The sequence below is a fragment of the Melanostigma gelatinosum genome (genome assembly GCF_949748355.1).
Source record: "Melanostigma gelatinosum genome assembly, chromosome: 9".
Classification (NCBI taxonomy): Eukaryota; Metazoa; Chordata; class Actinopteri; order Perciformes; family Zoarcidae; genus Melanostigma; species Melanostigma gelatinosum.
The window spans coordinates 15,796,919-15,859,234 of NC_136642.1; the positions used below are offsets into that span (position 1 = coordinate 15,796,919).

At 41.1% G+C, this 62,316-nt stretch overlaps 1 protein-coding gene across 1 annotated transcript; it reads right to left on the reverse strand.

Annotated features, from left to right (window-relative positions):
* Positions 1–48,410: 48,410 nt before the first annotated feature.
* On the reverse strand, positions 48,411–53,276 carry irx1a (iroquois homeobox 1a). The gene is made up of 4 exons (XM_079276316.1): positions 52,856–53,276; positions 50,416–51,493; positions 49,868–49,943; positions 48,411–48,880 (listed from the first exon to the last, which is right to left on the reverse strand). The coding sequence occupies exons 1-4, from the start codon at positions 53,228–53,230 to the stop codon at positions 48,805–48,807; spliced, it is 1,605 nt and encodes a 534-aa protein (XP_079132442.1). The 5' UTR covers positions 53,231–53,276; the 3' UTR covers positions 48,411–48,804.
* Positions 53,277–62,316: the final 9,040 nt, after the last annotated feature.

Genomic DNA, 62,316 nt, shown 5'->3' on the forward strand with positions numbered 1-62,316 from the left:
AATCCAATTTGTTGGTTATGAAACACATGTAGGGAAGAAATGTGTACACTAATTATTTCTCCCCCCGCCACCCATTTCATACACAAACTGAACTGGATATTACATTTGCTTAAAACTCAATCATGAAAAATGAAGACTCGATTGGAAAATTTTTTAATAAAGATAAGTTGCCTCTATCATTGAATCAGGGAATGCTAATCGGCACTTTCATTCGGGTGGCGGCAGATAATGTCACCCTAGCTTGAGGCTCTTATTTTGCAATAAAGCATTTACATTCTAATGATTTTATTATAGCTTATACAGGCTGTCAGAGAACGACCGACTGAGCCGCAGCCCCTTCCTCCCAGCCTCTCCCATTCAAATCGGCTGGCAAATTGTATCAGCTATCAGCTCATAGTGCTTTTATCAAGCTGGCCCAGTGGCAAGCCAGGGCCCACCACAATGAGATGTCTATTGCTTGAAGAGTCTGTATTTAATCATTTCTGCTTGCCGGTATTGTTCTGCTTACAGTGCATAAATAAGTGCTTCAAATAACCCCGGAGTGCCACTGACAATGAAACAAAGTATCTGTCTTATTTATCTTCCTTGCATTCTTCACTGTGCCCCCTTATGCTTTATATGTTTTTTTTTCTATTTTCTCTTTCCACCGCTTTCTTTATTTGCTCCAGGCGATGTTTCCTATTCTCTCACCTATTGTCTTGAAACAGTCTGAAATTACTCACTGATGAGTAGAAAGCTTTGAGATATAGATAAATAAAAAGCAGTTTTGAATGGCAAAAATGTCCACTCTCCTGACATCTCTATTAGAGAATTGCGAGGAAGGAAAAATGGGATTAGACTTGGGCCAGTTCCGCTGGAATTGAGGAATTGTTTAATCTTTCTGTTACGGAGAGATGAGAGCAAAATGGCCATATACTCTGTTATATCTCTGTACACCAAGGTCTGCCTTCCCTCAATGACAAAACTGGTTATTTGTCAGTGCCTTCCAAAAGGACCCAAAATATACTGTCAAATTTAGGCTACAAAACATATTAAGTTATGATTAGGGAACCATTGTGTTCATGGTTAAAGTAATGGCAGTCATAACCATTAAAGGTGCCTATAGCTACAAGCTGGAAGCCCCTGCATGCACCCCAACATGTACACAATTACTTTTTACCACGGTTTAAGAACCTTTTAACTATATTTTGCTTTGGAAGTAAATATGAATAGGTTGCTATAATACTGATGCTTTTGTAATACTCATCCTGCAATAGAGGAAGCTGCTGTTTCAGGACTTCAGTCGCCCTAGGACTGTCTGCCTAGGACCCCGAGTTTTTCGCGAAGCATAATGTTTTCAGTGTAAATTTCAATAATCCGAATAATTACACTGTGTTGACCTCCTGTTAACCCTTACAATATTTGTAATCAGCCATTCAAATGTCAATAACATGTTATTTATATTTGACGCCACCATGTAGTGCTATGTTTAGAGGTTGTGGTAATTTCACAATGCTATTTCTCTGAGATCACGTTGCAGCGGACAGAAGGTAGTATTTGAGTGGAATAAAACTAGAGTACTAGCAATGCAGTCCTATTTGTCCAGACAGAAATAAGACCTGTGACTCTCTAGACTTTGGGCATATTACGCTGAAGCTCTATAACGGCCATGTGTGTAGGCAACCCCAGTGTTACTAGTAATATAAAGTATTAACAGCCGGAATTCTTTCTAAAGTGCAGCCTTTTCTTTTTTTTTTATTGTGTAACCTAACTGTTTGCTGTTTTTGGCTTGGGATTCACCTCTCATGTCCCATCATTGTCATACAGTCATCGACGTTGGTTAAACATTGAGGACGATGATGACGTGATGCCCTCATCCCTCTATAGTTTTCAGGTGTCGCTGCCTGTTCGCTGCCTGGTATTGTGTTCCAAGTTTAACAAGAGTGCTTTGAACTCACTTTGGAGTTGAATCACATAACCCCGGGGCAGGTTTGTCACCGTAGCCTCATGTATCAACACAAGATAGAGAATGCCTCAGAGGGACTTTGACTAATTGGGGGGGTTAAACCGCCGTTCATGAATCTCTGGCCTGATCCCCTCAAAATATAATGAATCCAGGCAGGTTTTCAAAAGCCAGGAAACATTTCTTATGACCTTAGTTGTGAGGCGTTATTCTGGGAGACATGACCGTAAACCCATCCCTCTTCTCCTAAGGCAGTTAAATACCTGCCATTGTGCACCATTGTTCCGTTATTGCTGTTGTCCCTTTTTCTTTCAAGCTCAATTCTTTATTTTGGTGTATATTGTTACTCCAGAGGAGCTTTTTTCATCCTGGAGGCAAACATCAAACTAAGAGACAATATCATCTCCACAAAAGACCTCGAAACTCCATTATGTGTTTTTTTTTCTCTTATTCTGCCTCTGCCTCTTTCTGTCCCTCTCTCTCTCTCTCGTCCAATCTTTTGGGGAGTATCACAATTCTCTCGAAGTTTAAGAAAAGGTAATTTCAACATGTTGGATTCCTGTGGAAGATCCCACTGAGCTCATAGTTAAATGTTGGAGGTAAAGTAGCATATTACGTGTTCAACACTTTCTTTATCCTTTCGCTTATTCTGGTAATTTGCAACATTGGCAAGTCCTAACCCAAATACAATACAATGTGGGCTCCATTACATTACAGAACAGTCTTTTATGTATAAAACATTTTAACGGCCTTAATGCAATTAATGAAATTGACCTTAGTGGATGGTATATTTGTTGATTTGGTTCTATGAGGTAGACATTTTATTTTGTTGCAGTGAATTTTATATTTATAACTTGTCTATAGTTACATGTTAAAGCTGGTGAAATATGATATTATTGTTCCTAAGTATGAGCCAAAAGCTTGTTTTGGCATCAGAAAAACTGCATGACGTCACTGTATCAATACGGTAGCAAATAGCCGGCCTTCCATATATTCATACCTCTGTTAACCCATATGTTTGTGCACATTTAGCTTCAGAATCATTATGCATTTTCAATTTATCTGTCAGGCCACTGAGGTAACAGGTAATAAATACAGTCATAGAGTCACTATGATAAGCCGACATTTCAGTTGAAGACGGATCTTTTTTTATGCTTTTAAGACGGTAAAAAATCATGGGGGGAAATTTATATTCGGCAGACCAATCCGCTCTCCTTTCAGTCATTGCATTATTCACTGCGTGTTCATTTCCTGTTGATCAGATGGACTGTTTGATGTATTCGCCTAACTTGACACAATGATGCTGATAAAACAGTGGCAAATTTACTTATTCTGGTGACAGACAGCAATTTAGTGGGAAATTAAGTTGTCTTGACGACGATGCCGTATTGCATACACACCCTGGCAAATAACCTAGTTTGAATAATCACCGCCACTGTCTGTTTAAATGATTTTTTATACCCATTTAAAGGAAGCCTTTGATGTGATAATACTAACTCCCTGCTTCTGAGAGGGAGGTGGTGGGGAAATTATTTCAGTATTAGGATGTCAGTCAATCCTGTACCACACCTAGCCCCCTATTAACTGGTAATGATTGAGCTACTACATCCACTACACTGCTTTCACTTATTTAGTGTGAAATGCATTTGATTTCAAAAAATGTTTTGGATGCTTTAATCTCATTGTTTTGTTACTCTGTGCAGAATATTCAGTTTTGTGTTTTGTTTATTTTCTTACTATAATATATAGCATTAGCCACATCATTTATGTGAGATGATATGTTATGCATTAAACAAATATTGATACAATTCGTAAAAGAAAATATATGTTGAGAGTTTTTACACTTTATAACACACGACAAACACTTTTTCTTCTGTGTCTCTTTTTTAGAAAGCATCAGCTGAGTTTAAAGACAAAAGCCCTTGTCACCCCCCAAAATAGTCTAATTCCGTGTCTGTTTTACACATCACAATGCCCTAATACATGATTTAAGGAGCTTTCACATATCACATGCATTAAGATAATGGAAGGGAATGATGAAACTTCCAGTAGCATTAACATGTGATGCATAAAATAAAAGAATGAGAGAAAAGGTTCCAATAAGACTTTAAAAAAAATCTGAATGTGCATGTCACAAAGGAATAGCTAATCTTCCAATTATACATTATTAATTTGCTCATCACTTTTATTCAGTTTTTCACCTAAAGTGGTTGCACAAGTGGGTTGAAAAGTCTGCAATGATTCGCCGTTAACAATCTTTCTTAGTATGTTGAGGAAAGATCGTGTAATGCTTAAAATGTATCTGTGACAGTTAGCAGCATGTGTCATACAGATAACGTGATGAATCCCAACAATCTTGACTGTGAACTTTGTTCCAGTATTAGAAGTTAAGTAGTTTATGACCTGACCCATTTTTTGTATGCTGAATTTTAATTTGGAAATTGATATTTCATAGCAGCAGGAAATAGATGGATTCAAACTCATTGTTTTTCAGGTAAATGGTAACTTGATTCCCGAATACATAAACCATACCTGGATAAGTAACATAACATATATGCAGATTTAATCAGATTTTATTGCAACTGATTTAAACAGACTGTCAGTTAAGCAGAAACTCTGTGGGAAGCCCATATTGTGAGACCTCCACAAGCATTAGTACTTCATTTAAGGTAGTAGTTGTATCCTGAATATTGATCGGCTGTAGCTTCATTAGCTGGGAACTGACATCCCAGATTGATGTCTCTTTAAACTGGGTCCTGGTCAGGGATACCTGGGGAATCACACTATTGACTTTGGACTGTTTGTGCTGCTAGGCCTCTGGAGACGTTGTGTTCGCTTTAATGGGATCCATCAATTCAGCTTCCCTTTTAATAATTATTGTTTTACCATTCACAAGAGGCGACAGTGTCTGAAGTTTTTTTTTTTTTCATGTTTTTCACTGTTGCCTGGAGACAACAGAGGCTCTCTTGTCTTGCTTTCTGCATAAGGAATTTACAATGTGGGGGTTGTTTTTTGTTCATTTTTCTAAGTCATGACAAGCTCCTCCTTTCAACCTGTTCTTCCAAAGAACAATACACAAGGGAAAACTACAAAGGAAAGATACAATGCCATATGAGTGATCAAGAACTCCCCTTTCAATGATTTGACATCATTAACCTGTACATTGAAGAAAGAGAAATAGCTTTTCCCAAAGATTAGCATTGTATCATTTTAAGTGTATTTCTCTGTGTGAAAGACAAATCATATTAATACACTTGATGCCAGAGTAACGTTGTTGTCTTTGATTTGTTTCTGGGTTTACACACAATGACCACAGGAAGTTGAGACACATAAAAGCCCAACCTTGCAGACCTTCAAGTTCACCTTGTAAGGTGGGGGATGGGATGTGGGTTGCCTCAGATTCTGAAAAGGCGTTTGGAGAGAGAGAGAGAGAGAGAGAGAGAGAGAGAGAGAGAGAGAGAGAGAGAATGACAAAGTGATATAACAAGAGAGGGAGAATTAAGTGATCTTGGTACATGATGAAAGGGAATGCTAATGTTAAGTACATTGATCAGCCTCTCCGCTACAGCCAACCCACCCTTTGCCCCCCGCAACATCAATACATTGAAAACATCATTTGTATCAGCAGTTGTTTCTTTAATTAAGATCTGGCCCAAATCTTTGGTATTGATCTGTGCCATTACCTTATCGACATTGTCTCGCCAAGCTGACTCAGTGGCTTTCTCTCTATTGAAATGACCTGGCTTAGGGGTACAAAGTGCACCACCGTATTATGTCACATAAGCAAAGCCACGTCTTTGTCTGCTGTCCAAATGAGGTATTCAAGGTAAGTGGTACAGACTGTTATTGACATCCGTTTGCATCACTTAACAAAATTAAACATGTGGGAAAATAGCTTGCAAGACTGGAATTCTTAAGGGAGTCATGCATTTGTTGATTTGAATGTAGCAGACGTGATTCGACAATGAGTTGTATACTTTGGTCATTCACATGTACATATACAAGCAATATATATTCTTAAATATCACCAAAAAGCAAAACATATAAGCAAAACAAACAAAGTGTTTAATGCACTAAATACTAAAGTATGAACTGCAGGATTTTCTGCTCCAAACCAGTAAGTCCTCTAAACAAATCTTTTCCCTTGACTCCAGTAATAAGTCCCTCTGAAATAGCCTCATTCCTCAATACAGTGTATAGTATTGACTTCATCATCATTAGGAATCCATCCTACAGTCATTACAGTGATTGATACTGCCATTGAAACCTGAAAGGCATATTTTCTTTACGAAATATCCCTTTACTTGGATCTTGCTCCTTTCTAATTGAACAATGACACATGTTCTTGTGCACTGTTATCTGGGTTTTGGGGAGCTCATCCCTACAACAGCCAACTCTCGCTTCCCTCCACTACCCCGGACCCGATCTTAACCCTCCCTACTTTTCAGCCTTCCTCCGAGGCATCTGCAGAGCTGCCTGCTGTCTCCTCCCCAATCCAGCCCATCACATGGCGCGCATGATGTAGGAGAGGCTCCTGAATCCACAATGCCTCGCTGTGCCTCAGGTGAGGTTTCTAAGAGCCTACCGCCTCATCCTCCGCCTCCGCCTCGCAGGCAGCCGTCGACACTCAACCAGCTTGCGTCCTGCTGAATACAGCCAGCCAATCCCACTTGTCTCACCGCGTGAAGCAGTCCAGAATCCACCCACCAGATAAAATACACCCACCCCCCCCCTCTCTCTCTCTCCAAGCCCCTGAAGTGTTAAATTTGTTTTCCCCCAACTCAACCCCCCCCCACCTACCCCTGCAGGAGCACCCCGTATTACACTCCTGAAAACCCCCCAAGAAAAGTATTTTTTTTAAGGGTGAAAGGATCATTGAAGGCTTTGCATCTCCATGGGCATTTTGAACAACGCCTGCTTTGCTCCGATTGCAACCACCACAAACAAATCCAATAGCCACCGCTAATCTGATCATCTCATCCCCGGCACTTTTCATGCTGGGTACCTTCCTCAGAACCCCTTGTACTAGTTCCAGTCTGGGAGTGTGTGATAAGACACTGGAAATTTAGTCATCATCTTCCGCGCAAAGGAGCTCAGAGGAGGGATTATGATATTCCTATAACCTTACATTGGATATGGACAGGGGCAGCTCCTAGCGCGGATGCAAACCTGTACATAGCTGTCCATCCGGCCCTTTTTCTCCCAGCCCCATCTGCCGCCTCTCTCCTTTTAAAAGGTTGACTTTACAAGATTAGTGCAGGCTAGCCGTCATCATGTTAGCAGAGATAGCAAGGAGAAAACGCAGTGTTTACTGTTGTTGAATACATTTTGCCACTCTGATAACATTTTGCTACCCGATAAACATAAACTATTAATTCTGTTTTTGTTGTGTGTTGGTTTTTCAAAAAAAAGAATGTCTAATGTCTGTATGAAAATGCGCGAGTTAGATATGTTTATCCTGAAGAGAAGCTTAAAAGGCTTTCCGATTGGCATGCTAAGATAGAGGAGCACTTGAGAATGAAATATAAAACCATCTTTGTACCAGTAGATTTTTAGCAGATTATTTAAAACGCTTGCTACACACAGAATGATGGAGGAGATAAAATCACTCTCATTCCCCAAAGATCTAATTTTGCTCAGGTTGGCACATTTAGATGTCTCCAGCGCAATGATGAGTACTGAGATGACGTTTTGGCATTTCTGGGTGCCAAACAAATCAAAACACCATGTTCACATTTCGCAAGCATGTCTCTCATTTCGTTTGGCAGTTGCATGTGACTTGCTGTGTAATTATTGTGGATGTTATTCAGAATAGTTTTTGGCTGGTCAATAACATGTAGGTCTTCATGCAGAGGAGAGGACAAGTGAAGTTTGAAACTAAAACTTCACAGCTTCATTTATTCCCCATATTGGTCGCTCGTAGTGATACACCCACACATATCCCACTCACTTGACGGAAGTGACGAGTTGCTGACGCTGTGCTGCTGTTTTCCCTCCAATTTGCCTGTCACCTGATCCAGCTCACTTGTGCGTAGTGTCTGTTTCACCCCTTTTTCTAGTTTTAATTGATCTACTAATAGTACGATGTCAGCCAACACGTACTAGAACTTTTTTAGAACTTTTTTAGAACTAGAACTGTTTTTGCATTGATCTGCTATGGCTTCACTCACCTCTCCATCCGACTGTGTCAGCTGCGCCTGCCTGGTGGATAAAATCACAGAGTTAGAGGGAAGAATATCCACGCTCTACAGGATCCAGTATGCCGAGAACCTCATGGATACCATCATTTTCGGTCCATCACAGACTGACACAGCCAGCGACCGCGTGCATGAGTCCATCGCTTCCAGTCCTGCTCCTGTGGAACCTCCTCTGGTCGCAGCTCCTGAGGCCTCCTGGCTACGGCTCGGAGCTAAGCCTAAAGCCCTGGTCAGCTCTACTCCATCACATCACGAGCCCTGGTCCCTGGTCTGTGCTCGCGGCAGCCGGAGAGGGAGACGCTCATCTCCTACACCCCATGGCTTCGATGTCCAGCTGAAGAATGGATTTAACGCCCTTGCCCTGCGCGAGTTCCCTCCTCTGACTACGGACTCCCAGCTTCCTACATCATCCCAGCTGCCGCCTCGGGGGACCCACAGCCCCGGGTCCACCGACATCCCTACGCCAGTCATTCCTGAGCCCTCCTCTCGCCCCAGGACACGCCGCTCCATACCGTGCTTTACACCAGCACCGCGGCGAGCTTCGGTCGCCCGTTCTCTCAGTCCTTGCTCGTCTGCTCCGCCACCACTGGTTGAATCCTCGCCTCCATCCACGCGTATTGCACGCGCAGTGTTGCCGCCTCGTCCCCTCTTCGCCCCGACGACGCTGATAGTCGGGGACTCAATAATCAGGAACACCCGTTTTTTCAACGCGGAGACACACTGTTTCCCCGGAGCAACGGCGCAACGGCTCTCTCCCCAGCCTCGACCATAACTTCCACTCCACCACCCATGAACATTCCCGTGAGAATCACAGACTCGCGCTCACACCCTAGTTATGGTCGGTTTCGAGGTGCTGCACGAGTGATCCGTCCTATTGCACATACCCCCAAAGCTTCCTGTGCTGATGACGACAGTGTCTTCCCCCATCAAAATGTGTCTGATTAATGCACGCTCTGTAACAAACAAGGCTCACATTTTAAATGACTTGTTCACAAGTCATAATTTGGCTTTTTTATTTCTGACCGAGACCTGGCAACGGAATATGGAATGCATCCATTTCAATGAACTCTGCCCTGTGGACTGTTCTTATGTTGGGACACCGCGTCTGACAGGCCACGGTGGAGGTCTCGCCGTGGTCTGGAAGAATCAGTTGTCCTGCCACTTGGGGAGCACAGAATCCTATGTTACTTTTGAACTACAGCTGACTAAAGTGGGCCGGCTAAAGCCGTTTTACTGTTTTTTAATTTACCGACCGCCAGGTCCTGCAGGTCAGTTTTTATCAGAGTTCACAGACTTTCTGACCTCTATTATCAAGCTAGACAAAGTGCTTCTGGTTGGTGATTTTAATTTGCATATCAATGATACCACAGACTGTATTGCGACTGAGTTTCTAAATATTACTGAATCTTTTAATTTCACGTAACATGTTTCTGGCGCCACTCACAGGGGTGGTCACACCTTGGACCTTGTGTTTTCTCTGGGTCTTGATATTGATAATACCCGTTGTGAGGACCTATTGATCAGTCACCATGAATGTATTTTCTTTGATCTTTCTGTCAATACTGACCCCTTGTGTCTGAAACAAACATTTCACTCCCGCATTATTACTCAGCGTACAGCTGATCATTTCTCTATGCACTTCTGCTGTGATATTAACACAAATCTCAATGATGTTGAACTCTTGATACAGTCATTTAATGAACATTGCACCACTTTGCTGGATAAAGTGGCACCTCGGAAAGGACCAGGGCTGCCTATAACACTACTCCGTGGATGACAGACGCTGTGTGCAGCCTGAGACAGAAGTGTCGCAGGACAGAGCGGCTCTGGAAAGCTACTGGGCTAGAAGTGCATCGTTTATATCTCAAAGACCTCAGAGTTTCTTTTAATACTGGAGTAAAGGAAGCTAGAACTGCTTATTTTGCCAACCTAATCTCTTCTTCAAAGAGAAATCCCAAGATTCTGTTTGACACAATTAAAGGAATTGTTTCACAGTCTGTCTCCACTTTACCATGCTATTCTGTTGACGATTGCAACAAATTCCTTATCTATTTTATTGATAAGGTAACAGGTATTAGGTCTGGCATTCAGCCTGGGATCTGTTCATCTACTTGTAGCTCCTCGCAATCCCCTGCTGTTCTGGACTCTTTCCAGCCTATTAGCCTTCAAGACCTGATGGACTTAATTAACAAAACAAAGCCATCATCTTGCCCTCTGGATATAATTCCATCCTCTCTATTTAAGAAAGTTCTGCTAACTATTGGCCCTGCAGTAACATCTATTGTCAATACCTCATTATCTACAGGAATTGTCCCTTCCTATTTCAAACATGCCACTATCCAGCCCATATTAAAGAAACCTAACTTAGATCCAGCTTTGCCCATGAACTACAGGCCCATATCAAAACTGCCTTTCTTGTCCAAAATTTTAGAGAAAGTGGTGGCCAAACAACTTACTGCTGCACTGGAGAGGCACAACATGTATGACAAGTTCCAGTCTGGGTTTCGTAAGCAACACTCTACTGAAACCGCTCTCCTGAGGTTTTCAAATGACATTCTCATGTGTGCTGATGCAGGTGACTGCTCTGTGTTAGTTCTTCTGGACCTCAGTTCTGCATTTGACACTGTAGACCATGACATCCTGATTAAGAGGCTATGTGATTGGGTGGGCATAACTGGCATAGCGTTAGACTGGTTTACATCTGACCTCAATGACAGAAGTTTCAATGTCTCTGTGGGTGATTTTGTGTCTGTTACCTCTCCACTGTCTTGTGGTGTACCGCAGGGCTCGGTTCTAGGGCCTCTGTTATTTTCCCTTTATCTGTTACCTTTGGGACCGATCATAAAAAGCTATAATGTGTCCTATCACTTATATGCAGACGACATCCAACACAATCTGTCATTCAAACCCAGCGAGGCATTCACATTAAGTAGGCTCCTGGACTGTGTCAATGTCATCAGAGACTGGACGGCAGAAAACTGCCTGCAACTCAATGACTCTAAGACGGAGGTCCTAGTTATTGCTCCAGAGGAGTTTGTGCCCATGATCAGGCAGATTGTTAGTCCACTCTCCTCTGCTGCCCATTGCAACCTGCGCAATCTTGGGATTTTCTTAGATCGATCCATGTCGTTTGACCCTCATGTTAAGCAGCTGTCCAGGCCATGTTTCTTCCATCTAAGAAATATCAGTAAACTGAGATCTGTAGTATCAACACCTGAATTAGAGATGATCATACACACATTTATCTCTTCACGCATTGACTACTGCAACTCACTTTCCACATCACTCAGTGTATCTGCTCTTAACCGTCTGCAGGTCACTCAAAATGCTGCCGCCAGATTACTCACCAGGACAAATCGACGGTCTCACATCACCCCCGTACTCCGATCTCTCCACTGGCTTCCTGTAGCATCTAGGATACACTTTAAAATTCTCACCATCACTTACAGAGCACTTCACGGTCAGGCTCCGGCTTATGTAGCTGATCCACTTCGCCCCTATTCACCCGCCCGCACTCTCAGGTCAAATGCTCTAGGTCTTCTGTCAGTCCCACGCTCACGATTTAAGACCCATGGTGACCGAGCCTTTGAGGCAGTGGCCCCGAGGCTCTGGAATGCTCTGCCTGCAACTCTGCGCCTCGCAGATACTGTGGATACTTTTAAAAGCCAGCTCAAAACCCACCTGTTTAGGCTGGCGTTTGTGTAAAAGTAAACCCATGTCCTAGACCTGCTCTTAAAATATGTTTTACATTTTTATTTAATTTTTTAATTTTCTCTGTGTAGATAATTTATTGACCCTTGGGTCACATTGTGTTTTTTATGCTTTTAAATGTCTGCTCTGTTAAGCACTTTGTGATACTACTGTCTGTGAAAAGCGCTATATAAATTTCATTCATTCATTCATTCATGTAATTTCAGTGGACACGGTGTTCTGCGTTTGCACAAATTTTGAATATATTAAAACATCCCAATATCCTTTGGTTGAACTCACAGGAGCTGCATGAATTATTCCCAGCTCTACTCGGGAACTCATAAACGACTGGCATATGCACTCCCATTTATCCAGCTGTTAAAGGCACAGTGAAATCAAGGACCTGGATTAAACATGTCGGCTAAAAACACAGAAAACTGGAAAACTGGCTGATGAAATGAAGTTAGTTTGGAAGAGTAATGAAACAGCATTTTCAGCCCATTTTCTGCTCTTGAGCTCAGTTGTTTTCTTTTTAGACACACTTTTTACATTATTTCAACAACTAAAAGGGATCACTTTGAATAAATACGCTTAGGATGATCTCCACTCTGGCCATAATAAACCTTTACCGACACAGCGGTTTTGAGAGATCATTAGTAAGGAAATGCATTTGCCTTTATAGCCTTACATTACAGAGCAAAGACAAATCTAAAAAAACTCTTAATTCAAACAATGTGACTCATGATAGTTATTAAAAGACCTCTGCCTCGGGTTTTGTGCTGAGATGGACACACTAAATGGTGTCAGAGGAAGGTAATTACGTTGCAGCCACTCTGTAGAGCAGCTCGTCACTGTCACACACGTTCACAGTTCGCTATCGTTTCCTGAGAAACTACTAAGCTGCATCTAATCATGAAAAGAATCCCAGGATGTATCTCAGTCCATTAGCGGAGTCACGCTTGCAGTATAACATCAGTCAAACATTATAATAGCCTGTGCACCGCTGTGTCGTATGTACAGTAAGCTCATTGTGCTGTCACATTTAAAAAGTATATATTAGACATATCTGACAGGCGGTGTTAAATATTGATTGTGATGCGTTTGAAATGTTTCAGCTGTATATTTTAACACCGCCATCCCCTGTCTCCCTCGTTCTCTCTCTCTCTGCTCCTCTTTGCAGTGCAGTAAGTTCACATTCTTTACCTCCTGTGATACAGACTCATTCAAAGTCAGATTAAATTAGGGCAGGGCTGTCTCGCTGAGATCCAGAGTGACAGAGATGTCCCAAGCTACAGGAAGCAGCAGTTACAGTTCCAACACCACCACCACCAACCCCCAGCCAACCCAGCCCCCGCACTTCCCACATCTCCCATCAATATTTCATTGGGTAACCTAAGAAGCAAAGTATAAGTGAACACGCAAGTGAAGAGTGCGCGCAAGCACACACACACACACACACACACACACACACACACACACACACACACACACACACACACAGTATTCTTTACTGCCGTACATGTTTGCTGAGTTTCTGTCTCGCCAGACGTGCACAGAAAGCTAAGCCCCCCCCCCTTCCTTCCCTCCTTCCTTCTCCTGCTACTCCTCTTCCACCTCCTCCTCATGGATTCATTTATCCTCATTCAGGATGACAAAAATCAATCATTTCATTCTCTCTGGATGGCTACCCATTAAGAATGGGGACAGCAACTGAAATGAAATACACATTTCCCTCAGCTGATGCCCTCCTGTGATAGATTTGTGCAGCTACAAATGGGTCGAGGTAAGGTTTCCGAAGTCAAAATGGAAGTGTATGTCTTCTAATCACCCTCATTGCACAGACACCCCGGTGTTGATACCGTCCTTATCTCAAAGTGAATGCATATAGTGAGTTGTCGACTGTAGTCAGCCAACCGTGTCATATAGAATCAGGCTATGAGGAACTCTTTCAAACACATTTAACACCTTGTCAAAGGCCCATGGATCTTAGGAGGAGAACATGTGTGTTTAATACAATACCATTCATTTATATTACAATAAAGACGTGCAGGAATCAAGCACAGGGAGGATAAACGACACCGGCTCAACATTTGTAAGTAAATGATGTCTGCCTTAGCTGATAACACTTTAAGGATTCCCTAAAAATATTCCTGGTTTAAATGAGATTTAAAGTGCATTCATAAGTTATTTTAAGTTTAATTAAACTTTTTTTACCCCTATAATTTAGCTTACAATACTAACTTATATCTAAATGAAGATCATTATAATAAACAAGAAGCCAGCAAGATCTGTCAGGTTAGCTGCAGTGTTTTTTGGTTGTCTGAAGTATCTGGAATGTATTCTTCTGGGTACGTACTGCAAAGGCTTATCCACCACATCAATATTCCACTAAGGTGACAATACCATTTCACTTTGAAAGAAAATAAGTCATATCCTTTCGACAAAGCTTTGAAAAACACTCATTGTGTACCAGCATTCGACATTGTTTACGGCACGGATGTAAAATAAGTTTTAGATGCATCGCTGAAAATAATGTATAAATGTATTATAGTTGTCACTGAGCTACATGAGCGATTTATTCTTAAATTACGCTACTCTTTGTCATATTGTTTTTCTGACTTTATGTATTCATGGATTCCTGATCTTCTGGGCACTGATGCATGAATTGTCAAAAGCATAGATTAAATATAAATACCTATTATTGAAATAAATTCAGAGGTCAAATTAAGCCTTGAACAGGCAAGATAATGTGCCTGTGATCAATTATGACAGACACAAGGTGTACCGGTTTCACTTTGAAACTTTCAGGGCCGGCCAACGGGCCCCTTTGTGCCTTTCAGCTGAGCAGCACTAATCATTTCCGTGGCTTGCTTCTAAAGAGAGCCCTGGACTCAGAGTATGGATTTTGCCTGGGGACTCTCCCCAGGCAGTGAACTGACTAGTCAAACATGTTCACAGCAGCCTTAATCTTACTCTAGGACACTGACTTGACATGAAAGACGAAATATCCACATATTTCTTTACACCTGTGTTGGGTTTTTTTTTTTTAATTAGTGCAAAAATAAAGAATGGTCTTTCACAATTCAGTTGGGGGATGAACTGAGTCATGACCAAAAGTATGTCTGAAGTCCAGGGTACAACGTGTGCTGCACTCTCCTCTTTGTACAGCTTGCTGTAAATACATTGTAAGGTATAGTTGTGTGGCAGTTACAGACTCGTGTTTGATCTCTGTCGATATTCTTGTGAAGGGCATCCAATGGCTTTTCAAAAGACACAGCAGTACATCAGCAGTACAAAGGATAAAGCTATTTCAAATACATTATACAATAGTATCTAGAAGCCCTAATAGTGATAGTTACTTTACATATAAGTTACGTTACCTGTGACTCTGTCTGCTGAAAACTAAATACACAAGGTTGTGCAGTAGAGCTGATCCAGAGTCGAGGTGCATTAGTGTATGGTCTCCACGGGGTCACACATTAAACAAGATATTGAATTGAGCATAAGCTTTACATACAGTAGGTACTGTCAGCTTACTGTCGCCATGTTTCCTCACACACTAAGTGCGTAAGTATTAATCTTGTTTGAGACAGAATACGCAGGCATAACAGCCAGGCTTTGGTGGGAGGCAGATGATGATATATCTATGGAAGTGTGAAGCTGAAGTAATATGATGTACCTTATAAAAGCTGGCTCCACAGTGAGGGAGCACTTTAATCCCCCCTCTAAACCGCCCTCTCCATCTCTGAGAGGAGCTGATTTGGCTCTGCTTTGAATCCCCCCCGGCTCTCCTTCTCTCTCTCTCTCTCTCTCTCTCTCTCTCTCTCTCTCTCCTTCTCTATCGCTCTCCTTCTCTCTCTCTCTCTTTGGTTTGTCTTGAAGAGAGGGAGATATCTGCAGTTACTATTTTCTTTTAGATTAACTGACTGATGGGCCTCTTCAAAGCACATCATCCACACCATATGGATCATGGCAGATACAAATCACATAGGTGTCGGGGCAACAGATAGTTCTCATAAAACACTCTTGTCTGACAATGTGTCAAGGTGTGGCCCTTTACAGTATTAAGAGCCCTATAAACTGAGGAATAGTAATTTGTCTGGGCAATTTGTCGATGCTTGGAAAATTGATATGTCTGGTGTGAGAACAGAAATGCAATCCACTGTGTTACCATGGTAGTTAGAGCAACATAAACATTTCCGTGCATGACACGCGTTCCTACAATGTAAAGTCTGCATGGTGTTATTTTTGGTTTTAACAGCCATTTCTTTAGCGGAAAGTAAACAAACACTTGCTTCTCCCGTGAATTCTTGTGTTAACTGCAAGCTAATGATATTATATGCTCTATGGCCTTGGTAAAATGTATTACATATCTGGGCTTGAATGTATCATGCCACGGATTATGGTCCAGCCTCTGGAGAGCCACAAACCACATTAGCTTGAATTACCAAATTTGAACTTTATGCGCAACCGCCCCACACCCACCTAGCAGGGTTTTAGCATTTTATATGTCATAATCCCCTATTCCCCACCAGCATAACTCCCTCCTTAGCCCCTCCTGTGCCGAATGACTATTAGGTTATTGAGAAATTCACCACAGATGTCATCCTTAAGATGAATGTCTCCGTTGTGATGTGTGAGGTATGGAATCCGAGCACAGCCTGAAAGACGATAGTCAGGGGAAAAAAAAGAAGGGAATGGTCAGCTGTGAAAACACGGGCAACGCCAGATAAGGCGCTCGTGTTCTGTCCGCTTCATGCAGCACCAGATCCCAAACCTGGAGGAGTTTGTGAACCAGTTAGGGTGCTAATTGTGTGCTGCCTACTGGTGCAAAGCGAGGGAGAGACGGGCAGAAAGGCCAAACATGTTTGTACGTTTGATATTCCATAGAAACTGAAATGCACACGTTATAAACAATTGTATAACTTTTAATGGAGACCAAATCTTTCTGAATCACGGATAAAGATGAATGTAATATTATCTTGTTTTAGAAGAGTTTCTCGTATGACAATGAAGCACCTTTGAATTGAGTATTAGAAATGTAGTATTATAAATGCTCACTGGAATTATTGAATCAACTTAAGGTATCCATGGAAGTGATATAACGAATAACCCAAATCCAGAACTCTGCACTGACCGTTTGTCAACATATTCACCCCAACATTTGTTTCTTTGTCTATCTTATACATTGATTATCAATAGCAGCCCACACTTTCTCATTCAAACGAAGTGAAACTAATTTTATGCATTTTTTGGCACCTAGAAAGAAAGCAATTTTTTACAGTAGTTACCATTTCTAAAACAAACTGTCCAGGGTGTGAAAAGGTGAAAGGTGCGAGTATTTTTATCTTTGCCTTTGGTGTTCGTATCTATATGTTTGTGTGTGTGAATGTTCAGAATGTGTGCACGCATTCTGAACATACAGTATCTGCATACAGTATATGCCTGTGTGTGTGTGTGTGTGTGTGTGTGTGTGTGTGTGTGTGTGTGTGTGTCTCCTCTGTACCCATCAGATGGGAGTGGAGGTCAGTCCCTTTGGGCTGTTTAGCAGACATCAGTTGTCCTTTCTTCTTCAGGAAATGGATGCAGCCGATTACTATCCCGGGATTCATAAATTCTTTATGTGCAACTTGAAGTTATAGGGGCTGATGAATTCAGTCTGTGAGACGGCTGATGCCAACTGCCTTCCTCCCAACCCCACAGTGGTTGAGATAAAGAGATGAAGGAAGAGTCTGTCTCTCTTTCTTCGTCTTTCTTTTTCCTCTGTGTCATGCTCCGATGTCCTGTCTTTCACTTTCTCCTCATCTCTTCCTCCTATAATGTAAACACTGTGTTCATTTAGTGGGACCAGCAGCAAACTATGACTTGTTTTTCGGTGCTCTTATCCCTCTCTGAGAGTGCTGATCGAATTTTTCCTACAGAATGTACACGCACTGTAAAATTAGCCTTGTTCGTGTAATGTTTCAAACCTATCCATCCCAAAATGAACTTAACAAACCGATAGTAACCGGTCTGTCCCCCGAAGGCCATTATCATTCCCTCGGCTGGTTCGCTCTGGGTTTACATTGGGGCTTATCTGCAAATTTGTGAACTTTTACCAAATGCAGTCTGTCCAACAGTTGACGTCCAACATCCTTTTCCACTTCAATCACTGTTTTAGTTTCTCCTTTCAAAGCTGTCTCAGACCTTGATGTTTTCCTTTTCGCGAAAGGATATCCAGAGGCAGCCTGATGTACTGTCCTCTCTTTCTCCCCCCTCGATTTCAAAACACTTTTCCTTGGGTTGTCTTGTGTGGGGTGCTCACTAACTAAGCCAATCTGGCTACACCCAAGTATGCAGAGGAGTTATCCACTGGTTGGGGCTGTTTATATAAATGAGGACAGTGTGACACCCCAGGGTGTTTCACAGTGGGTACTATTCCTTCAAAAATGAAAAAAAGTGAATCTATCTGTGTCGCTTGCTCCTCAAAGTCCCTCGCCTTGTAAATAGATTTTGATGGATACGCTTTCCTCCTCGCCCTCACACTCGAAGTACAAATAAGTCCACCACATAAGACCCACAACCCACTTCAGTGCAAGTGTGCACAGCACATTGGCAAAAACATACACAGACACACAGAATCAAACACTGGCCACCTACTAGAATATGATCAAAACAAGTGTGGGAACAAAAGTTAGTCAGAGAGCCTCTGCCTTGTGCACTCAAACAAAGACGTATGGATTTTGTATTGCTGATTGGACGGCCTTTTAACCGGGAGAGTGGGAAGTGTAGTCTTTGATGTGAGCTTCCCGCTGGGCAAAGGTTTGTGCATGTAAACAATCTTCCTGGATCATTTGTAGGGTGTCACTTATATGTTTGCTAATGGTTGCTCAGACAAAAACAAACCTCCAGATGAACAGTTTCCCTGCAGAAAGTCAAACGTGGTCACTGCAGAAACGAAGTCCGTTTGATGACATTTAATACATTGGAAGCATCAATTTCTTATTGAAATTCCATCTGAAATCACATGGCATTTTCATTTTTCCCTTTGTGTGTTGCATGTCACACTTGTCAACATAACGTGCAACACGCACAACCATTTTCTGCACACGAGTCTGGTCGGTTTTCAACTTAAGAATGACTTGATCCTTTTTGAAGCCACAGGCTGTCCTCCAACATGGTGCTCTGACTGGATCTTATCAAATAAATAATACTTGTTTTGATCTGAGATTAAAAAGGGTGCTGATGTGGAAACCAGCATTTATTCTGAGAGAAAAGGTGTTGAAATAACAGTCTACACAGAGACCCTCTTTACACCCGCTGCTCTAATGCCGAGCAAGAGAGAAGAACAACCCTGCTTGATCTGGCCATGTGTGATGACTCTTGGAGGTCAGACAGGTTAAATGGTATTTGATTAAAATCAGTAGATGGCAAACTCTGTCTCTCTCTCTCGCTTTCTCTTTTTCACACATGTACACATTCAGAGAACCACACACACACACACACAGATACACAAAGACCATCCTAGTCTGGCCTGCTGGGAAAAAGGAGAAGAAAATAGCCTTCATTCTGCTCTCCCCGTCTCTCTCTAAGGTTGTTGTGGTTATGGAGGGGGTTTGGAGGAGAAGTGGGGTTTTTTTTGAGGGGGGGGGGGGGTGTAGTCGACCTGTATGTTTGGCTGGCAAAAAAGGCTTGCCACTGTTTATCAAGCCACGGCAAATCCAATTAGCCTGTGGCCTGCCTTCCAACCCTATTAACCTGCTCAGCTGTGAGAGCACTCAACAGCTCCTGCCAATATCTCATTTCTCCCAGCCGTTGATAAGATCGGCTCAAGATATTCAGTGGGGTTCACTCCAGCTCCGTCTCAGATGCTACAGCTGCCACCGAGGCTTTAAAACCGCAGCACCCGTTCTGATCTCTCCCTCTGTCTCTCCTTCTCTTTCTTTCATCCTCTCCTCAATCTCTATCTTTCGCCCACGCTCCTCCACCATCCACGTTTCCTCCCATTTCTCTCACTCTATTTCACTCTCCACACCTCTTTCACCGATCCACCCTCTACCTCTCGCTCTTTCTCTCTCTCTCTTCCGTCATGTAGCTACACCGAGACAACAAAACAACTAGGACAGTAACTTCCAGGCCCATGGCTTGTTTCCTCCCAGACAGCGATCAGGGCGCAGGCCCCACTGTCTGACAGGAGGGGAAACTGATTTTCCTTATCATGGCCTGCCCACAAAGGGCCAGGCCAGGCCCGCGTGATTAGCATTCCTTGGTGGAGATGTGTCAGCCCTATTTCTATCACAGAGACAGATTGAGGCTTTCACTCAGACTGGCGACTGAGTGACACATGGCCCTGACCGCGGGGACAACATTGTTATTTGAGTTAAGAAATCAATTTGTATCAAATGTACACTGTAATTTATTTGTTGCCTTTGAAGGGAACCTGGCTAAGATAAATGGGAATGGACTTTTTTTCCCCTCTCGCTTACCTTGAGCCTTTGCCGATAAAGTTCTTGTGAAGCCCATGATAGTTCCCTGCGTCAAAGTAAAAAGTGACAAACATGTTTAAAGTTGTGCAGTGATCTTTAAATCTCAAAAGGAACACCTTGTCGGACATGATAGAACATTTTTTCCTCTTCCCTCCCGTCTGTCAGCCGGCTCTGCTGACATACGGCTTTCGTATTTTTGCTGACATTTCGCTTTATCACATACATCTAGCAGCGAATGGAGAAGCGATATTTGTCCCTTTTTAATACTTTTTTTTTTCACTCGATTCACAGTGAGCATCCAAGCTCTGAGATCAAGATGGTCTTTTTGGATTAGGAAGAATAATCTTTTTTTTCATGTCATATTTTAAAGTCTCTGAAACAATATTCATATTCTGTGACGTGCTTCCTTTACAACAGAAGTCCCTCTGATAAAACCTGTTTACTCTTTCAGTACAAGTAGCATTTTAGAATATTAACAGAATAACTATTAATCACTAAAAATAATTGTTTCTGGTACTGAAGTAATTATTCACTAAAAAAGTGTGTTTTGAAAGAGATAGCTGGACGTCATCATAAAAACAAATGTCAACCTGCAAAACTATGATTTTGTGTGCATATTTATCATGTTTCGTTTTTATATCATTGAAGGATACGTATTTGATTCAGTTTGTGTGTATTGTCGTTTACAAAAACAAATGCACATGCAAAAACAGTGCTGACAAACTGAATATTTCACTGTCAGCATCTACCACATTACAATTGAAGCCATCTTTCCAGATACGGTGCATAGTTGTAGCTTACTTTGTAAACCAAGCAGTTGCACAAATACGAAGAGACGGTCTGGTTTCATTTAGTCTGCTGCTGCTTCCCTGCTGGCTAAATCGGAGGCACAAATGTCTTCTGCGTCATCGTGCCATGAGGACTTAACACTCAATTCATTGGGGACCACTTGGAATGGAAAACCTCTCAGCACTTCACAATTATTTTGCAGATCGGTGCACTTTAACTCTTGCAGGTAATTGCAGCAAGCCCGTGTCTGTGAGTAAAACCCAATGAAGGACATGAATGTGCTTTTGTTGCAACATCGTTGGGACTGTCAATTCATTTAAATACTTGTATTTGGTAGAACCACGTGGTTAGGTGGATTATGGAATAGTTCTTGAAAAATAAAATTTTACATTTTTTATGTTTGGGAAGAATAGTGTGATGTTTCTGAAACTTTAAACACAATTTAACTTGTATTTCTTTTGTTGTAGTTTTGAAATACTCTTTAAGATGATGTATTTTACATGCATAAAAAAATAAATAAAAAAAACACGATTCATGTCATCCAGTTTGGAGGCATAAACTCAATGTCCTTCCACATCTGAAGATGTGAATTATGAAGAATAGCAGACTATCCTATTAACATCAAGAGGGAGTTTAGCATTTCTCAGAAACGGAAAGAGGAAAAAAGCAGGTGGCTATCTCTACACATCAAACATATATTAAGCCTCCAGGTTGACCTAGCATTGCTTCTTAGTTTGGGTTTTTCAGAGAGCTGCAAAGCAGAGCCTGTCCCGAATTTCAGTACAAAATTTAGATATGCAAATGTCCTCAAAGGATTCACGATTGAAAAAGGATGCCTCAAAGCCACATACTCTAAAGCTAAACAAGATTAGGACAATTTAATCATTTCAAAAGCTGTGGGCAGAATGTAAACTGGTTAGCATTCTAATCCTCTGGGCCAGGTGACCAGCTCAGCATGTGTACAAACATACTGTATGAAGAACAAATGAGACGAGAGTCTGCAACTATACATTTGAATGAAATAACACCTGAGTGGTTTCCTACCTGAGAAATACATTTATTTACCAACTTTGTATCAGACGTCCTCTGCAGGCTTCTGGCCACAAATATTATTATAATTCTGGCCTAATTTCCATTCTGGCCATATGTTTGCCTGGGGAAGGTGTTGTTTGCTTTCCTGCATGTTCAGTAGAGGGAAGAACAGTAATTCTTTTTTTTGCTTTCGCTTTTACGCAGAAATTGCAGTATATTATAGTCTACAATAGCAATATTTTCTCCATACTCATTGTATATTCTGTTGCACTACTGGTCTCAATGTTTGCAGTTCATTGAAGATATAAAAAAAACAAAAAAACGTGATGAGATTTGGTTACCTATCAACCCAACAATAGGTGAACGTGATAGTGATGCTGATAATAGGAGAGGAGATAAAGATCCATATTCAGATATAACCGCTACATGGTGGTGTTGGTAAGGTTTCTACTCCAGTGGATGTTACACTGACATTTCTTTGCCAAGAGGATGAGATTTGCAAAGGTCATTCAAACAAGAAGTGAACTCTTGAACCCCTGAAAACTGATAAGTAAACAAGCGACTCTCTAATATAGTATCACATTTCAACTGTTTGTTTTCACAGAGGTCAACATTCTGCAAGGAGAATAGCTTTGCATTAGCTTAACTGTATAGCCAACAGCTTGGGTAACATGTAACCATACAGAGGGCATCTTTAAAGCACCTCGATGGTCTTGGATGTACACAGTCTTATCGGTTGTACTCTGGCTGACCTTTATAGTACGTTCTCAAGGCCCACTCTATATTTGTCATATCAACAGCAGAGTGATATTATTTCCATGCTCCTCTCAAATGACTGTGTGGGAAGCAAATCTTAGGCAACGCAGGAGTTAAGGTATATTTTGGACACAGAGGCGCAGACTGACGCACATATGGCACATATTTTGCTGAGGGTTTCCATTAGACATCACAGACCTGATAGGTATCTTCATATTTACATTTCTCCCTTTTAGTCCATGTGGTTTAAAGTCCCAACAAAAACTAGCTGTCCTTTTTTGCGCTGTTTTCTCCCTCTGTACTTTACTCCCATTAGGGGAAAATTATTACTGTATCATATTTAATCACTCTTAAAAGAACTAGGATCGCCAAATCTAACTGCCGTATTTTCACCCTGCCAACATAGATCTAGTTGGAAGCACTGCACTGGGGTCAGCAAACCCTTAATCCCGTCCGTCACTGTCTCATACTGACAGATTGATAGATGTACTTACCTTTGTAACAGGAAGTCATTGCCCTGACTGGTGAAACTAATGGTGCTGAGTGAAGTTGGGGTTAGAATTCAGTAAAAAGTATTTACACTTGTACTGGACAGAATTGGAAAGGTTGAAATGGATTCTACAACAATTACCAGAGCTATACATGTATATTCTGTTGTTATCTGCTGTTCACTTAATATGTGTAAATGGTGAATGGACTGTACTTGTGTAGCACTTATAGGCTTCCGGGCACTCAAAGCGCTTTTACACTCATATAATCATTCACACCCATTCTGACACTGATGGCAGGGGCTACAAGGTGTCACCTGCCCAGCAGGACTATATAATATTTATACACCGCAGGAATATACACCTGCGGGAGCAATTTGGGGTTAAGTGTCTTGCCCAAGGACACATCGACATAGACTAGAAGAGCCGGGGATGGAACCACCAATCTTCTGACTGAATGACGACCCTGCTCTACCACTGAGCCACAGTCGCCCATATCCCTAAATGCAATATGAAAACAAAGTAAACAATAGCATCCCATCCTCCAGTTCTGTCTCAGGTAAACACTGTTTGGCATGTCATGTCAGGACTTTCGCTGTATTTTGCACTTTTAGCTCTGTTAGCACCGTTACCTGTAAGCAGCCGGCTCGCCTTTACCATGTTGAGAGCCGTTGAGAGGCAATAGAAATGCTCCCAATCTCAGATCTTGTACCTTTAAATGTTAAACACTGTCTAAATGCACATTTTTAGAACAGATAGGTCAGAAATATAACAAATATTACCAAATAAAAACAACTACTTTTCAATGCAAAATAACAATCATGTTTAGAGACACTGACAAAGCGATTCCAACACACATCAGTTAATGTATTCTCGAATCAAAAGTTTGACTTTCCACAAATTAAAAATTCCAAACCTTACTCATCTTGGTTACTCTTTTACTTCAATCAAAGGAAGAGGGTTGCATTTTAAAATTAAATCAATTCACTCTTGTTTCATAGCATGTTACGTTCCACAAGCTTCACTTCTTGGGCCTCTGCTATTTTTGATAAAACAATAAATAAATCTCCTAATATCACTAATAAACGGTATACAGCTTTATTTCTGCATGCAATCCTCTTTTTGCACAAGGATCTTGTTACAATTGTCAGGGTAATGAATGGAGAGCTCCTTAAAGACAGTCAGAAGCTTTATTTTTTTGCCCTTAGGGCAGGGATTTCTTTACCTTTCAAAACAGCACAACGATTGCTTACATTACTACAAACAGCAGAATATGCACACATCATTGCTTTATTTCCTCAGTGTCCTACTTGTCATTTGCCCACTTGTATATATTGTTCCTGAAAGAAAGCAATTCACCCTTTTTATATCAAATATTCAGCCCTACCACAGTTATTCCACATACACCTTCTGCAGACTAAGACCTCCTGTGTTTCCCTTATAAAAGTTCCATTATATGGAGCAGTGGTGCTATAGTAAATCGTATCCATATTGTTGTCTGGTAATTATTAATTGTTTTATTGTCTTGGCTTGTTTAATGGCTATGCATTGTGCATTGAAATATGAATTAATGATTAAATATTATGACCATTGGTTTTAAGCACAGTTTACAAATAAATACAGCCGCCTTCAAGCTCAATATCCCGGTAGTTTGCAGAGACCAGTTGACACTTGGACATGCCATGTCTCTACAGGACACTGACATTATTCTTGTTGAAGCAGCTAAAGCATGCAGCTATCATAGATCAAGGGAAGCGGGGAAATGCAAATAACAGAATGAAAGAGATCATATTTGGGGTGAAATCCATCCTTATTTTGGAAGGGCTCCCAAATGAGTAAATCTATAACATATGACGCGTGAGACAAATTCTTGAACGCAGAATGTCCAAACATGTGTTCACAATCTGTTTCTCAAATATGTGCCACCGACTTGTCACACGACGGCTGCCTGTCTCCATGGCCAAATCAGACTGTTTTTTATTTTTCCTTTTTCTACAAAGTACGATTTTAAGGTAAATAAATCCAAATACATTTCACTCTTTGGGAATGTGTTCTTTAGCAGCATGCATATAATACATTCTTTGCAAGTCCCTGAGCAACCTGTGAACAAATTAATTTGACCCTAATGCAACCATGGATAACATGTCATAAGTTTATGCCTCCTGACATTTGGCATTTGATGATTTATGATTTCCTGGGTCATGTAGTAAGAATCTGGCGGTGGTGTTAAGGTTTAAAACGAGAGACCTTAGCTCACGTAATTTGCACTGCAGATGTCCAACCAAGTCAGAATATGCAGTTTAATTAGCTGCAGTGAAACATAAACATTTTAATATGTGCACCTAAAAATAATCTGTTGCTCCATAACAACAAGGAAATATGACCCTACCCGCCCCCATATTGGACGAACTCTGCAATCCAGCCACCAAGCACAGAACCCTGCTAATACCAATGTACTATTTCATACGCGAAGAGCTTAAAACCATAACTTGGTTGTGCTTTACAGAGATTTAGTTTGGCTTTGACAAGAGGGCCTCAAATGCCCTGCTGCTCAGTATTAATTCCAAAAACAGATTAACTGCTTGTTAGATATTTGGAAAGTATTCTGGTAAGTGAGAGAGGGAGATGTTCACGGCAAGGGGCAGGGGTATCATTCCCTGAGAGCCTGAAGTGAAAGTTTGGTCACAGCAGTGCAGTACATCAACTGAAGAGCCAAGAATGTGTTTGATAAATCTTGCTCAACCCGGTGCTAAGTGTCACATTGTGTTTATGGTGTACAGATTGCATACTGCTTGTTTTCTCCAGGCGTAAGCCAAGGACAGGCTGCTTTGGTTGGCCGACAAGCTGACTGACAGACTCCACAGGCACACTTGATTCTAGCATTGTCAGGTTGACTTTGTCGCTTTGACTACCTGTGTGGCTATCTAGTTGGCTGAATGGCTACCTGACTGATGGACTGAGGCCTTATATCCTGATTAACTGGTTTATTCGGTGGTTGGCTTGCTGCCTCAGTGCCTGGCTGGTTGAGTGATTGGTTGGCTGGCTAGCTGTCTGAGTGAGGCTGTTTGATATATGATGTGGTTCAGTGTGGTTGCGATTAACGGATTGGCAGAACAGTTGCATCCATTAATAACTCCACCCTATAGGGCTGGTGCAGTTCCCATCTGCATGCTGTTCTTGCATTCACATTACTGTTTGTGGAAACATTCATAAAGCTGGTGATTCCATTGGTTGTTGGTGATCTTGAAATGTGTTAACTCTTCCATTTGAGAGTAAATATCAATTTTGAGTGCTGTTTGTGGTGAAAAATGCATCGGAGGTGTCATCATCACCATACGCAGGAGGAAATACACCGTTTCCCTACACTGCCTATAGATATCCATTGAATCGCACCCACTCATTGCTCCAGGGTTTCAGGAATTTAAGTTAATATACTGGCTCATAAGGCAAGATTAAAGATGCCGTGTAATTTGATTAACTGAATGGGAATGAAAGAGGCCATAGATGGGAAAATAAGCTTTTCCAGGGCCTCATTAAAGGGAACAATCCTGTAAAACCTCCTGGGTGGAATTCTACTGTGAAGAAGCTCTATGAACTGATGATTTTCATGGAGTTTCAGCACAGTGTTGAAAAGTGGCTGCAGAGGAACAGTTTGTAATAATTGACATGCTCAATGAGAAAAATGTTTCCAGTCGCGGTGTCCGCACTGAAGGGAAACATCCTCTACCTGATCCCCCCCCCCCCCCAGTATTATTTTTGAAACGAAACTGGATTCGCCTCATTGTTCAAACATGACAAATTAGTTTCCTCATTCTGAGTCTCTCAAAAACAAAACAATTACATAGTGACAAATTGAAATGAGCGACGAATTCCATTCTATTGGTGTTTTCAGTCCATTTTGTTTTAGTTTTTCTACATTGTAAACCCAGAATATCACGTCAATGGCATATGTAGTGGTACATGCAGTATGTTAAAAGGCAAGGGATAGAATGTAGTTCTATATAATACACACAAGTGAATTGCAAGGATGCATAGCTGGTATGTAGAAATATGATGATATTCCACCCCTAACATGCAAATGCAATCTGTGTGTACATGCGCGCATTTAAAACATGCCTAATTCCAAATTCTTGTCAACATAGATAACACATGTATTTTTTTCATTAGTTTTGGGATGTTCATTTGAAAACTTTGTGAAGTTCATTCTAATTCTTTCACATTTTCAATGCTGTCTTACTTTACTCCCTCGTCCACATGTGCAGGGAGATCAAGATTAGGCGTCTGCAGAATGAAAACCCAGGAAGCTCACCTGCTCGCCCTTGATACTACGCTGGAAATATAAAATCCATTCCCAGATTTAGACATCTCTCGCCACCAAAAAAAAAAGTCTATTCTGTCTGCCTGTCTGCCACATCGTGTCTTTATGGCTCAAACTAGATGTCTTAGTTATTGGGATGAAGAAATCCCTGTCAGTGGACATTCACGGGAGGATCCCCCCCCCCCCCCCCTTTTCTCACTCTCAGCGAGGTGAGGTTAATTTATATTTCTCAAACCTGCTCCTTTCTCCTTAGAAATGGATTCAGTTGAAGTGTTGGCACCGGATCGTTATCGGCGTGCTATCATTCTGCCGGGACAGCCCAGCCATCATCACAAATGGCCGTTTTTCAGCGGAATAAAACATATGAATTAAACTTCATAAGCTTATCTGGTCTTTGATATGTAGAAAGCCCAAGGTTTATTTCCACATTAATCCCACACCCGTCTATTGCTTCGGCTCTTTGATGCATGAAGGTGGGTTTAGAAACTGGAATCTGCCAGGTATATATAACTGCATGTTTTACCCATCGCTTGAGCTTCAGGCCCTCTTTCTCTGTTTCACTCTCTTTCTCTTTCCCTCTGTCTCTCTCACTCACACACACACAGGTTTTCCCTAAGAATTTCATTACAAAAGGCAGCCATATGCATTGAAATACTGCCGGCAAGCAGGGGTCATGTAGCTCGATACTGAGTTTCCCTTGCCTTTGTGCAATCTTAATTGTCTGTCATTTCTGTCTGCAGCCTCGTCTGTGCGCGCTCCAAATAAAACCTATGGAAACATGAAAGGTGGAGCACTGCCCTCACTTTCATCAAGGGATCGCTTACCGGGCCTTGCCGTGGCTACCCCGGGCTTGTGTTACGTACCTCATAAAAGTAGCTCTTGTTTCACCGATGCACTGCCCCATCTGGGCGCTGGACTAATCTGTCAAGCCGAGCTCCCAGGCAAATTCTTCTGCAGCGTAATAGACACTGTTACAAACTTTGCTGCCTTCCTCGTCTGCTCGTTTCCCCCCCTTATTTTTGCAGAGGGCTCCCCTGATGCTCTCTGATGCTGCTGACAGTTGGAGCTGAGGCTGGATGCCATGGTGAATTTATATTGTGCTACTGCATCTGTCATTGTTTTCACCAAGGTGTTGACCTCCACGCGTCCTCATCAGAATGTTGCCTCAGTTCTGCAACTCCAAGCAAAACAGATACCTATACACCTTGGTTGATCGCAAAGGGTATTCCCGCTGCAGAAACCCCTTCCCATTTCGATAGTTGGTGCAAAACTTTGACAGGCAGTTGGAAACCTCGGGGGAATTAGGTCCCAGAGGGGCGGGAGAGAGACAGAGGGCTCAGGGGAATTGGGCTGTGTTTCTATAGCTCACGTTGTACACCGCCAAGACAGATACATTCAGAGGATGGGAAATACTCTTTCAAACTAACCTAGTGTCCTTCATACTTCACCACTGATATCATTTTGATCCTCTCATCCTTGATCTCATTGTCAGCCTCCCTTGTTGCCATTTTTATTTTTTTTTTGTGGTATGGAAAACTCCATGAAGGACATTATCACTCTTTGCGGAAGCATGAGTGTCTTGCTCACAACATTCATTCAATGTATTAATCGCTTACTTGGCACTATAGCAATTGATATCCCACAGTGAAGCTTATTCTTCCTTATCCAGTGTTGAGGGCATCAATATGTGGCTTACAGTGGCACGGAAAGTGAGACAGCCTCTCTGTTTCTGATGGCTTGTGCGAGTCACTGGGCCTCGAACAGAGGGAGACAGTCACTTGTATTGAGTTTATTACTCTCAAAGCAGCCAGCAATGATCACACCCTCCGTAAGCCACATTCAAGACAGTCATGGTATTTTAAGCAGATTTCCTCTTAAAGGGGAGGAGAGGCGGATATTTCTCCTTTTTTTAAAGTGGTCTTATCACTTGGGCTGTCGACTCGCTGGAAAGCCTGACAGCTACAGCCTGCTGAGGCACCCAGTGGCCTCGCAGTGTCTTCTGCTGTTAACGATAGACAGGCGGGACAGCCGTGATACTCTGCTATTCTTCTCCTTATAACACAGAGTGGCATGAACCTTTTTGCCTACTTATTTATGGACATAATGCCCTTTTTGTGAGTTAAAGTGAAATTAAATAACTGTGACACGTTTATGAGCATAGTAATGAGGAAAATCTGCAATACATGTGCAACGTTTTTCAGTATCAATGAAGAATTTGCCCCACCACAGACAATTACAAATGATGAGGATACTGTTCTGCATCATATCAGTTGTGTATTATGTATGTCTCCATCATTTCTAGAAGATCTAATATCTTAACTCCATGGAAGTCTTTCCAAGAATTGTAACCATATCTCTAAATGATGTGTATAGTGTGCCTATTTTCTTCCACTGTAAATGTGTTTTCCGTATTTGAACATATAGTTTCTCCTCCCTAACATGCCATTTCCCACCAGCTTTATCTTGAAAAGTTACCCGCGAGTGGTCACCTTTATCACCATGCCAATTTCAAGTCTGTTATACATGCGCAAGTTAATTATCTTGACTCAGCCGGAGGTCAATGTTCAGTTAAAGGCCTCAGCCATGTGTAGTAAAGTAAACCAAGCCTTGCCATTGTATACAGAGGGGCCTGTAATATTCATTATGCTTAAACAACACACTGAGTTGAGAGTTAAGCTCTCCTCACATTCCAGGCCAGTTATTAGTCAGCATTGTAGTTTATTTGTCCAGAGGTAAGATAAACCAGAATGCTCTCGACCCCCTGCTCCGTCCCTGCAACACTGACTGGTTTGTTTGAACAGAGGGAAGTGCTCTTTTATGACAAATAGTCCAATAACAAAAGATAATGCATACATGGCCTCAAAACCAGATAATGCCACCGTCGAGCTGTGACTGGAAATGACAAGACCTTCACTTATTTTTTTAGGTGCGCTTTGATGTTGTGTTTTTTGGCATTGGTAACTGGGCATTTATCACTGTGCTAACCAAGGATGTACTGTATCAGTGAAACTCGAGACCCCAACGCAGGAGTGTGTTTGTTGTCTGGAAAATATTTGAAAGGTTTGACATTTTGAAAACGAGATCGCACTTTAGAGAGTGAAGTGTGTCACTGCAGCTTTCCATTAAACGAGCTGTGCCTTAAAAGTATTCTAATTCATCATGTAAACACATCTCCCGCCCCTTAACTTCATAGATTTAAGTTCGTTGGCATGTGACTGGGTCTCACTCTGAAAAGTGTTTTCGTCTGTATTGGAAACCACATGTTCTAAAAGTAAAAGCCACCCATATGCTATGCCAACTTTTGGCTTTTGGTTGAACCAACACATGGGAGTTTCTCTATAAGTGAGCTCCTTCCTCTGCCACATGAATATATTTAACTGATCAGAGCATGCAACCACAGTCACAAACTTAGGATGAATCTATACAAGTGTTTATGCTGTAATGTTCTGCCAGTGATTATCTTTTTTTCAAGCATGCAACCTCATTGGAACTGCCGGACTGTATTTCAATTTAGAATTTTGAGTGTGACTGCAGTGGTAACTTTGTATAAGCACTATTTCGCTCAATTGATATTTTAATGTACAACTATTTGACAAGGTGTTGGTACAAATCTATTGTGGAATTTGAAAGTAACATTTCAATGTGAATTCACCCGGAGTGATTTTCATACGCAATCCCAAGATAACTACAGTATAAAAACAAGCTAAAATGAGTGCATACACAAAGCCTCATGGATCGTCAAACAAACCCAACCACCCGTGATTCCACGCTTTGTGCTCTGAGTGTCTAAATGTTTTTAATTAGCAAGAAGTCGTGGTGCTCCCTCTGTGACTGCTTACTGCCTGCCCATCACAGTCACTTCCTGATGTGTCCTGAGGATGAACTTTGAGAAAAAACATGGGTTGAAAAAAAAAAAAAGAAATGCATCGTCCTCTTAACCAAAGCCATCCTTCAGTGAGGCGGCTTGCGGGCTGCCTGCTGCTGCACAGAACATTCCCATCACAATCATGTTCAATTGTCCCCTAATTGTGCTCCTCTCACTACCCAGAATAAGTTGCTGACATGAGAAATTAGGCAATCAGGATGGCATTAGTGCATGAGCGGAGGACCGAGGCATGGTTATACTATAATGTATAGGCCCCATTGGGGGTGCAAATGAGCAGGAACATACTCAAATCTCCCTTTGAAGTGATGGCTGCTCCCAAATTAAACTCTTAGTCACACTGCTATCAAAAGGATATGGCTGTTAGCAGCGCCCTGCTCTGATCTGAGCACACTTCTGGATCTTATTACAATGTGACTTCTGATTGATGCCCTTCAGGGTGGATCATTGTGAGTAAACATATTCCTGTCCTTTTCAGGAGTCTGTCACAGGAGGGTTGGGAAATTATTGTTTGTTATTCCAGATGTAACACAGTTGCAGAAAAGACATGGGAGCATAATTTGGTCAGTATTCAAGAAAAACAACAACTTTGGGAATTGTATTCTTCTTTTGTATTGTTTAGCTTTACTGCTAATGTCTATATACATTATATATATATATTTTAAAGGTCTTATGGTGATTCTGTACCTAGACCCTCTGTGAATAATTGTCGTGCTACCAAGTTACTATTAAAATGAAGGTAGTTTAAATTCTTTTTTTTTCATTCTAGTTATTTACCTAAATGTGTACCGTTCATGACAACCGAAAGAAAGAACATAAAACTGCACTCATGAGATAGAAGTACTGTAGGATGAATTTAGTCACTGTGATTATAGAACAATTAAAAAATGTCTGGGTCAAAAAAAATGTTGTAAGATAATAAGACAAGGAAGAAACTATAAACTGGGTCAGGTACAGCACTACTATGTGAAGAAAAAGAGGGGGAACACATTTGAAAAGTTACCCAACACCTCCTGGGGGATTCAATGAGATTACCCCCCAAAAAGATTGAATTAGTTTGGCCAACAGGAGGAAGAAATGCTAGAAACTAATGGCAAATAACAAGCTTGTGACAATTCATCAGGCAACTTCACAGAGGGGAGGGCTTCAGTGGAATGCCTGAGATGGGACCTTTCCCCTGCGCTATGTTATTCTAACAAACAATGTCAATGAGATGGCATCCTACCTCTCACCAATTTGCATGGTTGTCAGAGGACTGAAAGCCAGTTTAAAGGTACATCCTTTATGTGCCGGAGAAAGGATTAGGGCCAGCCCCACAAAGAGGCTTTGATTTCTTGCAAATATGTATAAGAAGTTTGGCTGTGAAAAGTGAGTTTTCAAAGCTGCAACTTTTCCAAAGCATACGATTTATTCCTGTGTTTGTGTGTGTGTGTGTGTGTGTGTGTTCAAAAAAGAAACTGCTGATGAACAAAGTTCAACCCCTTAAGAGTGGGTATACATATCACACAACGTCAAGATCCAAATACTGATGTGAACTTTGAATTGCAGGAAATTATTAAAAAAAAAAATGGAATTAAAAATTGACTGCAACCTTCGAGGTACGGCCCAAAAAATACTTTAAATTTCAAGATGAATTTTTATAGCTTTTCCAAATGTGTTTTTCTTTCTTTTTTAGTTTCTGTTTCTGGGTATCTGACTGAAAGCCCCTCACCACAATGATGGACATGCTGATCCCACATAACTCAAGAAGCAAGCCTGTGTGTGTGTGTGTGTGTGTGTGTGTGTGTGTGTGTGTGTGTGTGTGTGTGTGTGTGTGTGTGTGTGTGTGTGTGCCATATGCACTTAGCGATGAGGTTAGAGTGCACCCCTCATTAGCATGTATAAACTCCCCGTGTCAAGAGGTCGCCTTTGACCCTAACACACAAAATCTTGCTCAAAACATGGCTGACACAAAGTATGCATCCATGAGGGTTGTGCACTGCTGCCGAGTAGTTATGTCTATCTAAGTACTCAACATTTTCAAAGTAGGTTTCAAAGTCCTTGATTACATTCAACTTAACAGTACGTAATATCAATGAAGACTGAAAATCAATCGGTGTGTTACATGTTTTACTGTGGGCTTGAAGCCAATAGCAATTACAATAATAAATAAAAAGAAAACTTGAATAAATACATTACCAAACATGTACAAACATTTATAATAATGTCATGCAATAAGTAAATGATGAAATATTAATTATTTCCATCTTTTCTATGTTTATTAAGTTAACATATCTATATAAAGCTGTGTTGCAGCTACATTACTTCATACAACCGCTTATGGATGCCTCAGCACTTGCTTACAGCAGACTTACAGAAATCGTTCACTGTCCAACAGTTGCTTCACAAGTTTAAGTCACTTAATCGATTGATGGCTACATGGCAACAGTATTTCCAACAACTCCAGTTGACATTATAGGGCTTACACACACACACACAAAAAAAAACACCACTGCTTCATGCTTAAAAAAGATCACCGGAGTGGCGATGTCCCTTCGGTGGCAGTCCAGCACAATGTGTTCCAGTTCACTTTCATCATGTTGTACCAGTTGAACATGGTGTAGCTTTCAGCCCTGCCCTGTGGGAAACCAGCCTGTCTTTTCTCTCGCAGTGTGTTTGTGTGTGTGCGTGTGTGAGATGCTGTCGAGCTATGTTGTCCCAAGCTTTCAGCGGCACAAACTCCCTGTCCTAGGGCCTCCAGCGTGGATTTGCCACAGAGACTCTGTGTGGCATGCTCGGATGAATGCTACCCTGATTCTCTACCAGAATGCCACCAATGCGACCCCTAAAGCATGTCTGTTGGACAGCGCTGGGCTGCCGAGAGGGGGCCACTTTCTACTTTTCTTGTTCTACTTCTTCTTCTTCTTTCTTTCTTTTCTTGTCTTTTTTTACTCTTTCTCTGTAAAGGCAAACAAAGCAAGTGTCGGCCTGGAAGCAATGTGATGGGTGTACAAAACCCCTCATTTCCTTTTAACTGAGAAATGATTCCCCTTCCACAGTGTCCTTACTTCCTTTTGTCACGCCTTCCTTACTTCCTTCCTTTTGTCTTTGTATCTCTGTATGATTACATGAGTACAAAAACACAAATATGCTATATAGCCTCACACACAGATACACACACGTACCCTCAAATAAGCTACCGGCCCACATGGGGACCTTCCTCTTGTGAAACATTCTCCTCTCTGTTTGTTTATAGGTCAAACCATGAAACTTGATAATATATTCTCATAATGGTAAATGTTCTGTTTATCTCACATGTGAGAGTCAGCCTTGACACCATGGTGCAACAGGAGTCAACGAGTAAATTGCTCCCCTGTAATTGTTTGATTACAGTATACTGCCTCGGGCACTGGATAATGTAATCATTTTACAAATTCATTTTTTCTTTTTTTTTCTTCTATTTTTTTCGGTTTCAGTCTTTCTGAGTTCATGTCGAAACAGCTGTCTGGCATATGATACGGTCCTCACTGACTTGTGCCAACAGGTTTAAGGAAATAACAATGTTCTCATTGTTTGGATAGGCCGCTGTTCCAGACGGTCTGAATCTTGAGTTGTTGACTTTCTTGAATACTTTATGATATTAATTCTCTCCTCCAAGGTGACTTAATATGACTTAATAACAAGTGCCCTTATTTTTGTAAATATACGTGACAAATTCAAACGTTAAACTCAATCCCGCTCTCTGTGTGTGTTTTGCCTGGCGCAATAAATCAGAGCAGTAAATAATACAAATAAACAAGAATAATACACACCAGATTCTGTTCAGTGGCACACGTAAGGGGTGTAATATAATTAGATGGTGGTTTAATTCAAGTATCGGTCTTGTATACTGAGAGGGGATTTTAATCACATTGTGAGTCAGTCATTTCTGGGCCCCTCTGCTTTGTCAAACCCTCATATAGAGATCCTTACAGACCTGTGTGATGTTCATGTTAAACTCTACTGTTTTTCAAAAAGAGACCTGCTCCGGTGTACATTACATTTGGCATTTACGTTTTGGCATTTTAAATTTCGACAGTTACCTTAAGCAGCTGTGGACTTTGTGCCAGTTCACTAATTATTACTTAGGGGCCAAATGTTACCAATCCCAGGGGAGGCAAATCTAAACAAACTCCAGGTTTCCATTTTCAAGCAACCTTAGAAAAGAGGATGTGAAAGTTTGAATCAAATATCTCCTCTCAGATGTCTGTTTTGTTTACATTTTGTTTCCTCTTGCATTCCTTTGGGGAAGCTTGGATATGCTAATACTGTCAAGGCATGCTATGTCTTTAATGGCTCAGGCGAGCAGGAACTTGCCTCCAATGTCCATGTAAAAGCAACACTGTGCTGTGGGTGTTTGTACGAAAGGCCTAATCAATTCTGAAGCTGATACGTTGGTAAAATAAATGAGACTTCAAACAAAGTAAAGTAGTCCTCGAGGGATGAAAACAAGGCACAAAGGGAGACGCACTCTGTGTGACATATGCAATGTTTCATCTGAAGAACGCCAGAGAGCCGTGGCCTGTTTAACGTAAACTCAGAGAGGTTGGATTTGTTTGGTGTCAAAGCTAGTAAATAATTAGCTGATACAGAGCAATGTGGAGTTCTTCAGAAACCTAACCTCAAGGCCACAATAACACAAGGATATAAACACCTATGGCATTGGCAGAAATATGATGGGAACAATGTAAGATGTAGAGAGCTGCACCACAAATCATTTTTGTACAAATCACAATTTATTTCCATTAATTCCGCCCGTGGTAGAACATGTTCTCTGTCTTGTATGACCCGTTTTCTTTTTCAGCAAAGCTATCACACATGGTGTAACAGTTTCCTTTTCATGACTTAATATTCTTTGTATAAATTGCACAATTCATTTTGAATGTTCTTAATTTGACAACAACACAATTTTGCCCTAACTTTTAATTGTGACGCATACGATTCATACAAACTTAAAAAAATTAATTGTGAAGGCAATTCTAAAGTTCTCGAGGGACTCTCGTTGATCTATATATCACTGTACTTACAATCGTCATGCCATGGCCCCTTTTCAAGCTGTACATGTATTCATCACTGTCGATTTAATTCTCGTTAGAGTTCGGGCCTTGTCCTCGATAATAACTGAGGAATGACAAAGTCAGCTCCAGTCAGGCCACAAACATAAAAACCCACAGCACAATAGCGTTCCAGGTTTGCGTCAACAGCATTTTACAGCCATTTGCCAAAGCTACTCTGACACACACACACAGCCTTCACGAGCAGCGGTGAAATCAGGCCCCAGAATTGTCTGTGCTAACCAAACATTGTCTGTTGGTGATTATCTAGCAACACTGCTGAGGTAGTGCGATCCATGTGCACAGAAGTGGCCCCGGGGAACCCTCCCTTTTCTCGAGAACTAATGTTTACAATCGTTTAGGGGCGTCAGTGGAAGGCATACAGGAGACACTGGCATATGTTTGTCTCCGTTTTGAGGATTGTGGTTAAGCTGAAGATCATCTGGCAACCTTATGGGCTGCTCATCCACTCTAAAGCTCTTTGACGTTCCTTCCTTCCTTCCTCTCCTCCCCTCCCCTCTCCTGCTATCACACTTTTTTCTTTTTCCCCCTGTTTCTTTTCTCTTCTCTGTTATCTTTTGGTTATTTAATATTCTCTTCCTCTTATACTTTCTACCATCGCTTTGTTTCTGCCTTAAACTTTCTTGCCCTCATGCAGCGCTTTCAACACGTCTTCTCTGTTTTTGCGAAGCCACTCATGGTATCAGCTGTCTCATACATGTCATCCGCTGGTATGTGCTGATGGCTGACTTTTAGTAGGTCTTTCATGTGTGCATCATGTGTAGCATTGGCTGGAATGGGATGTAGCTCAAGTAAATCAATTTGTCATATGAGTAAAATCTGCTGAGTGCATGAGCAGGTTTTGTGGTTCATCTTCTGTCTCCTCTCCCATCACAGTCTCAGTTTGTTCCAAATGGCCCCAGAGATCCACTTCTGTAACGCCTTGAGAGAAAAGAAGTTTATCAGTGTTGGTATCTTTTTTTCCAAACGGGTCCCATATTTCTTGTTACTCAAAGTTGACACATTACCTGAACTGCCCCCTTGGTTAAGTTTGATGCCAGACTGATGTAATGGCCTGACTCAGCTCATGTCACTTCCAGTAGAAATACATAAGTGGAGTAATCTTAAGCCTTTCATTCCAAATTGATATATTTCCCGTTGCAAAAAAAAGTGACACATACCCATGGCTGCTGGCATCACTGCACTGTGTGCAATAAGCAGAAAGTGCTATCAGATTGTGATCGTAAATGAGTGCCACGAGCTTCCTGAAACTATTTTAAATGAACAGAACCCGGTCCCTTGAAATATGTGAAATGTATGTTGATTTAACGTATACAACTAATGCAACAAGTTGAAACTGGGAAAACAATATGCGTTAGTAAAGGAAACACAAGTAAGGCAAGGCAAGGCAAGGCAAGTTTATTTGTATAGCACATTTCAACAACAAGGTAATTCAAAGTGCTTCACATAAAACCATTAAAAGCATCAAAACATAAGGCAAAAGAAAAGGAGATTTAAAAACAATTAAAGAAACAGTGTAAGAAATCAAATTCAGTCATAAAAAGTAGAGGAGATTTAAAACATACATTGAAACAATAATTGAAGTAGCCAAGGCCTCTGCTCTGGACCTGTCCTCTGCTACTTTCTTTTAAACTTCGCCCGTTATCAACGATTCATCGGTTAACTCAAGATTTGCGCTCTCGTACAGAAACTCCGTCGAGGATACTCTAAGCAGAGAAGTAGGAACACATTGAAAGAGTGCACTGAAAAGTAAGGGTGATGTGGTCGGGGCTAGTGGGAAGGCTTCTACATCTGTTTTCAACTTCACAGAATTGGTATTTGGAGCTCATAAAAAGCTGTTTTTTTACGGTAAATTATCTTTTTTTGCTAAAGTTTTTCTTATTCAACCATGAATAAAAACTTTGCATTCGAGTTAGCCAAAATGATTTCTGTTGCCTAAACTGAACTCTTAACACTCAACAGCCTTAGTTGTAACTGTGTTCAAATAGTAGTTTTGCAACATGCTTCTGTAACACACAGGTGGAATCGATTGGCTAAACCATATTATATTCTACCATATTGTATTGCATAATCCCATTAATGATGAGCGAAATACTGTTCACACAGAATGTGTTGGTTGTGGAGCAGTTCACTTAAATGCATTGATTTGCATGTGATTTCTATCAATGAAGCTGCAGTCAAATGAACAACTTCTATGTGGATTGTCACAAGTCCCTTTTATTATTGTGTATTTCTTTTTCACAGAGCAATTCACAATAATAACAGGAGGTATTGTTAAATGTTTCCAAAACCACGTATTTGGCCAACTGCTCATCATTTCTGCCCATCATTGGACAGGCTATAGAGGTCAGATGCACTTTAATCATCCCAAAGACGGCGTCTGCTAAACCTTTCCATTCGTGGTTTGAAGGCTTGTGGCTCGACATTGCATCACCTTTTTGAAATCAATGGTTTTCATTTATTTATGTTACACATGAAAATCATATCATCTTCACTTCAAAGTTTCCTCACGATTGTGCGACATCTGTTCCCTTCTGTTGCGTCCAAGTAAAGAACATGTAAACACAATCATCTTGTCAAATGTAGTGGCAAAAGGAAGGTGCCTTTTGATGAAGTTTAGGTCCAGAAAAAACAGAAGATGCTTAAATTGTAATTACTATGTTCGATCTCACTGCAGGACTCGGTCAACAGCGTTAACACGCGCACTAGGTAACACAGCAACACTGACTCACACACATACACATGCACTCAAGAGAAAACACAGCTGAGGAGGAAATGGCGTCCTGGGCTGTTTAGCTGAACCAGTGTTTATTTTCCTCCCATGATGCAAAAAGCTGCTTAACACTAGGCTGGTGTTCCTGTGGGGCTCTGTATACATTTGTGTGTGTGTGTGTGTGTGTGTGTACTAGTTTGCAGCTGTGTCCGTTGGTAGTAGTGTTATATTATTATATGTGAGTGCAAATTTCTTCATGCACTGATGCAAACAAATAGTCAAGGACCTTGTTTTGAAGTTGTGTAGGAAAGTTATGAAATACCTGAATACTGAACAAATAAATACAGGATATATTTTTTTTTATTACATATTATCAGTCAGTAAAAAGGTGCATTTGGTCAAGCCTATAGTACGTGTGCCTTTTTGCTTCGAAAACAACCAGTAAACTAGAGGGAGCAGGGAGTGAGCTTGGGGCCCGAGCGTTGGATAAACGTTTGGTTTTCCCTGCTGCCTCTGCCTGCGTCTGGATTATGAAGGGCAGATATACAGCACTTCAGAGTGGGCCAATTAACAGCCCCAGCAGCCGCCGCCACACAGGAGGGCCCCTCATAAAGACTCACCCTATGGTGTAAGCCCTGCCACTTCCAAGTGCTTTATCCGGGGCCGAGCCCATACACACAGCTGTTAAAGTGACAGGTTTTAAGCAGCCCCAGCATCGCCGACAGGCCCAGGAGTTCATAAAGATTTTCTCAGCAAGTGCTTTCCCAAGGAAAGAGAGTGAGATGAGAGGAAGGAGACACAGAGAGAGAGAGCAAGAGAGCGAGAGAGAGAGAGAGAGAGAGAGAGAGGGAGGGTGAGCAAGGTGGCTGGGCAATCAATGGGCAGACCATGCTCAGAGACCATGGAGCCACCACACTTCCTGCCCTCATCCATCTCTCTGTCCCTCTATCTCTCCATCTCTATCTTTCTGTTCTTGACTGCACTCTTCCCCCTCTTTTTTTCATGTGATGAACCAGTGGATTCGATGGCGGTCAAGCCAAAAACAGGCAGGAAGGGCCTGCTGAGGACTTGGCAGTTGGAATAACTCCAATCGTTCAAGCCACTGCCACCCCTGTCTGCCACGTACCAACTGCTGGCATTTCAACAGCTTTGATACATATTTTAAAGGCTGCAGTGCATCAGAACTGTACTAATCTTAGTTAAAAGGAGAAACACCATATATGTTGTTTTTTTCCCTGCATAGAGGCCCAGCGGCACATGCTGCAAATTGTTGAGATGGAAGGACACACAAGCTCTGCATGGCTCGACAGGCTTATGAAATGTTTAAAATGAGCAAAGGAATACCCGTTGGCAAATGTATAGAGATTAAGCCAAAACACAAGTCTCACTTTTTTGGTGAATGCATTTCATGCAAAGGGGGATTATTGCCTTACTGTTGCTCGATCCAATCATTAGAGAAAAAAAGAAAAAATGCATTTTCAATGAGGTGCAAACAATGATTAGGCAAACAACTTGCTCGTTGTCTTTGAACCGTGAACAGCCACATGTTAGTTTTAACATTTGGTACTTGAAAACCAAACCTAGCCACATAAACTAATCTGTAATTTCATATAATGCATATTCTGATATATGATCATCAGACTATGTGTCTTGACAGGGAGATCAACTTTGCTCATTGCATGAAAGAGCCCAGTGTTCACTGCTGCTGTGACAGTGGAGTGATGTGTGCCGCGAGCAAAGTTAATGGCACGCTAGATTTTGTTTGACCAAACCATGAGAGTGTGTTGTGTGCATTGCTGCACGCACACTGCATACGCATGTGTGCACGGATGTCAAACACGTCCACAATCTGCAAGTTTGTGAGTATATAGCAGCGTGTGCATATCTGAATGGCCACAAGCATTTGTGCATGTGCACCAGCACCCTCAGGGTCCACTGCCATTGTTCCTGCAGACTGAAGCAGAGATAAAGCATTAGAAGCCGAGCTGACCACATGCTAGACAGTATTGGCCACAGATGTGCCCAGACAGATCACAGGGAAAACGTGATGGCATTTCCTCAAGATGTGGATGTGTATTTTTAAACTTTGATGTGAACATGATTTGCCATGAAAAAATGCTTTGTTCGCGTGATTCACATGGTCTCAATAACAGAGCTCATACATATTCTATGCCTACGCTTTTTTTTTTTTGCGTCAACAGTAGTGTATGTTGATCTCAGGCCATTTAGCAGCATGCAGAATGAGCTTTCTGGTAAAGAGAAAGAGTGCACGTCGTTTAATGTCACTTTGGCGACAGGGATAACATGCATCATGTCAGTGGCTGAGACAGTTGGTGTTACAGCTACAACAGCTCTCAGTGATATTCTTCATTTTGAGGTCACAGGACATGTGTGCTGATTCCTCTTTGAATACTAACCCTACCCCAAGACAAGCAGTTAAAAGACATGATTAGATTCAATGAAATGTGATCAAGCAAATGTCAACATCTAAAGGCTGTCATACACATGCAACAACTTAAGGCTGCTTAAATGGATATTTTTTATCAGCTGTCAAACTGGATTTTTTTTTTTTGTTCTAAAATAGTGTGTTGTTGCATACTTACCTGTCAATGATACACAAAATAATCATCGATTGGATGTTTAAGGGAATAAAAGGACATATTTTTCTATATCAATGTCATGCATTAACAACACCCCAGTGGCAGTTATGTCGGATAGCTCTGCAGTTAATATTTGACATAACTATCCTCTTTTGAAACTCCCGGCATTCTGCGCCATGTGTCTCGGCTAACATTACACGGGGTACTGTACGGGGGAACGGCAGGCGTGATGAAAGGGCCTCTGGTTCAAGCAGAGGGGAAAGGTATCACTGCAAGGTAGTCTGGTGGTTGACCGGCCGGCTCTGTTTAGTTCAGCTTTTTCGTGTGTGAAGTGATAGTTCCAACACATTGTGTTCTTGTTCTGCTCTTCTTCTGTTTCAGCTTTGGCAGGTGACCCGGCATTGGATGTACTGGCTACTGTGCACTAGGTGACAGCTTCTGACACTGTAATTGTCTGCTTTGAGCGAGGGGATTGAGGGTGTAATACATCTTATGTTTCCTTTCTGTAGAAATTATTGATAACTCGAGCTGAGAGGTGGTGTTGGTATCACTAACCTGGTCTGAGCAAGTCTTGATTGATGATGGTGATTTGGGTTCATGAATGGATTGTGGAACTAAAGTTAAAATGATCCTGAATTGACTGATTATCAAACATCTGTTTTTTTATATCATGGGAGTGACTTTTCATGAAGTACCTTTATGTCTAACATTGTGTTATTGCTATAGCCCGAATGTAATCCACCAACAATACTCCGATAGATCTTCTGTATCTGGAAACAAAAAACTTTTTTTTACCATACTGTAGCAAGACACTGTTCCAACGACAGGAATTCAAATGAAAATACAGTATATGGAAGACATTACGAGCAAAACAGTCAGTTCCTGAAAAACAGTATTAAAAAAAGTGAAAAGATATTTAACCAAACCCATATCACACACACTAAATGTTTGAGTTCATTGAGTTTATGGATAAAACACTTTATTTTATGGTTATTTTTACTCTCCATACACCAAATAAACCTAAAAATATTATATATTAATTGCACAACTACACATTCAGACTATAAATTGACATTGTTCACCACAGTGAAAATGCATAAAGCCAGAGAGACGGCGTAGACGGGTTGAGTTGGATAGAGAGAGAAAAGACTTCACATTCGCAGGGACGAAGATGGAGTTGCATTTTATATCACCTTCTGCGCTGCACATGTGCTGCGAGTGTTCAGAAAGAGAGCGGGAGAGATCGGGAGAGAGAGAGAGAGAGAGAAGCATCCTCTACTAAATGGAAATTCCTGTGCTTCAGCCACAGCTGCAGTATGACACTTCAGATGGCCGCGCTTCCGTTTGTACAGCCCCCTGGAATTAGCCCAAACCACAATGGCATCACATCAGAAAAGAAAGCAGGAAAATCTGACTTTATTATCTGTCGCTGTGGAAATATCTGTGCTGGGAGGAGAAGGGGGCACAAGGCCCTTGGCTTCCATGCAGTCAATCGTCCTTTTATTCTTGAAAATACACACACACACACACACACAGCTGTCTTCAAAAAAGTGTCAGCTAACCCACTGATACGATACCTGTGCATTCTCATTTCCCTCTACTTATGGCTCTAATTTTTAGAGGCAAAAAAGACAACAATTGTCCACAGCTTATGGTCAAATGCAGGTCATGTTATGTATGACATGTTATAACTGTAAATTGATTTGGCTGCAGAGAAATTCCTGTGGCCCTATCATGTCAAACTGAACCTACAGTGCATCGGGACTGAGGAAACATTGTTCAACTATAGCGCTGGGAAACAAACTCTCTGCTAACTAAGAGACGTGGTATCGCAGAGAATACAACTTTCCATCAAATGTGTGTTTGGGGAGGGGATTCACTTCAAAGAGATCTCAACAACAGTGCTGTCTGTCTAATTTACGTTCTCAAGCACATGCCAAATGTAAAAACCCCAATTTTGAGGAGTGTATAATTACAGGGAGAGAACGAATGACTATAAATACCCCCATCATTACTAGTCCCTCCTGAAGAACATGATCCACACTGAAGGATAATTAAGGCAAAATATTTCTGATCCTCCAACTGACTGTACCAGGAATGTGTGCATGCGTACTCGTACTGGGTTTGTGTGTGTTGGAAATAGAGAGAGTGTGTGTGTGTGTGTGTGTGTGTGTGTGATGAGAGGGAGGGGGATTCTCCCCTATATATAGTGCTGTTCTGGTAGAGCTGCTATGTACAGATACTTCAGGCGAACTCAAGACAGACCAGCTTTAATTGGTTTGCAGAGTCATTAATGGAACAGAAGAGCAACTCGAGAACACGCGTGTGTGTCTGAACACGAGCGCTTGTGTGTGTATATTGGACCCTGTCAGTGCCCTTTAAACAACAACAGACACAAGGAAATAACTTTGATCAACAAACATGTAGCAAACAAGAAGATAATAATGAACCTCCATGTTCAGCCGAGGTCTCTTAAAATAGACCATTTCAACTAGGATATATCAGATTTGAGGATAATACTTCTAGATTAGGCCAGCTAATTAGTGCCCCAATATTTGGCTCTGCACTTTGACTGAGATCCAAATAAGCATATTGTCCTCGTCGCATGAGGAGTGAAAGAGCTTGCCTGTGTTCTTCACTCTGAGTCAGAAAGAATGTTCAACTGAGACAGAGAAAACTTTACTCGACTGCACTCGCTGCCTCGCTTTGTTATCTCCTCCTCTCTTTCTTGCCCGATCAAAACATAAGAATGTCGCTTTGAGTGGCCAAATGAAAGAAAACCAGGCAAACATGAGCGAGAGGCCGTGTTTATTTCTAGTGTATCTATAAGCCAGGCCAGGTTTTTGTGTCAGCAGGGGTCTGCATGGGTTGTTGAGTTGTTGTGAGTTGTTGCTGAACCGGCAGCGAGTCAGTCAGCCAGCCAGCCAGTTGTCAGGCAAGTACCAGTTCCTTGTTGCTATTTGTGTTCGAGTGTAGCCGTGCCGAGAGCCTCCCTCCCTCCGTTTTCCCTTTTCCAACCGAATCCTCCAACCTCTTCCTGTGGCAAGCATCGTGTCTTACAGCACCCTATCGCTCCTGCAATGAAAAGCCTGTAACCAAGGCATCCGTCCCTTTCACTGCTATTGTGTCGCTGAAACAAGGAGCAGGAGCAAAGCAGTCAGCTAAACATGGTGTAGCAGGGTTGGATGGTGGCCCCGCTGTGGCTGCTGCTGCCGGGCTCCACTGACTTGTTGTCGCTATAGTTGTTGTGTGTGTGTCCCCCAGCTGGGGCCAGGGCCAGGGCCGGGGATGGCTTTTGTGTCATCGTGCGACCAGTGCTGCACTCATGAAACTAGATAAATGGATTAGAGGGGCGCAGATATGGGCGGGCATCTTTGAGAAAAGACAAGGGAGACGTTGAAGGGAAGCGGGGGGTTGGAAGAGGAGGGTGACGGGAAAGGAAGAGGCAAAGACATTTGTGTTGTTGGGCTACAAGGGGCAGAGTCTGTTGTAAGAATAGCCTGCTTCTGACTAAAAAGACAAGACAGTGATAAACTTTCCTCCCCATGCAGTCACCTCTCTCCTCCTCGGTCTCCCTGTTCCGCACACACACACACACACACACAAACTGTCACAGCGCACAATTCACCACTAAAATGAATGGATTGCCACAGTGTGACACGTCTCAGTTGGAGGGGGAGATAGTCCTTGTTCACCGACAAAAGACTGTGGTATTATGGGGGCCCACAGCCTGCGACAGAATGCTAAATTGTTTTAGGGTCAACAACTTATTGTCTTTGCATGAGCCACAATTTACATATCTCCCGAGTAGGTTTCAGCAGTCAGTCGTCAGATGAAAATAGCAGAACCTCCTCTAGCCTTTGAAGGAGTTGGAGCCTTTCAAAGGTTGCTGGAAATAGTTTTGATAGTTTTTTTTTTATATATATATATATATATTTTTTAAGAAACAGCAAAACAACTCTTTTCTTAGTCTCCTCATGAGTAAATGGATTTATGATATAATGTATGGTAATCATTGTTTTTATTATCACTTTAACCATCATTGGGCAATTACCATAATATAAGCATTGTTTACTCTGTCTAACAATGGACGCTGTCTCTAAACCAAAGAACATCATGCATTTACCTCTATCATCCCAAAGCATATTATTCTGTATTCTCTATATTTACATTTAATTAATTTATCTGCTGTTCTTTATTTTTTTCTTTTTTTCATGGTCTTTATTTTCTTTCCTCCCCCTGCGTCGTGGCCCAGGGCATACGGGGTAGAAATGGCTGGAAGTGACAGCCTAATTATCAGCTCCAACTCCGCTCATTACCCATTAGACAATCCACTGTACATCCACTTACTAAATGAATAATTTTGTATATATTATGGCAACACAATATTATGGCCTGCAGCTAACGCCTTTGCGCTAACCTCACGCTGTTTCAGTACAAAAGAAATAAATGGGACACCGAGAGGTTATTTAATTTTACCCTTAAAAGCCAGCTCATGAGAGGATGTCATGTGCAAATGGGGCACGGAGGGAGGGAGGATATGGAATTTACACACCTGCCCTTTTCCGCCGCAAAATCAGAATCATTATTGCCAAAGCACGTGTGGTAGCATAAGTGAAATTGGCAGGAGTCAGTTCAGGCTTATGGCTTAATATTAATCTAATTATCAGCGACTGATATCTACTGATGTGGGCTGGAACACATTTTTTATATCTTCACATAGTAATGTTTTTATACCAATTGAGTTAGGGCTGAAAAAAAAGAAAAGACTGTTGAGTTAATATTGACGCAGTCATATTAAACGTCCTTCTCGGACTATTACGGTAAAATAATTTTCCTTTTCGCTCTGTTGAATGCTCTGGAACTAAGATTCGCCTATTTGCGTGTTTTGATGTGTTTGTGTTGTGAGTTTAGTTGTGTTAATGTAGCCATAAAAGCGGAATGACCCCGCTCCTTTCAACAAAACCCTCAGTGACCTTTGTTAATTTTTCCTCAACTGCATTTAGAGAATGGTCATTTAAGTGACACAGATTTATGCTCAGTCCCCCACTGCCACACGGTCGAATAAACGTTTACCAAGCATTCAAAGAAAGGATATGAGTCACCTTTGCAAGTTGCTGTAATGTTTTAGACTCGTGCAATTATTTCTAATAGCTTCATTTGGAAGTTATGTGTGTTAACTGCGGATTTTTTATTGCAAATTAATATTTGAAAATGAAGGATGATTTCGGCCCCAAACGAATAAAACATGTTCCAATAATATATCATGTGGATTTAGTGTCACACTATTTCCATAAATAAAGTGGCTTCTAGTGTTGCTCTTTGTATTACTCTGGGATGTGTGACATATAATACAGTCCGGTGGGTTTGAATCAAACTGTAAAGCATACTGCATTATGCACGACAATAAAGTTACAGTACAACTTGTACTGTACAAGTATTTCCACGTGGTTTATAGCTCTTTGGAGGGTGAAAGCTGTTTCAAGCAATATAATACTCGCCTATAGAGGTCGCTGTGATATTGCAAAACAGATGTGCTTAAGTCACTCCACAAGTTTTGCCCAATCAAATAATTGACCTCAGTTCGCATATTACTGCCATTTACAAAGGTGCCCTAATTCAAACAACTAGCATGTACTCCTACTAAACATAAGTTATATTAAAATAGATGACCAAAAAAAAACAAAAAAAGAACGTGGAGTTCTATCCAGACTACAATTAACCAAACACTATCACATTTTACAAAAATGTTACATTTACCTTTAGTATAATATGTGTGGAAGCTCCTGTAATGAAAAGAAAAATGCTTACATCATCTCCCATCACAGCTAATTACTTCACTTCCGTCTTATTATGTTTAAACCCCATGAGAATGTTGTGGTAAATCAATATTTGTTTTTGGTTACCGATTGAGGAGCAAAGAAGCTGCTTTCACAGGCGAATGATCACTATCAGCCGCGGGACAGAAAGGACCCCAAAACACTGACCCTGCTCCTCAAGGCCAACAGTGTCAGCCCGCTCCTCCTCCCAAAACTAAAATATTAATCATTTATCTTTGAATCGACTTCGCTCTCTGACAGATTAGATTTTAACCATTTGATTTTGTTTGGGCTGGGCGTTCCCATATTATTACTTAATGACCTTCCCAGCTGCTCCTGTCCATTTTCTGTCACCAGCAACCATCTGGACACTTATTAGCACCTCAATGCATCCACGCTGCTTTCCTCCCAAACTTGAATAAAATTAAGGCTGGCTGCACACTGCCAACATCTTTTTTTTCTCTCCCATTCACACCCTTTTTGAAATGAAATTGGTAGAAGGCCAGTATTTTCTTTTTATAATAATAATACAAATAATAATAATAATACCATGTAGAAAATAAATATAAGCTGAGGATACTCGTGGGTTTTGTCTATAATTTCATTTAGTTTATTTGGCAAAATATACGATCTGGACAAATTCCTTCAACGCTTCCTATTTACAAATTTAAATCACTTGGTATTTACATTAAAGAAAGGACACCAAAAACACAAGATAGAGACAAAATAATAAAAATAATTATTATTATAAAGTAAAAAGCCTACCAAAATGTCCCAGCCTGCCTCGGCAGAGTGGTGAGAGAGTAACATTATAGGCGCGATTATAGGCTACACAACAATAGAGGAAGTAATCCATCCATCCACAGGATATTACCAAATTACGCCATTTGTTCTGTACCGACTGAATGCTGCGCTGCATTATTATTTCTCAGTGTCCTTTTTAGGGAGTGTAAAGTCTTTTACAGTCTTTTTTTTCGATTCATCCTTTCTTTTTTTTCAAGCACGAAAAAATGTCTTGATCAAGCCGAGGAGAGAGCAGTGAGGACTCGTTGCGTGGCGTCTTGTGGACTCCTGGCGCTGGAAGGCAGAGAGGATCTGGATAAGAGTAATACAGAAAGGTAGATAAATACCCCCACCGTGTTTGGACAGCGGGTTTCAATATGCATCTCAATTGTCTGGCTGAACAGCTTTGATTTGAAACAGACTGCAGTGCCCCTCTCCAACCCCCCACTTACTTATTCAGATAATAATAATAACAATAATGATAATAATTGTTGTGATAATGACAATAATAATAATGATATATCGAAACATTATTTTCAGACTAAAAAAAATATGTTAGTGTCTGGGGGAAAATCCTCTTTATGTAACCATTATCAACATTTATTATCTTATATCCATAATATATGCTTGTTATTTTTATAAGACTGTTGCACACAAATGGGGTATTTTGTATTGGGCCTACTTGAGAACGAGGTAAACTTTTTTTCCCCTTTCTGTAAGAGCGATCCCTACGGCTCCGGGACTCCCAGGGGTCTTTAGGGAAAGCACACAGCCCAGACAGAGCCCGTTTTACTCGGTGACTTGATAAGTAGCCACACTCTCCCCAGAGGGGAGGAATTAAAGGGGGTGTTGGATGGGAGTCAAGACCCCTGTCACCCGCAAAGCAAACTGTGTTTTATTTATCTTTGTTTATTTTTATTTTGGAATTGTATCATCGTTGTTTTATGTAAAAAAAAAATGTAATAAAAAAATCCCAGATATAAAAGTTAGGTCCTATCCTGTAAATAGTAAAACAATTTGTATCCCCTTTAATAGTCTTCTCGAATAATAACTGGAGATATAATTTCATCAAAATCCTGGGCCTTCCCTAACGTTCATGATTAATTTTAGTTAGTTTAACGACATATGTTATATACATTGCTGGATGTATAAATCGGTCCATATTTTAAATGATGCAATAACCACAGCATTCTGAATGTATGATTTATTATAAAGCTGGGGCTAGTTATTTTCCTAAATATAGTTTTAATGTAGTTTTAATTTCCAACAGTCAACCAAAGCTAAAAAGTAAAGTCTTACCTGTCATGGATGGGTCGAAAGGAAGACTTCAGAATATGTGTTGGAGGTGAATCGGACCTGACACTGTTTTCGTGTTCTAAAAAGGAAATAAGCAAAACACTTATCAGTACTGGAATGCTGGATAAATTATAGGCCGATATTTGTATATGTTAACATGTCTGACTACAAAGGTGTCAACTGTTGATGTGTTGATATATATGTGAACATTGTGGATTTATGTATGTGGGTGCATGCGTGTGCACAGTGCTTTATTATATTATAGCACACACACACACACACACATCTATATATATATATATATATATATATATGTATATATATATATATATAGATATATATCTATATATATATATATAGATATATATATATATATAGATATAGATATAGATATATATCTATATATATAGATATAGATATAGATAAATACATGAATAAAAACAGGCGTGCGATGCACCATTAATGAAAGACACGCTCCTCTTTAATATAAAATGCATGACGCTTGAGCAGTGACATGTATGCGCGTGCACGCGTAGAGACTGTTGTCCTACCTATGTGCTTCGGACTGTGGCTCTCTGGTGGGGCCTTGCTGTCATTGCTGAGTGCTGCCGCGGCTGCTAATGGCGACACCACCACGGATGTCGGCTGCTGCTGGGCCTGCAAGTGGTGGTGGTGGTGCTGGTTTACTCCCAGAAACGACCTTACGTTTAGGAGGGAGTTCTGACCCAGGAAAGCCCCGTTTGTCCAGTTGTGGAACTTTCCAATCTGGCAAGTGTACAGTCCATGACTGGGGAGGAAGGCCGGGTGCGTCTGGATCTGGTGATGGGGCGCTGATGACAGAGTGGTGGCTCCTGGGCCACAAGGGGACGTGGGTTTCTGGGAAGAACTATCGGGACTTGTCGCGGTCTCTGCTAAAGACCATATTTTCGGCTTATTGTTAGACGGGAGAGGAAAGCTCCCGGGTCTATCCGGGGACAAGACTCTTGTGGTGTTGTTGTTGTTGCCGTCCGAGTTCTCTTTACTCCCTGGGTGAACTGAAATTGTGCTCTTAGATTTGTCAAAGGTCTCATGGGCCTGCAGGGCGAACGCCCGTCTTTTCTCCAAGCTGTCCAACTCTCCACCCGCACCGACACTACCCCTGTGGTCCCTGCTCCCCTCCGTTGATCTGTCATCATCGTCCTCGTTGCTCTGATCTCCGTCATTGTCGTCGATTTTGTCTATATCTATGCTCTCCAAATCAATCTCCTCCTCGTCTTCGTTTTTCTCCCCCTCGTCTCCACTGCCGAACAAGTTACCGTCCTCCCCGTCCTCTTTGCTCCTGCTTCCCCAGGTCACCTTGTTCTCCTTCTTGAGCCTCCTCCTGGCGTTGGCGAACCACGTGGAGACCTGCGTCAGCGTCATTTTGGTGATGATGGCCAGCATGATCTTCTCCCCCTTGGTCGGGTACGGGTTCTTCCTGTGCTCGTTGAGCCAGGCTTTCAGGGTGCTGGTGCTCTCCCGGGTGGCGTTCTTGGGCCTGGCCGGGTCCCCGTACTGAAACTGGCCGTAAGGATAGAAGGCTGGAGATGTGTGGGCTGCAAAGCTGCCAGGATGGACGCCAGGACTGTCCTTCAGCTCGTACTGGGATCCCTTGAAGATGAAGAAAAACGGTGGAATTTTTAAAATGTATAAGTTTGATACACTGAATTTAACTTTATTTAATTTGAATTGAATATAGATATTTATATGATCTTACAACGTGGCTTAAATGCACGTTGGCCATTGTTTGTATCTGCAACTCAAACAAGTGAGAATGCCCTCAGTTTCACCTGACTCCGAGCTTTCCACAAATAAGTTTCTCAACTTGCAAAATACCACATGCTATGCCTGCGTCACCTGCGCGCGCACAAAGGCTCACTCCAACGCAAGGGTCTTTTATTAGCAAACATGTTGCGTATACATGTCCGTCTAAAAACGGAATAAATGAAGTCAACAGGGCGAGAGAAAAATCCGTCGCATCATTGTGAACTGATGCTATTCAGACTGCCAGCTTTCATGTTTACCTGCCAAACTCTCCTCCACACTGCTCAAGTATATGTCAAAGCACTTTTAAGGCCTAAGTGAAGTTTTACCAGCGTGCCACACGCACTCTGGCTGGGATATCTTTCCTTTGGGCACAAACCTCGAACATATCGATCAGTTCACGTTGACGTTTTTGGGATAATTGCTCTTGTTTTGAAGCTTTAGCTCAAAGCTGCCCTGACGCACACATTTGCCAACACATTGACACACTGCAAGTTAGTTATTATCACCAGGTGGAGGCTACTTTAGGCCAACAGATGTCTGACAATTCCTCACCTAGACACATTCAAAATCCATGTGGCATTCAACCATGACAGAAGCATATATTGTCACCAAAACAAAGCCGAAACGGTGAAATCGTATTACATGTTGATAGCCTTCACGTTCAAATGTGGAATTTGTTTTAATGATCTGACAGCAATTAATATGTCCACAAGAAACGAGTAGAAACTTTTTCTTTACTTTTACTTACATGCTTAATTAAAACGCAGATCTATATTGCAATTTGTTTTCTTCTGCCGTGAAATGTAACTTAACATTTGATCGTTTTAACAATATGAGCTAAAACCCGTGGTTGGTGTAAATTGCATATTTTGGTAATATATATGCCTATATGGGCAAATACATCATTTTGAATAAGAGTTTTAGTTTCTTCTTTTTAGTTTTTAGCCACAGCTCAAACTTTGCGCATTTGTAACTCGGCCAAATATGGCACTGATCAGTGAAAACCTGAGCAAATATGGACTAATATTAAGAAATCAATATTTTAAAAAATCAGACATACTAGAATGCATTTGCATTTCTGAATTCGTTGTGTTTACATTACCCAGCCTATAGAGCGGTGATAACTTCAAGCATAAACAATAGCCTGTGCAACACCAAACCCGAAAAGAAAACAACCAAAAAAAAGCAAACAACATTAATTCTTACCATTTGTGAGAAAAGAGCCAAGTCCGCGCTGGTGTAAGGTAAGAAAGCGCTGTAGTTGTGTGCGTACGGGTTTGCGTACATGCCCAACACCGAGCTGACCGCCGCTGCTGTGGCGGACGGGCTTCCACCGATTTCAGTGCTCCCTCCCCGGGACGAAGGCGTAAGCACTCCCGGTCTCTCACTCCCGTACACCGCCTGGGAGGCACTTAAGTACTGCGGGTAGCCTAGCTGCGGGAAAGACATCTCCACCGCCGAATTGCCACACGGTCGTATCGTCCGACAAAAGCTGTGCGTAAAAAAGTGTGCGAGAGAAAAAAAGAACCAGGAGGAGTGAATGGAAAGTGTTTTAGCCAAAGTCACAGCTACTACAGACATACAGCGGTGTGCAGTCAAAACAACCCGCTTAAATCTCGGATTCCTCTCTTTTCTCGCGCAAAGTCCGCTGGATGTGATCTGATCAACAATTGCGCTCCGACTGACGCGCCTGGCCCTGAGGTCTCCAGGCTGATCTCTCAGATACAATTTGAAGTTGATGCTTTGATTGGCATCCCCTACTTGAGCCTGCAAGCTCCTCCTCATTTGGAGCGATGTGGATAATGTGAATATAGAGTGAGCACATTGGCTGGGGCCTCTTTCTCTCGCGCTCGCTCGCTCGCTCTCTCTCTCTCTCTCGCTCTCTCTCTCTCTCTCTCTCTCTCTCTCTCTCTCTCTCTCTCTCTCTCTCTCTCTCTCTCTCTCTCTCTCTCTCTCTCTCTCTCTCTCTCTCTCTCTCTCTCTCTCTCTCTCTCTCTCTGACACACACTCTCTCTCTCTCTCCCCCCCCCCTCTCTTCCCGTGTTTGGACTTGTTGTATGTTAAATGTTCAAGCATTAGAGTCCATTCACCGAAGGCTTTGATTGTTGTATGACAACCTGTCTACACGATTTTACAGCTGTCCGACACAGGGGGAAGTAAAACCGTCAGAAGAAAAAAATTACTTTGAATAGATTTAAATTGTAATTAACGAGGGAAAATGCCTCTCCGCAGAGGAATTAGTATTTGGTATCACGGGCTGCTGGTGCGTTTATTTATTGTTCAATCGACCTTACAGTTTAATTGTGTTTGTTGGTATAGGGCATTCTAAAATGTATGCCTTAATAAAATTACCAAATGAAAAAAAATAATAAATTCAGTATTATATAAGTATTATATTTCGGCTTGCGAAGTGAGTTTGACGTAAATAAATAATTTCCAGACGATTTTCCTGCAAAAGGCAAAGCAGTTAAAGAAAACCATATGATTTATTAATTATGTATGTTTTTATTGACTTCTGTTTTGGTTTCCTTTGATTTCTTCATAAAGGTTTAATCAGCCAAACTCTCTCTCTGTTTTTTCTCACCCTCTTGCCATCTGCAAGCGCGTGTGTTTGTGTGTGTGTGTGTGTGTGTGTGTGTGTGTGTGTGTGTGTGTGTGTGTGTGTGTGTGTGTGTGTGGGTGTGTGTGTGTGTGGACTTAAACCAGATTGTTGGTGTCCTTTGTAACAACATAGCCACTTCACGTTTCTATGTTTTGAGTGAAAAAGAGTGAGGAATAGCCAGGGACAACTCAAACACCGTGGAACCAGGTTGTAAAATGTGCGGGTCTCTGGCGCGTAACAGGATATTATCATGTACATTTTGAGTCCCTAATTTAATTTAGCGGCTTGCCTTCATTTTCAACACATGAACCCCCAAAAGTGAAAAAAGAGTCATGACAGTTTAGAAACCTGTTTACTGTGGCTTCTGTATTCCTAAAAAGCAAACATTCTAAATTGTATATTGTCTTTTATTTTATAAAATAGGCTATCGAAAAATATAATTCCGAACGAGTGGAATTGAAAGAAATATATATGTTGGTCACCGCCTCTTGAACCGTTTATCCTTTTTTCAGCTCAGAAAAAAAAAAAAAAAAGGCTCGGACTTCCTTTGCTGTCCACTCCTGACACAGCCATGTGGCTTCAGGAGAGGGGGCTGTTCATGTTTTAACAGTTCTATTTTGATTTGATTCTTATGTCACCCACCTCCCGAGTCAACGAGAGGTATTCTGTAGATCTCGATTTAATACCTTAACGACTGAAGCCCAAGAAGTCAGTAGATTTTGATCTGCACCAGATGGCTCCGAGTGGATATTGCCGAGCGCCGAGGATCTGTTAAAAATATCTGAGGGGCACTGATGGTAATCTGGGTAACACATCAGAAAGGAAGGGGAGGAATGGCAATTGTGATAACCTGCTGGGAATGTGTGCAGGGGGCTAAATATGATGGTTGTGGTGGAGGGGGGACTGGGAGTATGGAGACCGATAATCTCTCTGTAAAGACATTATAGAAATAGGAGAACCCGCAATAGACTTAATTATTATATTGGTAATTCAATTGAATTATTTGATTTGTACAACACACTGGATGAAAGTTTTTTTTCTCCGAAGAAAATGTTTGAAAAATAGAAATTTGACTCCTGGTAAACAATGGCACGTGTTAAGGGCAATAAACCATCACCGTTAACTGATTTATTGGGTCTTGTTAAACTCTCATTACCACCACAAGCTCCTCAGCTTCGACAGAGAGAGAGAGAGCGAGAGGGGGAGAGAGGGGGAGAGAGAGAGGGAGAGAGGGACAACTTTGTTCCGGATCCTCCCGCCGTACATCCCACAACACGTTCACTCCGAACGTATTTCCACGAAACAGACGGGATTTCCGTGGCTGTATGACGCGCAAGAGCGTGCGCGCACACACACGTGCACACGCACACGTACACCCCAACACAACTTAACCATTTTGAATACTCACTCCCTTTGGAAAAAGAAAGAAAGCAAATCCTCAGGCTGCTCATATTAGAGAGTTGTATCATGTAAATCGACAGGAGGCTCTTCATAAGCTGCTATGCCTTAATGGACACATTCTAATAAGTCACTCATGTGGTGGATACCTTCTTTTTTTAACACCCTTCCACGTTTTAAATTTCCCGTCACCTATTACATCTTAAGTTTTTATATTCTTGGTACCTCTGCAAAAAAAAGAAATAATGTGTTCATATTGTGTATGTTACTGATGTGTGTGATGTAAAATGTAAAATGGCTTGTAAGCACATGCTTCATCCACCCAAACTGTCACCCACAAAACCTACAAGAAAGATATCTGAGAAGCTCCTCTCTCTCTCTGATAAATAGTTTGAACATCCGATGCTAATGACAGGAAATAGTATATGAGGATAGACACCTTGCTTATTACTCATGTCTAAGCTATAATACAATTGGGTATTGTGCATTTCAATCAATACATTATTCAGGTTACCAATGAATGAAAACACAAACACTTCAGGTATTTCATTCAGGGGAAAAAAGTGATAGACCATATACGAGGAAAGCGAACATTTATGATTTTTGCAAACGTTTTTTTCAAGTTAATTTTTTCTCAAGTTTATTTTTTCTCAAGTATATGCATCTTGAATATGTAACCAAACGCAAATGTCCTGTTTTGCAGCACAAGCTATAACTTTAGTCTTATTATATCTCTTTTTCTAAAATCTATATTTTCTTAACTTTATATCAACATATCACCGACAAAATGTAATTTACAAAAGCCTGTTGTACTTTGACAAGAGTGTTTATAGCATTTATGTTTTTTATAAAAACAAAGAAGTGAGCATGGGTTCCATGTCAATGTTGTCTTGTAATTTAGCCTTATTCAGTTTAATTGGAATGTATATATGCTTGAACCCAAGTTTCTTGAAACTAGGCCAACACATAGACCTGAATTATCCAATAGAAGTCAAAGAGAGTGAACCTGTTTTACAATAACAGCAGTTATGTTGACAGTTGGCTACCACCGCAGAGGTTAAGGGTGTCTCTGAACTAATAAGTGTGGTGAAAGATACTCCTTTTCTGCCTCTGGGAGTGCCAAAGTTGAGGAAAGGTTAAGAATCCGCAGAATGTCCCATTTGTGCTTTTCTTGCAGATTATCAAATTAAGTGATGAAACCAGAACTCCCTTTCCCCCTGAAGAAAGGAGATTAGATGGATATCAATGATATCAATGGACCATCACATGTTAGACCTCTTCCCTTTAACATCGCACACAAACATGTACGCTCACGCATGGGTCCAAACCTACTCCCTCAACTGCGTCAGAGCAACTCAACTATTTAGCTGAGGGTTAGAGTCAGAGGACCACTGGTGTTACTGTGAGACATTTGATACACAGACAACTGCACCACACCTATAGGTAAGGAAACTAGGAATTTCCTGGATAATAAAAGAGGTCTATTCTGGGTCTTAGAAGGTCAAGACGTTATGCATTGACAGCTAAACACTTGGAGGGGGTGGTGTTCCCTAGTGTTGAAGTGACAAAGAGCTTCTGAGCTTAAATTCTTGCCAAAATAAAAGGTGCACTCTAAAAATGTTGAGTATACTTAAAAAGGTTAAGCAACCAGCTGCAAAGGCTTTTTTGAGTATACTCAACTAAGTTGTGTCAACTTAGGATAAGAAGTTAACTCAAAGTGCTATTTTAAGTTTCTTAAACGTATTACTATTCAGACCTACTTATGTACTTAAGTTAACATAACTTAAAATATTGAGTCTGATCCTCATGTCTACTCATGTACTTAAGTAAAGAACACTTGAAATATCAAGTTTGAGAAACTTAAAATAGCACTTTGAGTTAACTTCTTATCCTAAGTTGACACAACTTAGTTGAGTATACTCAAAAAGCCTTTGCAGCTGGTTGCTTAACCTTTTTAAGTGTACTCAACTTTTGTTTTTTTACAGCATCATTTTTAATTAATTAGAAATGTACACCGTTAAAGAAAAGAAAAACATCGTAAAACACAAAATGTTTAATAACAATAAGTTATTTGCTTGCAAAACAATATTGTCTTTCAATTTGAACACTTGAATAGTAAAGGGGGTCAACATCCTTATAATCTCTACTTCATGCCATTTTAAACCCAAAGACACCGACTAAAGTTCCGTCCTAATACTCAGTCAAAACAAAAAGAAATGCAAATATGTGCCTGCATGGCGCTATGTGGCAGTAACAACAATAAACTAAAATTAAATTATAATACACCTAAAGCGCAGGACCAGCAGTGGATAGTTCAGCTGTAATATACAAAGTATATACAAATAATAAACTTGTTAAACATCTAACACTTAAGGGAGTTGACCAATTTGGTCAACTCATACCATTGGCATTTGGTCAAGTTGGTGACATTTCAGTCCCTCATGAAAATCCAGTCAAGACCATAGGCGTGGTTTAGATATGGCAGGCTACTTCAGCAAACTGTTCTTTAAGGCCTGAACCCGGGTAGAGCACTGGGTACCAAGGTTCATGAACACCTTTTGAATTACTTAAAAAATGTGTACCGTAAGTCCTTCGGATAGTCCAGGTTAAGAGCCTGGATGAGCCCAAACAAAAGGGCAAATGCGGTTGGGAAGTCGCATACATCCTCCAGGACAATCCGTTCCTCAATCACCAGGGCGATGCTTATTGTTGTTGGACTTGAGTGGACCACCCCAACGCCATCTTCAACAACTGAATATTCCAAGTTCAACTCCCTTGACGCAAAATTCCTCCAGGTCTGTATTTTAAAGAAAAACAAGCATAGAGAGACTTTCATAAATATTCACCCCCTCTTTAAAGTTCTCTTTTTTTCCCTTCCCATTCTGTGACAATACATTTGAAAAGTCAAAATACATTTATGGTTGGTAAATTTTCTGCAGATTTTAAAAACTAAAATATACTACTTTCATACCATATTCACCCCCACATTTGTATTATAGTATTTTAATATTTAAATATTCATACTCTGAATGTCGTGTCTTGTCATTAAATAAATAAATAAATAGAGCAGAATACAGGGAAACATTTGCTCACTGTACAGGCTTCCTTCGATTCAATAAGTGACAAAAACCTGAAGGATCTGCCATAAAACAATGGACAAAATCACTCCAAATCTGCCAGATTCTTACTCTAAAGACATGTAGCAGCAAAGGGTGCTAATGGTGTTTTGCAGCAGTTGGATGTGCAGTACGGCTTCTCAAATACCTTTAGTCCTCCAACAGGTACTTGGAAATCAATAATTCGACCTAAAATTACATTATTATACTATTTATAACATTACCAAGTCTGCTTAGGCCCATAGAGGATGTTTGTCTCTGTGCTCCTGACTCAGTGTGCCCAAAACACAACTGACCTTACGCAATTTTACCAATTTATCTCAGTTTCTGGATATATTTAAAGGAAATGAACATCAAATTGTTCGTGCTTTTTTGATCGCTTGTTTCAATCTATATACAAACGAGAAACCCTGTCTTCTAAAATTTACATTTGTATACTATTAATTTGTTTTGGAAATTACATATTTTATAAGTAACATACTTTGACATCGGAGATGGGGATTTGCGCCTTAAGTTCCACGTGTTTAGTTTGAGGCAACACAAGCTTATTAGTTAATGAAAGGTCGTGGTTTCAGTTAAATGTGAACACGTCCTGTCTCGTGCTTCACTATTGTCTCTTTAATTATCAAACCAAGACGTCAATATTTCCCTGAGATTAGCCAAGTGCCACGATTGGCAAAAGATAACTGTAAAAAAAGATGAATTATGCTTTAGTGTTCATGAGAAGAGCTTGTGGAAAAAACAACAACCGTTTTGCAGATACATGCAACATCTAATCACTTGGCAGATACATTTATTAACATGTCCTCATTATGTTGATTACATTTTGCTCAAGTGTATTTTCTGTTGCAAATTAGAAGTGGCTAAACAGAGAAAGAGTTGAAAAAAGGTCTACGTTAGTTCATTTAAGGTAACTCCCACTCAGCAGAGTACATTGCCCTGCACTGTAATTCGATAATGATGGACTACTGCAGCAAGAACACTACAACCACCACTGTAGCTGAACGTATAATGCATACATACAAACACGAGCAAACACTAAGCACTGAGGCTGTTACCTCATCATGATTTAGTATCACCATGAGAAGCTCATCCAAATAAGTACCGCTTGCTGCAAAGTTTTATGACAGTATTTCATGATTGTTGAGTGAAGTTTCTTTTAACTCATTCTGGCTTCCTGCTGCATACAAAAGACAACAGTCAAGGATCTGACTTATTTCCTCCCCAAGGGCATTCTCAGGGGTGGCTAATGAACGGGTGGACCCAGATTTTGATGTGGTTAGGGGCCAAGGGGAGAGAAATGTGAGAAGGGGTGTTAATTGTTTTGGCTCTTTGCTGGGGAAACATATCAACATTAGATCTAATGGAGGTTAAAGACTCTCATTGCCATAGGGGCTGGAGCTAATGAATAGCTATAACTAGCCAAGGAGAGGGAGAGAGAGAGAGAGAGAGAGAGAGAGAGAGAGAGAGGGGGTGAAAAAGAGGATGCCACATTTACTGGCCTTTAAAAGGTTTTAACTACATTCAGAGTGTTTCATTGCAGCATTGACTTAAGAGGATTAACATTAAAGACTCATGAAAGTATTTTTATGTGAAATGTATTTTTTTAAATGGGACTTCTTCAATTATAAGCACAGCTACTTGCAACTACAGTGAGTGACCTCAAGGACAACTTCAAGATAAGAGAAGATTCCCCAATCTCCTTATTTTAAGTAGCATTGCCATTTTAATTTACCTTCATTAAATACGGACACTTTCTACTTTAAAACCTGTTGCAAATAGATTCACAAATTCTGCACATTTCATCTAAGACTGCAGACGATATTTAACCATTTTGGCAATTCACAAACTAATTCCATTACTTGGTATACTTAACTTCTCCGTGAATAATCCACTGAATGCTCGTGAGCCAACAGGCTGCAAGCCACAGACTCCTGGTCTATACTGTATATGCCCATCGCCACTATTCAGTTGCAGATGTATGCAAAGCACAGTAAACGTGTGAGATGTACAAAAACACTTTGGACAAAGAGAACAACGTTATCAAAGTCTTCTTTTTGTCCCACGTATAATTTTATGGTAAATCTGAATGAGGGAGACTCAAACATTGTTATAAATATTCATAAGAGTTAGTCTCTTATTGCAAATGTTTATTTGCTGCCTCAGAAACAGTGAAAACAAAATGGGAGCATGCAAATCAACAGCGTTAATTGAATTTTAAGGAAATGCCTTCTTGGGGAAGAAGCTTTTTCTACACTGAAGTATTCTTTTGAAATAACAACCTTTGATATTGGTGTAAAGGATAGATTGAAAGATAAAATGATGAGCAGAAAGCATGACAAATGGAATTTTAATGAGGCTGTTTCTTTCATCTGTCATCATGTTGTGCTGCGTCTTGCTTTGGTGCATCTTTGTACTTACTATTCAGAGTAGTTGAAACCTGCTGTTTCTACTGGACATGCCTCGTCCTCTCACTCTTAACGCCGCTATCACCTTGATCACTGATCAGACTGACTCTGTTTCAGTTGCTTTGGGGTTGAACTTCCTGGAGTGTTTATTTGCCTATAAACACTCAAGCCTAAAAAAACAAACAGAGAGCTATTAGAATAATATAAAGTAGGAAGGTTTGGATGAGATGCTTTTTTCTTTGAGTCCTTTTATGAAAAATATACAACATGTGAATATTTGGCGTTATTTCAGTGGACAACTAACTTTCATCTGATCTATTTTATGTCACAGGATATCGGTCTTGACAGCTGTGGGACCAGAAACTACTGTTTAGATTGAAATTATTGATGTCATCATGGCTCCTGACTAGGGTAACCATTGGCCCCACCCTCTAGCCTTTGGTGTTATGGGGTCACAGACGAAAACAGCAGTCTGTCAAATTCACTTATGCAGTAATGAGTTATAGACACCATGATCTGGGAAGGGGAGGGGGTTGTTAGAGGGCAAGCAACCACAAAAAAAATCTGGGTTCCAAAAGGGTTTACAGGCTATTGATGTATTAGATTAGCTCTTTGTGACACAGATTAGATCTTCCTGTTGCAGCTGAGCAGGGACAAACATCATGGAATCTTCTTTTTCTCTGTTTGGACAACCATGACGAGCCTCGATATGAACGAATTAGGTTGCCCGAGACTATACAACCTTAGATATGTCATCTGGCGATGCTCAAGACATTGTTTTAGCTTGGATGCTATTGTTCCTCTGGAGGAAAAACAGGAACCATATTGATCGAACAATTTAATGTCTACGGTTTGAATTGGTCCCTTTTATTTGTCGCGACGTGCCGATCATTTTCATGGGTCATTCAGAGCAAAGCATGTATAAGCTGGATGACAGATTTATCATCCTGCAGTCACATTGCTTAGATGTCCAAAAGTAGATGTGTACTTAGTACCAAACGGCTTTATTTCCTGTGTTTTTCTTTCGTAGAGCCCCATAAAAGTGAGATGACGAACAACATGTTTTTCTGTCTACAGTGTTGATTCGTTTGTTCGGTGGCACCTGCTCCTGTTGACAATGTCAATAAAGGTACTTCAAAACAA

What these genes read in the sequence shown, in the direction of transcription:
- irx1a (XM_079276316.1), bottom strand. Translation starts at nt 53,230, where the DNA reads ATGTCTGTAGTAGCTGTGACTTTGGCTAAAACACTTTCCATTCACTCC. An exon ending in CCACAGTCCGAAGCACATAG is followed by an intron (nt 49,944 to 50,415) that starts GTAGGACAACAG and finishes TTTCCTTTTTAG; the next exon opens with AACACGAAAACAGTGTCAGG. An exon ending in TTTCGACCCATCCATGACAG is followed by an intron (nt 48,881 to 49,867) that starts GTAAGACTTTAC and finishes ACTCTTATCCAG; the next exon opens with ATCCTCTCTGCCTTCCAGCG.